This window comes from Lathyrus oleraceus, chromosome 5 (assembly GCF_024323335.1).
Source record: "Lathyrus oleraceus cultivar Zhongwan6 chromosome 5, CAAS_Psat_ZW6_1.0, whole genome shotgun sequence".
NCBI classification, from domain to species: Eukaryota; Viridiplantae; Streptophyta; class Magnoliopsida; order Fabales; family Fabaceae; genus Lathyrus; species Lathyrus oleraceus.
Window position 1 is genome coordinate 313,567,680 of NC_066583.1, and position 72,089 is coordinate 313,639,768.

Genomic DNA, 72,089 nt, shown 5'->3' on the forward strand with positions numbered 1-72,089 from the left:
GAGCAAAAGCATGAGACAATCGATTGACTAGGGAGGCCCAATCAATTGGTTGAGTTTGCAAAACCATTTTCAAAGAAAAAGGAAGTGTCAATCAATTATGGTCAAATGTCAATCGATCGGTGTCATACCCCAAAATTTGCCCGTTAATTTTGCAAGACATTTTCGAGGCACTCCAACTCATTACTCAAGGCATTGATCTTAAAGGAACAAAGACCCAGTACACAGGTGGTCAAATCCAGAAAATGGCTTAAAATGGCTTGCTCGCTAGGCGAGCAAAATCATTCGCCTAGCGAACTCTTCGCTGCACCACTCGCCTAGCGAAGCTTGCGAATACCAGAATTTTTGGGCTTCATTCTGAGCCCATTAGGTCACAAAAACTATTATAAATACCAAGGACCTCATTCAGAAAAGGGAGAACGAAAAGAGGAGATAGAAAGAAGGCACAACAAACCCTGGAAGCTAACCTAGAGAATTCAGAGCAACCCTCAAGGGAACCCTGAAGGAAACTCATCTGCACCAAGGTTACCTCCGCCCAACTCAATCCGGCGCCAACCCTAAGAGTGACTTGCCAATTCAAGGTTGCAATTCAGTTGCAAACAGGTTTGCATTACTATTACCGCTCTATGTTCTTAACCTGCATGTGGCATTATGATTGAATTTATGAAAATATCTTAAGTTTTGCATGTGAATTTAAGTATGTATGAATATCTTGAACGTTTAACCATGTAATTTCTGTAATGGATGCCATAGGGTTTTGAGCTTTCTGGAATTGTACTGCTATCAAAACCAGAACCCGCAGCCGCTCGCTAGCACATCGCTAAGCGAGCATGTAGCGAGTATTCGCTAAGCCTTCTCTAGGCGAGGCAGGGGCGAACGTGACAGTCGCTGATTTTTCTGTTCTGTTCTATGCTTATCTGATCTGTTTATTCTAACCATGCGTTATTTTTCCTGACATTCCTACCGCTGTGTTTCTTTTGTGGTGTAATTCTCGATTGCACTCTGATTTGGTATTCTGACCTGTTTGCTGAATTTTGTAAGGGTTCACATACTCCCGGAGAAGGTAGCTTGCTAGGTATTCCACTTTATTTGTGGGATACCCTTGGGGAGATTCACCCTAATTACCTAATTGGTTATAATATGGACCTAATTACCTAATTGATCACAACTACCTAATTGATTGTAAAATATTGCCTTTGAATATGTGATCTTGGACCTCTCTTTGTTGCCTTACGGTATTCCGGTATTATGGTCATGTCCCGCGAATGTGGGGATACACTTAGCAAAGACCCTTCGGTTAAATCATCATGTCCCTATAAGATAAATCATAGTCCCTCGGATATTGCCTTCGAATATATGATTTTGTCCCTCGATGTCCCGTCGTTGTAGCCTACGGTTAAATGATGATCGCCCCTTCGAATGCTAAGGTATCCTTACAAATGTTGCCTTCAATGACCAAACGATGACCCTACGATGTCCCTTTACATCCAAAGGGGTAAGACTACTTACTTCTCAATAGTAAGGACAGTTTTACCCTCATAAGGATAAGAAATGCCCATAAAGACCTTGGGCGGGTATAACTCTTAATTGCTGGCTCACAACCTAAAACATTTTTCATGCCTCACACTTTGCAAATACTAGAAAATCACCACTTGGTATACATTCGTACTAGAATCATTGCCAAGTTATATTTTTCTAAACCGCTTTCAAAATTAAACGAGATAAATACTTTGTATACATTCGTACAAGAATCATTACAAAGTTAAACTCTCTTTTCAAAACATTTTTAAGCAATTCACAAACACTTTTTTTCAGACAAACATAAGTGATCAAGCAATTAAGAGCCCATGGATAACCATGGATACAAAGGGTGCTAACACCTTCCCTTTGTATAATGTACCTCCCGAACCCAAAATTTAATTAAGGTATTTCCTGTTCTTTTCCACCTTTCCTTATGGGATAAAAGAAAAGTCGGTGGCGACTCTTGCTATCCGCGACATTTGCTTTCCAAAGCAAAACACACAAAGTCAGTTCACCGTATGACAATTGGCTTTTGGAAATTTTAGTTTTCTTCAGCATAAAAAGACAACACAATTTATATATAGTCAATGACCAATAGATCAATCTCATAAAATTTCCAACTTCTTCATAATTCAGTGACTCCTCCTAATCGATTGATCTGGAAAGAGTCCCAGGACCAATCAATTGGTCTCTGTATCTCTTCTAAATATTTTCTCTGTAACTTCCCAATTCTCAACCTACATAATTTATTTCACTCAAACCACATGGTACTTGTCGCTACGCGAAAAATACAGAGTCGTCATCGGTTTTTATTTATTCCAAAGGAAAGGGAAAATATCGAGAGAAAAAAACCCCAAAGAATGGTCATCGCAACCACGAACAGGTTTGGAAGTCGGTTCTGCAAGGGGTTTTCTCGATATTTTCCCTTTCCTTTGGAATAAATAAAAACCGATGGCGACTCTGTATTTTTCGCATAGCGACAACTGTCGACTCTGCTGGGGATTCTCACACAAAAGTTAGTGAGAAGTTCTTAACAAAAGGTTAAGAAGAAAGATGAAAGGATTTCCCATACAAAAGGTAATGAGAACTTCTTAACAAAAGGTTAAGAAGAAAGGTGGAAGGATTTCTCATTACAAAAGGTAATGAGAACTTCATAACAAAATGTTAATAAGAAAGGCGGAAGGAATTCTCATTACAAAATGTAATGAGAACTTCTTAATAAAAGATTAAGAAGAAAGGTGGAAGGATTTCTCATTACAAAAGGTAATTAGAACTTCTTAATAAAAGTTTAAGAAGAAAGGTGAAAGGATTTCTCATACAAAGGTAATGAGAAGTTCTTAACAAAAGGTTAATAAGAAAGGTGGAAAGATTTCTCTTACAAAAGGTAATGAGAACTTCTTAACACAAGGTTAAGAAGAAAGGTGGAAGGATTTCTCATTACAAAAGGTAATGAGAACTTCATAACAAAAGGTTAAGAAGAAAGGTGGAAGGATTTATCATTACAAAAGGTTAAGAAGAAAGGTGGAATGTGTCGCAACGCGAAAAACAACCGGCGGGAAAAACACAAACAAACAGAGCTGCCACCGTGCGTTATTTATCCCAAAGGAGGGAAAGGAAACGCTCGAAGTAAACCTGGAAAGGAAATGGTCTTACGATCAGAGATTGTAAGGATCGGGAGTCGGTTACGCAAGGGGAAGGTATTAGCACCCCTCACGTTCGTCGTACTCGACGGGATCCACGCTCAGAAGAATAGAATAAGGTTGCTAAATAACTGCTCAAAAAGAATGCACACACACTGGAATAAAACACAAATGGAAGAAGACGGAAGCGGACTCGGCAGGATGTCACATCCTGGGCCTACGTAGTTTGTCAGACACAAACATCAGAGTCGACGTAGTTCGGGGAAATGGGAAACGGGCTCGATAAGATATCGCATCCTATGCCTACGTATCTCATCTGGAATGAGAATCAGAGCTACCGTAGTTCGGCTAACACACGCCGAAACGAACACTGAAAGGAGACGCTGAGACGTCAAAGTAAACACACAAACGGAAACAGACTGCCAATGGTTGGTCTTACGTCCAACTTCAAACACACAAACACAAACGGGAAACCGAATGTCAATCGTTGGACTTACATCGGACTCCACACACAACAAACACGCAAAGGAAACCGAATGCCAATCGCTGGACTTACATCAGACTCCAAGCACACAACAAACAAACGGGAAACCGAATGCCAATCGCTGGACTTACATCAGACTCCACACACAACAAAAAAAGGTTATCAAACAAACAAGCTAATAGGGAGTCTGGAACTCGAGCCTAATAGCTGTCAGGCAAACACACACAAAAAAGAAAAGGTTGCAAAAGAAAAAGGGTGCTCGGAGAGATCTCGCACGATCTCCTGCCTACGTACCTCATCTGGTATGAGGATCAGGGCGACGTAGTTCCCCTTAACAGGGGAGAAACTTTCTCCTAAACCAGATACCGGGAAATAACAACTAAAAGGGAGATTGACTCGAGCCTAAAAGTTGTCATGCAATCCACAATAGTCTTAGGTTGAGGTTTCTAACAAGAGTTTGACTCACACATGCAGTGAGTCAACTCAAGTCTATCTCTACGTACGTTCAACTTCCTCGAAAGTTGATTATACGACTCCTACAGAAAGGAGATGAGAAGCAAAATAGATAAACATCAAAAGCAATCAGCACACACTATACGCAAACAAGTGGGCTCAAGCAAGGTTGGGCTTTAGTCAAGGGGTCATATCGACCTTGACAAACAAGCCAGCTGGAAAGGGTGGTCAGGCTCTTAACCTCTAACATTGAGAGTTAGGGTGAACAGATGAAATGGAGATGAGGGTTATGCCTCATAGCTCTTAACCCGGGCCTGGGTGAGCTTGAATCAAAGAAGGTGTGGGAGTTCAGAATGTGGGACTCTATTCCACATGACTGACACAACAAGATTTTGGGTTTTTATTCAAAGTGCATCAACACATGGTGTGAGCAAGATGAAAGACACAACTGAATAGCAGGGGATAAATTGCACATCCCTTTTATCTGCCAATGCCTCTTCACTTAGGACGTCTTTACATGTACATGGCACAAATATAAACAAACAAAAACATGGCCTCTTAAGGAGGGCTTCAGACAGGTGCCTGCCAAAACAGTAGGTCTTCCAGACTACATGGAGTTTAGGGATTTACCTAAGTGGTACGCCAACCACAAGCAAAGCAAAGCAACTCAAAGAATGAGTTAAAACGGCTAAAGTACCTGTAAGAAAAGCTAAACCAGTCAATATTTACATTCAGACAAATCAAACAATCAACAACAGTCAGACAACCAATCATCAGACAACAATGGTGCAAGGCCTAAGGTGTAAGCAAACTAAATTGATTCACCATCCAAAAGACCTACAAAACAGCAAAGTTAGTCAACCAAAATAGCTTGTATCTCAGGTGATGAGATCATATCAACCAATGTGGCTAATTGCTTGAAACCTGAAATGCACAGCTCAAAATGTGAGTCCAAACCCCTAAGGCAAAGCCTAGGGTCAAAAGTGAAGAAAAATTCAAAACAGAATCTAAAACTCAACATGAATCATCTTTAATCAATCATGAACATGTCCTAAAAAGGACCAAATCAAAATCATCAAGCAAGGTCATCATTCAACCAAGAGAAGGCAATGCACATAACATGATCATCAATTGGACATACAAGATGAGAAAATGCACATTAAATCAGAAATGGCTCAAACAATTCTGGAAATTTTCATGAGCATTCAACACATCAAACAAAATTATCATACCAAAAATTGTAAACAGAAGAGATCAATTGATATGGAAATGAAAATGATCAAATAGGACATCCAATTGTGTGACATACATTGCCACACCATACAAACATGTACATTAAACAGGGATGGAAAATGGGAAAAATACACAACCAATCCTCAAATGTCAATTATCATGTTAAGAATCAACACACAAAATTTCATGGCCATTGGATTATTTTTGAGCATTTCATGATAGAAAGAATGAAGCAATGTCACATATGCACACATGATCAATCCATCTAACACAAATCAAATTCCAGAAGAGATAAAATCATGAAATCCACACCAAAAAATAAAGGACATTCCAAGGATCATCTAGCAAAAAGAATGGAATTATTTGGATGATTTTTCAATTTTATATGATTTTTCAAAGTTGGCAAAATATTATTTGAATTAATATGGCAATGCATATGAAATTTGGAGGGAAAGGTAATTGTTGGGGAAATTTGAAAACATGTCTGAGACAGGAATCGAACTCGGTGCAAATTCAAATGAGGCGCGCCTAATACGCACCGTTTCATTAAATCTATGTGGCGTCCACATCACAGGTCAACGCATATGTGGCTACAGTCAAAGCATACAGGCCAATGGTTTGGACAATGGATACACACGCAGGCACTTAGTCAGCGAAATTAAAACAAATAAAATGCAACAATGGAGAATCGAACGCGCACGACCTTGGCTAAAGTCTCTTCTACAGTGCAAAACACACGCCTGAACCAGTCAAACCCTAGTTCCTGTAGCACGCGGTGGAGCATGGCAGAAAACACCGTCTTCTTCGTGAAGATGGTGGTGAACAGTATGAAGTTCAAAAAAAAATTCCAGAACTCAATAAAAATGATACCAAACGAAAGCTCATGTTATGGAGGTTACAGATCAAGCACCATGTCATCCTAAAACATCATGAACAAAGAGAATCGAAGGAAAACTTAATTGCATTCAAAACTTTAATCAAGCATAACTCATCCATTCCTCAACCATTTCACACGAATTTTATATCAGATTGATCAGCACTCAAAGATCTACACTAACGTGTCAATAGTTTTGAGAATTAGGAGCTTCGAAAAACCTACCTCTTGAAGATCAACTTCTGGAATCAGCAATTTCAAGGCCTGGCAAGCTTCAAATCCACTCCTCTATTGATGTTATGAAGTTTGGTGAAGAAATTGGAGCTTGGAACAACTTAGATCTTGCTCAAATCTGAACTTCCATGCTTGTCTTCTTGAGCTTGCACCACACGAATCTTGGCCAAATTTGACGATCCAATGCTTGATCTACACTAAATCAATACCACAAAACAAGAATATGGAAGAAAAAAGCAAGGTTATGTGGAAGAAATTTGAATTTCAATGGAGAGAAAATTTTGGAGGGAAGAAGTTTTTTGAGATCTAGATCTAGAATTGATGAAGCTGAAGTGAAATTCTGTTAGGATTTAGTTTATATATGCTCTCTTAATCTCATTGCTAATCCACAATTACATTGGCTAATTGAAGTTAGGCAAAATAAAGTGTATGTCAAAAATTGGAAAATGAGGGGTGCCATGCAAATTCACACGTGAACAGTAACATGTGCATGAGTAATTTCACTTAAAACCACCTTACAAGCAAAATGGCAATGGTATTTTGTCCATACAATGCACCAATTTCAAATTTGTAAATTTCCCTCCAAAATAAGCATGAATATGCATATGATCATGTGATGAATTTTCATGCAATGTGATGAATGATTTGGAAAGTTAATGTCATGAGAAGAATTTGGCAAAAAGGAGCACTCAATTTGGAGTTATGAGTCAAAAGATATGGCCTTTTGAAGTCCCATGCACACTTGACAATGATTTGATCATATCTCCTCAACCATTCACCATAAATTCATGATCTTGGACGTTTTGGAAATGGGAGAGAAAGATCTTCAACTTTCATGTTGGACAAAAATTCATTTGAGGCTTCTTTGATGATGTAAGATCAAGTTGAATTTGGACCAAAACCTTTCCATTTTTGGAAACTTTCAATTAGAGGTCACTTTCTATTTTTGGAAACTTTTGATCTGACCTCAAATTCTTCAAGATATGCATTTGACATGATGAATAAACCTCTTTTGAGCATGAATGATATGTTGAAACTCAATTCTCCACCTCCTAGCCCTTAGTTGACTTTCTGTTGACTTTTATGAGCCCCAAATGACTTGAACATGCTCTGATCAGCTTGAGCCTCAACCACTTGGGGAACTTGCTTCAAAATGAACCTTGGCTCATATAAGCTCAAAAGAATGATCATGTGATCTCCATCCAAGAAATAAACCCCATCTCCTTGAGAAACCCTGACTGGTAGAATGGCACTGATTAGGGTTGACCAGAGGTCAAAACCCCAATCCCAAGGAATCTGAGCGTGAACAATGAACCCCTTGAGGATGACATAACCATGATGATGATGATGATGTACCCTTGTCAATAAGATAATGCTCAACCTCCTTGAGAGACCAAGAAAACCCTAATAGAAGAGCAACCCTCAGATGATTGATCATTGATTCAATAAGACCCTCAGGCATGAATCTCTTAACCTCTCCATCTTCTGAGAAAGACTTATGAGGATGACTTGTTTATTTTCACATGATATGCAATATGCAAATTCCTAATGTCCTAAATATGAAATGCAATATGCTAAGCTAGTCCCAAGAAGAGAAGGGCAAATTTTGAGGTATTACAGAATGATTTCTCATTACAAAAGGTAATGAGAACTTCTTAACAAAAGGTTAAGAAGAAAGGTGGAATGATTTCTCATTACAAAAGGTAATGATAACTTCTTAACAAAATGTTAAGAAGAAAGGTGGAAGTATTTCTCATACAAAGGTAATGAGAACTTCTTAACAAAAGGTTAAGAAGAAAGGTGGAAGGATTTTTCATACAAAAGGTAATAAGAACTTATTAACAAAAGGTTAAGAAGAAAGGTGGAAGGATTTCTCATACAAAAGGTAATGAGAACTTCTTAACAAAAGGTTAAGAATAAAGGTGGAAGTATTTCTCATACAAAAGGTAATAATAACTTCTTAACAAAAGGTTAAGAAGAAAGGTGGAAGAATTTCTCATACAAAGGTAATGAGAACTTCTTAACAAAAGGTTAAGAAGAAAGGTGGAAGAATTTCTCATACAAAAGGTAATGAGAACTTCTTAACAAAAGGTTAAGAAGAAAGGTGGAAGGATGACATAACCCCTTGAGGATGACATAACCATGATGATGATGATGTACCCTTGCCAATAAGATAATGCTCAACCTCCTTGAGAGACCAAGAAAACCCTAATAGAAGAGCAACCCTCAGATGATTGATCATTGATTCAATAAGACCCTCAGGCATGAATCTCTTAACCTCTCCATCTTCTGAGAAAGACTTAGGAGGATGACTTGTTTATTTTCACATGATATGCAATATGCAAATGCCTGATGTCCTAAATATGAAATGCAATATGCTAAGCTAGTCCCAAGAAGAGGAGGGCAAATTTTGAGGTGTTACAGCTGCCCCTATTCAATCCACTGTGAACCTGTCGATATGAATAACCTCGGCTTTCAGATGATCAGGGTGAAGAGTGATTGAATACCAAGAACAGACGAACAAATTGCACTTCGCTGGGAAATAATTAACAAAGCCTGTCAGAATCGGCAAAGAAGCGATCTCAAAAGAAGAATCTGTCTGGTACGGTGAAAGTCGGCCTGAATACCGAAAAGAATGTTGACCTGGATACCAAAATAAATGGTAACACAGGAACCACCATGGCCTGAACGCCGCTCGTCAGTCTGAATATTGAACCTCAGAATATGAAAGTATTGATGTCGGTCTGAACACCGAGAGATTGGCCTGAATACCCGAAAAACTGGCCTGAATGCCGCTTCGGTCTGAATATCGGAAAACTGGCCTAAGTGCCACAAGCGCGTCGACCTGAACATCGGAAACCTCTTCGATCTGAAAATCGAAAACTGGCCTGAGTGCCACAAGTACTTAGACCTAATCGTCGGAAACTTCTTCGATCTGAAAATCGGAAACTGGTCTGAATACCCACCTCAGCCTGAACACTGGAAACCTGGCCTGAATGCCGCAAGCTGCATCGATCTGAACTTCGGAAGCTTCTTCGATCTGAACATCGGAAACTGGCCTGAACGCCACATCGGTCTAATTACCCGAAAAAACTCGTTATGCCCGTCAGCATCGGCAGAACTAAGGGACAGTGATAAGTCAGGCGGCACGCGTGCCAATGACCCATGCTGGGGATACCAAGCCATGAGCATGCTATCCTCTTAATCCATTATGAACGAACAATTTGCGCTCAGCTGGGGATTATTCTCTTTCTCTTTTTTTTTTGCTTTTCTTGAACCCCAACACTTCTCTTGATTTTTTATTATTATTTCCATCTCCGCCCGACAGAAACTCCCCCTCCAATATCGCACTACTGGGGAATATTATTGATCTGACATCATGATGATAAACTCCTCAGAGTAACATCTTCACCATCTGGCGAAACCAATCCTCAAACAGTAACCACGGCTTGAGACTAGTTTATGCTTGCAATGATGATGCATGATTTTTTCAGCGTAATGCTCCATAATCATGGAAATGCTACGCAATTAGCTATGCAATATGCTATGCTTATCTAAATGATGAATGCATAAAAAGTATCCCCCTCAAGGGACTCTTCTGGGGAGCTCGAGGCACTCTGCTGAGGAACTCGACAACACTCCAATCTCCACCCTGCTGGGGAATAACACTGCTGTTGGGAAAAGGACAACCCTCACCAGGGATGACCTCCACTGAACCCTATCCGCTTGGGGACTTCGCTGGGGAAACAGCTACCAATGCACTCTGCGGGGAAAACAACAATCTTCGACTTGCTGGGGGAAACTAACAAGCTCCGCCGTGCTAGGGGAAACAGCTACCAACAGACACCTCTACTGGGGAAATAGCAACCTTCAGGCCTGGCTACTGAGGAAATATCAGCCTCGAAACTGCTGGGGAGATAACAATCCCGACTCTGCTAGGGAAGACACGGACCTTGAATCCGTCGGGGAGGCAACAATCCCGACTCTGCTTGGGGAAATAAAGAAAGTCTGGCACAGAACACCCGTCGACTCGTCGAACCCTGGTATTCAACATCTAAATCCAGGGTCAGCTTTCCACTTTTGAGAGCTCCCAGACTCGTTTGGACTTTTCTGATTCATCACCTTGTATTCTCGCCTTCTTCGCACTTCACGGAGATCGAACTCCCTGGATTCATACAAACTTTCCAGTTCTCAGACTTTGAAGAGTCTTCTTGATTAACCCTCTAGGATCGTCGCACGTCTTTCGCCGTTTTCACCATTCTTCGATCCCTTGTCCCCGATTGGACTCCACAGGGATCTCTTGTCAAACAGCTTCACATCACAGCCTGCAAGTGAGTGAAAACACCTAACGGCACCTGTAAAAGAGATTGTTAGATAAAAACGTGCCCCAGGCGTGCCAAAGTTTCAACACCTGGGTCACTCAACCTTCCGAATAAGATTTCAGGTTTTTAATCTTATAAACATGCATTGGAAGGGATCTCCATGTCTCAAAATGCAAAGATTATTATCAAAATAAACTGGATGTTTTTGAAATCAAAGCGGCAATGAAAACAAAAACAAAATTATTTGACTGAATATGCATTTTATTGATTGAAAAAGGTGTGGCTCAAAACCGAGCTGTTGGTGTAAGCCCTAGAGGCCAATATTTTTTGGTACTTGTATCGAATTATTTATTAATAATAAAAGGCATTTTCTTTATTATGGTTGATTAATAAAGTCCCTAGAATAGATAGTCTGTTTAATGTATTAAGTGTGACTTAATCATGAGAACACATTAAACATAAGGGCACTATTCTTAAAGTATCCGTAGTCGAGCTTTAATGTGAAGTGGGATAACATTAAAGCATTAAGACTATTATGTTTGTAGACTGATGATCACATCTCATGGATCATGGATAAAGAGTTATCAAGTCTTAAACATAGGTATGAATATTAGGAGTAATATTTATACCGGATTGACCCGCTATGAGAATACTATATAGAAAGTTATGCAAAGTGTCATAAGTTATTCTCATGGTGATAATAGTGTATACCACTCTTCGACCTGAAAACACTATGGATCCTAGATGTAGAGTCGAGTGCTTTATTACTGATCCAACGTTGTCCGTAACTGGATAACCATAAAGACAGTTGATGGGTACTCCACGAAGCATGCTGAGGGACATGAGTGTCCTAGATGGAATTTGCCAATCCTGCGTAACAGGATAAATGTCTATGGGCCCAATATTGAACTGGACAAGGGTGACACGGTCTATACCTTGTGTTCAATATAGACATAAGGGCAAAGGGGTAATTATACACATAATTATTATCACAGGAGGTTTTGTCAGATCACATGACATTTTCGTGACTTGGGTAGCAGTGATGTGTTGCTAGATACCGCTCACTGTTTATTATGTTAAATGCGTGATTTAATATAATTGCCAACGCCGCGAAAACCTATAGGGTCACACACAAAGGACGGATTGATGAGAGATAGAATAATTAAGGAACATCGTAAGGTACGGTGCACTTAAGTGGAAACGAAATATGGTAAGGTACCAAATACTTAAGTGATTTTGGCATATTATGAGATATGGGCAAAATACACTTAAGTGGGCTTTTTGGCTTGAAGCCCACACAAGTGGTTCTATAAATAGAACCCCTTGGGTAGAAGCATTGTCACTCCACTCAGACAGAAATTCAAGTAGAGACTTGGAATTTTGTTTCCCTCTTTCTCTCACTCAAAGCCTTCATTCATAACAGCTAGCACTGCGATTGAAGGAATCCGTTCGTGTGGACTGAGTAGAGACGTTGTCATCGTTCAACGTTCGTGATCGTCCCGTGGATCTGTATCAAAGGTTTTGATCATTATCAGAGATCTGCCCCAAAGGTTTTAATTGCCACAAGAGGTAACGATTCTATCACTGATCATGCCCATTCGTAAGGATCACTAAATGGAGAAATTTTTAAATTCCGCTGCACCTTGGATGGCTATTCTCCTACATGCATTGGAAGGGATCTCCATGTCTCAAAATGCAAAGATTATTATCAAAATAAACTGGATGTTTTTGAAATCAAAGCGGCAATGAAAACAAAAACAAAATTATTTGACTGAATATGCATTTTATTGATTGAAAAAGGTGTGGCTCAAAACCGAGCAATACACAGGAAGCAATCCCTGAAAAGAGGTAATTGCACACAAAAGGAAAAATCTATCCTAATGGCAATGTGAACCCGTGATCTCATCGAGTTCCAACTCGGTTACACCCCATATGTCCTCAAGACTCTCCGTGCTTTCTGCCTTCTGAACAAGACGCTTCCGACTTATCCCTGCTAGGGATTATCCATGTGTCATATCCACAGCCATAAACGATCATGCTAGACGCAATTGTTCATTTCAATCCCTTTTTTGCTTGGACCGCTCTTTCGGGTTTTCAGTCCACCGGGATACCCTTTTTTGCCCAAGCCGCCCTTGTGGGGTTTTCGACTTGCCGGGTGTACAATTTTTCCTTTTTATCCCTAATTTTTGCCCGAACCTTTTTCATTTTTTCTGGTTCGCCGGGATGCCCTTTTTTGCCTGGACTATTTTATTCTTTTCGTCCAGCGGGTCTATTATACGAAGTATTTTTTAACTGCGTCCGCATTCACAGGGGATGGAAAATCTTCGCCATCCATGGTCGTCAACAACAAGGCTCCGCCAAAGAAAACCTTCTTGACCACGAATGGACCTTCATAATTGGGTGTCCACTTGCCCCTACGATCGTTTTGAGGAGGAGGGATCCTTTTCAACACCATGTCTCCCACATGATACACACGAGGTCGCACCTTTCGGTCAAAAGCACGCTTCATCCGCTGTTGGTATAACTGCCCATGACAAATGGCCGCCAGCCTCTTTTCCTCAATTAGGCTTAACTCTTCGTACCGAGTCCTTACCCATTATGCCTCTTGCAATTTCACGTCCATCATGACCCTCAATGACGGAATCTGGACCTCAACCGGTAGCACGGCTTCCATCCCATACACAAGCGAGAAAGGCATTGCCCCAGTAGACGTGCGTACCGAGGTTCGATACCCATGCAATGCAAACGGCAACATCATGTGTCATATCCACAACTACCAACAGACACCTCTACTGGGGAAATAGCAACCTTCAGGCCTGGCTGCTGAGGAAATACCAGCCTCGAAACTGCTGGGGAGATAACAATCCCGACTCTGCTAGGGAAGACACGGACCTTGAATCCGCCGGGGAGGCAACAATCCCGACTCTGCTTGGGGAAATAAAGAAAGTCTGGCACAGAACACCCGTCGACTCGTCGAACCCTGGTATTCAACATCTAAATCCAGGGTCAGCTTTCCACTTTTGAGAGCTCCCAGACTCGTCTGGACTTTTCTGATTCATCACCTTGTATTCTCGCCTTCTTCGCACTCCACGGAGATCGAACTCCCTGGATTCATACAAACTTTCCAGTTCTCAGACTTTGAAGAGTCTTCTTGATTAACCCTCCAGGATCGTCGCACGTCTTTCGCCGTTTTCACCATTCTTCGATCCCTTGTCCCCGATTGGACTCCACAGGGATCTCTTGTCAAACAGCTTCACATCACAGCCTGCAAGTGAGTGAAAACACCTAACGGCACCTGCAAAAGAGATTGTTAGATAAAAACGTGCCCCAGGCATGCCAAAGTTTCAACACCTGGGTCACTCAACCTTCCGAATAAGATTTCAGGTTTTCAATCTTATAAACATGCATTGGAAGGGATCTCCATGTCTCAAAATGCAAAGATTATTATCAAAATAAACTGGATGTTTTTGCAATCAAAGCGTCAATGAAAACAAAAACAAAATTATTTGACTGAATATGCATTTTATTGATTGAAAAAGGTGTGGCTCAAAACCGAGCAATACACAGGAAGCAATCCCTGAAAAGAGGTAATTGCGCACAAAAGGAAAAATCTATCCTAATGGCAATGTGAACCTGTGATCTCATCGAGTTCCAACTCGGTTACACCCCATATGTCCTCAAGACTCTCCGTGCTTTCTGCCTTCTGAACAAGACACTTCCGACTGATCCCTGTTGGGGATTATCCATGTGTCATATCCACAGCCATAAACGATCATGCTAGACGCAGTTGTTCGTTTCAATCCCTCTTTTGCCTGGACCGCCCTTTCGGGTTTTCAGTCCACCGGGATACCCTTTTTTGCCCAAGCCGCCCTTGTGGGGTTTTCGACTTGCCGGGTGTACAATTTTTCCTTTTTATCCCTAATTTTTGCCCGAACCTTTTTCATTTTTTCTGGTTCGCCGGGATGCCCTTTTTTGCCTGGACTATTTTATTCTTTTCGTCCAGCGGGTCTCTTATACGAAGTATTTTTTAACTGCGTCCGCATTCACAGGGGATGGAAAATCTTCGCCATCCATGGTCGTCAACAACAAGGCTCCGCCAGAGAAAACCTTCTTGACCACGAATGGACCTTCATAATTGGGTGTCCACTTGCCCCTACGATCGTTTTGAGGAGGAAGGATCCTTTTCAACACCATGTCTCCCACATGATACACACGAGGTCGCACCTTTCGGTCAAAAGCACGCTTCATCCGCTGTTGGTATAACTGCCCATGACAAATGGCCGCCAGCCTCTTTTCCTCAATTAGGCTCAACTCTTCGTACCGAGTCCTTACCCATTCTGCCTCTTGCAATTTCACGTCCATCAGGACCCTCAATGACGGAATCTGGACCTCAACCGGTAGCACGGCTTCCATCCCATACACAAGCGAGAAAGGCGTTGCCCCAGTAGACGTGCGTACCGAGGTTCGATACCCATGCAATGCAAACGGCAACATCTCGTGCCAGTCTTTATAGGTCACAACCATCTTCTGCACAATCTTCTTAATATTCTTATTGGCTGCCTCAACCGCCCCATTCATCTTTGGACGATAAGGAGAAGAATTGTGATGCTCAATCTTGAATTCCCGGCACAGCTCTGCCATCATCTTATTGTTGAGATTAGAACCATTATCAATAATGATTCTTTCAGGAACCCCATATCTGCAAATGATGACTCTTTTCAGAAATCTGGCCAAGACCTGCTTCGTCACATTCGCGTAATAGGCTGCTTCCACCCACTTGGTGAAGTAATCAATAGCCACTAATATGAACCGGTGCCCATTCGAAGCCGTAGGCTCAATCTTCCCAATCATATCAATGCCCCACATAGCAAACGGTCACGGAGACGTCATTAAGCTCAACGGATTAGGAGGCACGTGCACCTTATCAGCATAAATCTGGCATTTATGACATTTCCGCACGAAGTTGAAACACTGGGCTTCCATTGTCATCCAGTAATATCCGACCCTCAACAACTTCTTCACCATCGCATTTCCACTAGCATGGGTACCGAACGACCCTTCATGAACCTCTTTCATCAATTGGCTTGCTTCTTTGTCATCGACACATCTGAGCAACACCCAATCAAAATTATGCTTGTACAAAACCCCATCCTTATTCAAATAGAACACCATGGCCAACCTCCTCAGAGTCTTTCGGTCCTTCTTGGATGCTCCCTCAGGATACTCCTCGGTCTCCAAATACCGCTTAACGTCATAGTACCACAACTTCTCATCATCAGGCATTGTTTCAACAGCAAACACATAAGCCGGTCTATCCAGACGTTCCACCTCAACACTTGGGAACTAATTCCACCACTGCACCTTAATCAAGGCAGCCAGAGTAGCCAAAGCATCCGCCAAAGGGTTCTCTTCTCTAGGCACATGATGCAATACCACCTTGGTGAAAAACGTCAACAATCTCCTCGTATAATCCCGGTATGGAATTAAATGAGAATGATGCGTATACCACTTTCCGTTAACCTGGTTCACAACCAAAGCTGAATCCCCATAAATGACAAGGTTCTTGATCCTCAAATCAATCGCCTCTTCGATCCCCAAGATACAAGCTTCGTATTCAGCCACATTGTTGGTGCACTCAAATGTTAGCCAGACAGCAAAAGGAATGTGGGATCCCTTCGGCGTAACCAAAACAGCACCAACACCGCTACCATTCACGTTAACGGCCATCAAACATCAGAATCCATTCGGATTCAGGGTCAGGCCCCTCCTCCGGGATTGGTTCCTCACAATCTTTCGATTTGAGAAACATGATGTCCTCATCAGGGAATTCAAACTTCATCGGTTGATAATCCTCAATGGGTTGCTGGGCGAGGTAATCAGATAATACACTCCCCTTTATTACTTTCTGAGAGGTATATTGTATATCATATTCGGTCAAAATCATTTGCCATCTCGCAACCCGTCCGGTCAATGCTGGTTTCTCAAAGATATACTTGATCAGATCCATCTTGGAAATCAACAAAGTGGTATGAACCAGCATATACTGTCTCAGTCGGCGAGCAGCCCATACCAAAGCACAACAAGTTTTCTCGAGCAGTGAATATCTTGTTTCACAGTCGGTAAACTTTTTGCTAAGGTAGTAAATCACATGCTCTTTTCGACCAGACTCGTCATGCTGCCCCAGTACACACCCCATAGACCCCTCGAGGACCGTCAAGTACAGAATTAACGGTCGTCCCTCCACAGGAGGCATCAGAATCGGAGGCTCCTGCAAATATTCTTTTATCTTTTCAAATGCCGCTTGACAATCATTATTCCACCTGACCGTTTGATCTTTTCTCAACAATTTGAATATAGGTTCACACGTGGCTGTTAGATGAGATATGAACCGTGAAATGTAGTTCAATCTACCTAAGAAACCACGAACCTCTTTTTCTGTTCTCGGTTCAGGCATTTCTCTTATTGCTTTTACTTTAGCAGGATCAACCTCGATTCCTCTTTCGCTCACAATAAACCCCAGCAACTTACCGGACCGCACTCCGAAAGTGCACTTATTCGGATTCAACCTCAGTCTGAACTGTCTCAACCGGTCAAACAGCTTGGCCAAATCCACCAAATGCCCCTCTTCTGTTTGGGACTTTGCTATCATGTCATCAACATAGCATTCGATTTCATGATGAATCATATCATGAAACAAAGTCACCATGGCTCTCTAATAAGTAGCACCAGCGTTCTTGAGACCAAATGGCATCACCTTATAGCAAAAAGTGCCCCACGGTGTGATGAACGTTGTTTTCTCCATATCATCTGGCGATATTTTGATTTGATTATAGCCAGAAAAGCCATCCATGAAGGAAAACATCGAGAACTGAGCTGTATTGTCTACCAACACGTCGATGTGAGGTAATGAGAAATCATCCTTTGGGATAGCTCTGTTCAAATCCCGGTAGTCCACACACATTCTCACCTTTCCATCCTTCTTCGGCACCGGCAAAATGTTTGCGACCCAAGGCGGATAATTGGTAACAGCGAGGAAACCAGCATCTAACTACTTCTGCACTTCCTCTTTAATTTTCATGGCCATCTCGGGTCGAGTTCTGCGCAACTTCTGCTTCACTGGAGGACAATCTGCTCTCAATGGTAACTTGTGCACAACGATATCGGTATCCAACCCTGGCATATCTTGATAAGACCAGGCGAAGATATCAACATATTTTTTCAACAAGGCTACCATTCTGCTCTTAACATTTGCCTCCAAAGCAGCCCCAACTTTCACTTCTTTCCTGACCTCGTCGGTACCCAGATTCACAATCTCAACTTGCTCTTCGTGCGGCCGAATCACCTTCTTCTCTTGTTTCAACAACCTGGCTAATTCCTCTGGCAGTTCACAATCATCTTCGCCTTCTTCTTCGGCATGATAGATCGGATTGTCGAAGTCATATGAGGGTGTAACAGGATTGCATATGCATGAATGTTGATTCATGCATTGCTTTAGAGCCGGAACAAAGCAAATTAAAAGGAAAATGAAAACAAACATTGCCATTTTATTTTTGTTTTTATTTTAAACTGCAAAAATAAATGAAAGACAGGGAACACCGCTTTTAATGAAAAACATCCTTTTATTAATGATGCATTTTTTGCAAAATGAAACATATGAGGTGGCCCTTACAATGAACCATTTACGCTTCGGGCAAAACGTATGGCTTTCATGCAGACAGAATTGAAAACAGGAAATATTACTCTTCACGTAGAGTGACAGTGATGATCTTTTCGGCCTTCCAGTTCTGGATCTCCATCCCTGGTACGCACAACTTTATCCACTGATCAAGCTCACAACCACTGTCGATCTCCTCACCCACCGCACAAATGCAATCTGGATCCAGCATTCCAGCACTGGTGAATGTGAACGGCGGACGACGTCCTCTGCCCTATCCAGACGAGCCTCGGCCCGGCTGATAACCAACCCCAAACCTGTCTTTCTTGGCGGCGATATCCATCATCTTCCCCCAACCAGGAGCTTCTCCATTCTTCACCACCTCAGCAGCCTGTTTATACGAAGAAATGGACGGCTTCTCCTCTTCTTTGACAAAAGTGGCATTCTCCACCTTAACGGTTTCAAATGCTTGACTTGGTGTTTCCCATATCTCACCGTCCATTTCAACGTACTTGAACGATGATAGGTGGCTGAAGAAGATATCTTCTTCCCCACAAACGGTGACGACCTGCCCTTCCTAGATATACTTCAGTTTCTGGTGCAAAGTCGAAGTCACTGCCCCAGCAGCGTGTATCCACTGTCGACCCAACAGGCAACTGTATGCCGGCTGAATATCCATGACATGAAACATAGACTTAAACACCTCGGGCCCAATCTTCACGGGGAGCTCCACTTCCCCAAACACAGCCCGCTTGGACCCATCAAAAGCTCTAACAACCAGGTCAGTGGGCCTTAAGATCAACCCTTCGCAATCCAGCTTTGCCAAGGCTTTCTTCGGCAACACATTTAGTGATGAGCCGGTATCAACCAACACGTGAGAAAGCACCGCTCCTTTACACTCCATTGCAATGTGTAATGCCCTATTATGGTTCCGCCCATCCACAGTCAAATCCAGATCAGTGAAACCTAGCCCATGGCTGACATTGACGTTTGACACCACCGTCTCCAACTGATTGATTGTTATCTCCTGGGGAACATAGGCTCTCTTCAGTATTTTCAATAAAGCCTCTCTATGCCCCTCGGAGCTCAGCAATAAAGACAAGATTGAGATCTTGGATGGGGTCTGCTGCAAGTGGTCAACAAGCTTATACTCTGACTTCTTGATGATTCTAAAAAATTCTTCAGCTTCATCATCAATTTCTTTTTCCGACCCACCAGGCGTCGGTGTCACCACAGAAGTACCCTCATGTCATACGGTGAACTAACTTGGGGTGTTTTGCTTTTTATCGCAATGTCGCGGATAGCAAGAGTCGCCACCGACTTTTCTTTTATCCAATAAGGAAAGGTGGAAAAGAACAGGAAAGACCTCAATAGATTTTGGGTTCGGGAGGTACATTATACAAAGGGAAGGTGTTAGCACCCTTTGTATCCATGGTTATCCATGGGCTCTTAATTACTGGATCACTTATATTTTTGTCTGAAAAGTGTCGGTGAATTGCTTAAAAAATGTTTGAAAGAGAGTTTAACTTTGTAATGATTCTCGTATGAATGTATACAAAGTATTTATCTCATTTGATTTTGAAAATGGTTTAGAAAAATATAACTCGGTAATGATTCCAGTATGAATGTATACCAAGTGGTGATTTTCTAGGATTTGTAAAGTGTAAAGTGTGAGGGGTGGAAAATGTTTTAGGTTATGATCCAGTAATTGAGAGTTATACCTTCCTGAGGTCGTTATGGGCATTTCCTATCCTTATGAGGGTAAAACTGTCCTTACTATTGAGAAGTAAGTAATCTTACCCTTTGGATGTTTAAGGGTCACCGTAGGGTCATCGATAGGTCATTGAAGGCAACAGTTGTAAGGATACCTTAGCATTCGAAGGGACGATCATCATTTAACCGTAGGCTACACCGAAGGGTCATCGAGGGACAAAATCGTATTTTCGAAGGCAACATCCGAGGGACCATGATTTATTTTATGATGATTTAATCGAAGGGTCTTTGCTAAGTGTATCCCTACATTCGCGGGACATGACCATTATACCGTAATACTGTAGGGCAACAAAGAGAGGTCCAAGATCACTTATTTAAAGGCAATATTTTAAAGTCAATTAGGTAATTAGGACGAGCCTCCATATTAAAATCAATACATTAAAATTAATACATTAAAATTAACACATTAAAATTAACACATTAAAATTAACACATTAAAATTAATTAAGTAATTTAGGGTGAGTCTCCACAAGGGTATCCCACAGATAAAGTGGAAGACCTAACGACAATCTTTTCCTGGGACATGGGAACCTTGGCAAAATTCAGCAAACGGGTTAGAATACCAAATCGGGGTGTAATCGAAGATTACACCGCAAAAGAAAATACAGCAACATGAATGTCAGGCAAAACAGTGCATAATTAACATAGAATAGATCAGATACGCATAGGACATAACAAACAAAATATTAGCGACTGTCCCGTTCGCCTCTGCCTCGCCTAGCGAGGGCCTAGCGAATACTCGCTACATGCTCGCTTAGCGATGTGCTAGCAAGCGGCTGCGGGTTTTGAATTTCAGAACAGTATGACTTCAACCTGCGGCATGGCTTATGGCATCCAACACATAATTATACGGTTCAGCATTCACAATATTCAGGCACACTTAAATTCACATGCAAAACCTCAAATATGTTTATGAATTCAATTATAATATCACATGCAAGTTAAGAACATAAAGCGGTATCACATGCAAATTAAGAAAATAAAGCGATAATAGTAATGCAAACCTGTTTGCAATCGAATTGCAACCTTGAATTGGCGAGCCGGATTGAGTTGGGCGGTGGTAGCTTCGGAGCGGAGGAGCGGCCTTCAGGGTTTCTAAAGTAGCCTCCAGGGTTTTTGTGCCAGGGTTTTCGTCTGTCTCCCTCTGTTTTTCCTTCTCCTTTTCATTACTGAAGTGCTGGTATTTATAATGCCTTTTTTCATGACCTAATGGGCTCAGAACGAAGCCCGAAATTTTTTGTTGTCTGTCAGCCTCGCTAGGCGAGCTGGTAGCGAACGTTTGCTTCGCTAGGCGAGCGTGTAGCGAACGTTCGCTAGGCGAGCGTGTAGCGAACGTAACGTTCGCTAGGCGAGCGTGTAGCGAACGTAACATTCGCTAGGCGAGCGTGTAGCGAACAGGCCAGTTTTGGGCCATTTTCTGGATTGGGCCATTCGTGAGCTGGGCCTTCGTTCCTTTGGGATGTCAGTGCCTTGTGGAACAAGTCGGAGGGTCTTGGAAAATGCTTTGTAATATCAACGGGCAAATTTTGGGGTATGACAGCTGCCCCTGTTCAATATTCTTGAACCGAGAGAGTTAGAATGGCGAGTATGCCGTTCGTGGTCTGGAGGTGAAAGATTATTGAACACTAGAATGCCTCAAAAATTTGCGCTTGTCCATTAGTCTTGATGGAGATGGGCTTAAAGATGCCATCCAGGAGGTTCGATGACGAGATTTCCAGATTGTGTCGTACGTTAGACGATATCTGGAGACATGGGTGTCACACCGGGTCATACGCTAGGCCGTATAGTGAGTCATCCATCATGCTGTTGACTTTGCTGGGGAGTCAGAGTATGCTATATGCTGCTGGGGATAAGGGATCAGAATGGATCATACACTGGACCATATCTGAGTATCAGAGTGAGCTGTTCGTTAGGCGGATGACTTTGATGGGGATGAAAGATCAGAACGGATCGTACGCTAGATCGGTTCTGAGTTGCAGAATGAGCCGTCCGTTAGGCTGAATCTGCTTGAAGAGGGAGTAGTCGTATACCAGACTACCATTCAGAAATGTACCTGTCCGAAGGTAGCATCTGAGTAAGGGGGTAGCCGTATACCAGACTACCATTCAGGAATGTACCTGTCCGAAGGTAGCACCTGAGTAAGGGAGTAGCCGTATACCAGACTACCATTCAGGAATGTACCTGTCCGAAGGTAGCACCTGAGCAAGGGAGTAGCCGTATACCAGACTACCATTCAGGAATGTACCTGTCCGAAGGTAGCACCTGAGCAAGGGAGTAGCCGTATACCAGACTACCATTCAGGAATGTACCTGTCTGAAGGTAGCACCTGAGCAAGGGAGTAGCCGTATACCAGACTACCATTCAGGAATGTACCTGTCCGAAGGTAGCACCTGAGTAAGGGAGTAGCCGTATACCAGACTACCATTCAGGAATGTACCTGTCCGAAGGTAGCACCTGAGCAAGGGAGTAGCCGTATACCAGACTACCATTCAGGAATGTACCTGTCCGAAGGTAGCACCTGAGCAAGGGAGTAGCCGTATACCAGACTACCATTCAGGAATGTACCTGTCCGAAGGTAGCACCTGAGCAAGGGAGTAGCCGTATACCAGACTACCGTTCAGGAATGTACCTGTCCGAAGGTAGCACCTGAGTAAGGGAGTAGCCGTATACCAGACTACCATTCAGGAATGTACCTGTCCGAAGGTAGCACCTGAGTAAGGGAGTAGCCGTATACCAGACTACCATTCAGGAATGTACCTGTCCGAAGGTAGCACCTGAGCAAGGGAGTAGCCGTATACCAGACTACCATTCAGGAATGTACCTGTCCGAAGGTAGCACCTGAGCAAGGGAGTAGCCGTATACCAGACTACCATTCAGGAATGTACCTGTCCGAAGGTAGCACCTGAGCAGGGGAGTAGTCGTATACCAGACTACCATTCAGGAATGTACCTGTCCGAAGGTAGCACCTGAGCAAGGGGAGTAGTCGTATACCAGACTACCATTCAGGAATGTACCTGTCCGAAGGTAGCACCTGAGCAAGGGAGTAGCCGTATACCAGACTACCATTCAGGAATGTACCTGTCCGAAGGTAGCACCTGAGCAAGGGAGTAGCCGTATACCAGACTACCATTCAGGAATGTACCTGTCCGAAGGTAGCACCTGAGTAAGGGAGTAGCCGTATACCAGACTACCATTCAGAAATGTACCTGTCCGAAGGTAGCATCTGAGTAAGGGAGTAGCCGTATACTAGACTACCATTCAGAAATGTACCTGTCCGAAGGTAGCATCTGAGTAGATAAAGGTCTAACTTGGTCGTACATTAAACCTTATCTGAGTTGACGGTCTAACTTGGTCGTACATTAGACTGTCACTGAGCAGAATCTGGTCTAACTTGATCGTACATTAGACTGTATTTGAGTGGTATTTGAAGATTTGAAGGTCTAACTTGGTCGTACATTAGACTGTATCTGAGTTATTGAAGGTCAGAATGGATCGTACGCGAGATCGTATCTGAGTTGAAGGAGTCATGTGTTGAGATGAATCAGGGTGGACCGTATGCTAGGCAGTACCTGAGAAGTGAAGGTCCAACTGGGTCGTACATTAAACCATGTTGGGAGTAATTGAAGATCAGAATGGATCGTCCGTTAGATCGTATCTGAGTGGAAGGAGTTATATGTTGAGCCGAATCAGAACGAACCGTATGCTAGGCTATATCTGATAGTATTTGTATATGTTGTATTTGCAATGAATATTTGGGATGGGCTTATAGATGCCATCGTTAGGAGGATGTCAGAATGAATGTTGTCATGGAGTATATCTGAAAGATGTAGTTGAATCCTGAATGTAATTGATAAGGATGTCCGTCTAAATGGACCTTTGTTTTGACTATGTCAGGAGGATAATTGACCTGAAAAATAAAGTTAGCTTCATGCCATGTCATGATGCATGAGATGCAAATGTTGTATGCATGCGTATGCTGTGAAATGATGTAATGAGTGAATTATGCGTCTGGAATGAATGAGAGCATTGTATACATGTATATGTTATGAAATGATGTAATGTATATGATGCGGAACGAAAATTGTATGTAGGTATGTGATGTGAAATGATGTAATGAATGCACTATGTGTCTGAAACGTTCTTCCAGGGGACTCTACTGGGGAAATAAATCTCAGTCTTCTAGTCGGGGATATTTGTATTGATGACCCTTCCTTAGCTAGGGGTATTTGACCTTTATCTGATGGCAGAGATATTCAACAGAGCCTGGCTGGGGTAGAAGAGATGACCAGTCTAGTGATGCCAAGTTCTTCTGGGGAATAACTGGCTTAGTCGGGGAATAGAATTGGCAACGGATTCATTGGGAAGCGTGATTAGACCTTCTCCTCGATCCTAAAGTCCTTTCGTAATTGCTATTGCCATTTTAGGCATGCATTTTTTTTGTAAACATTGATCATATTCAAATGCATAAATCAATTCAAGTTAAATCAATGGACGTTTACGCAAACAAAACAGAGAAAGTAAAACAAAAGCATCTTTTTGGAAATGAAATGGTATTGATTTTGAAAGAGGGCCTATGAACAGGCAATTTGTGTACAAGGAGACAGAAATCCTGGTAAGAGGAAATTGTCAGGAAAACAAAGAGAAAGCTATGCAGAAAAAGTCCTATTGATTTTAACTCCACTACTGTCATTATGTCTTCAAGCATCTCATCCCTTGCTGTCGGATGGAAGTGATTGGCTTGTTCAATCCTTGGAACTTGGTTGAAGCTGACAGAAAACGGGACATAGTCATACGCTTTAATCCCTAATTTTTGCCTGGACCGCCTTTTCAGGTTTTCAGTCCACCAGGATACCCTTTTTTGCCCAAGCCGTCTTTTCAGGTTTTCGACTTGCCGGGTGTACGTCTTTATATGTTTATCCCTAACTTTTGCCCGAACCCTTTTGGTTCGCCGGGATGCCCTTACTTTTGCCTAGGTACGTCGACCTAGCGGGTCTCTTTTATGCGTAGTATTTTTTTGACCATGTCTGCGTTCACGGGATGCGGAACATCTTCGCCATCCATTGTAGCAAGTATCATGGCTCCACCAGAGAATACCTTCTTAACTACAAATGGCCCTTCGTATGTGGGAGTTCATTTGCCCCTGGGATCACCTTGTGGTAGGACGATACACTTGATCATCAAGGCGCCAAGTTGGTACACTCGTCTCTTGACCTTTTTGTTGAATGCCTGGGTCATGCATTTCTGATATATCTGCCCATGTCAAACAGCCGCAAGTCTCTTCTCATCAATCAGATTTATCCGATCGAGTCGAGTCTGAATCCATTCATCTTCATCTAAGCCCGCCTCTTTCATGATTCTTAGAGAGGGAATCTGAACTTCCACTGGTAAAACGGCTTCCATTCCATAGACTAAAGAGAACGGAGTTGCCCCCTGTCAAAGTACGCAACCATGAAGAGCAAAAGGTAACATCTCATACCAGTCTTTGTATGTTACTGTTATATTCTTGATATTGTTAGCAGCCTCCACGGCGTCGTTCGTCTTTGGCCGGTATGGAGAAGAGTTATGGTGTTTTATTTTGAACTGCATGCAGAGTTCAGTTTAGTACCATTATCAGTGATAACTCTCTCAGGAGACAGTAGGTTTCTCAAGTAGATATTTGATAGAATCCATCTTAGAAATCAATAAAGTGGTATGATTCAACATATACTGTCTTAGTCGGCGAGCAGCCTAAGCCAAAGCACAGTAAGCTTTCTCGAGCTGTGAGTATCTTGTTTCACAGTCGGTACCTTTTGCTAAGGCAGTGTATGGCATGCTCTTTTCGACCAGACTCGTCATGTTGCCCCAGCACACCCTATTGAATTTTCTAACACGGTCAAATACATGATTAGAGGTCTTCCTTCAACTGGTAGCATTAGAATTGGAGGTTCTTGGAGATATTTCTTGATTTTGTCATTCATCATTCCATACCATCTCTTGATTTTTCTTTTTTTGGTAATTTGAAGATGGGTTTGCAGGTAGCAGTCAAATGTGGGATGAATCGGGCAATGTAATTTAAGTGCCCCCAAGAAACCTCTGACTTCTTTCTTGTCTATTTCAGTACCCAGATTTGCAATTTCAATTGATTCCTCCTGCGGCTGTATGGTCTTTTCTTCTTGTAGTACCAGTCTGGCAAGTTCTCCAGGGACTTTACAACCTTCCTCACTTCCATCCTCAGCTTGGTAGATCGGATTTTCAAAGTCATAATGAACAGTAGCAGAGCTATTATCAACAGGATCCAGAGTGGATATGGATCGGCAAATTGTTACGTGAGTGTGTGCAAGAAAACATAACTTGTTTGAAAAATGACAGGAAAGATAAAGAGCGCAATATTTGAATGCAAAAAGTCCATTGATTTATCGAATATGAATATGCTTATGAAAATGACAAACCCTTAAAATTAGCTATTATGTCCCGGGTATAGACACAATGCTTTGAAACACAAAAATAGCAATAACAATTACTCCTGACTAAAGGAAATCGGGATAGTGTCTTCAGCCTTCCAATTATTGGGTCCGTCACCAATTGTTGGGAAAATCCAGCTATCCAAGTCATAATCGTTATCAGTATCTTCCACAGCATTGACAGTCTCGTCATGATTAGGCAGAGGGGCAGTGATGCCATTAGGAGTCTCCGGAGGATCAAAGATAGTCGCCTGTATCTTCCCACTTCGAATGCCACTTTCAACATGTTCACCTGTTAATATAAGTTCAGTGAAACCCAATGAGGAACTCCTCAATAGATGGCTGTAGAATGGGCCAGTCAGTGTGCTCATGAACATGTCCACTAATTCTCGATCAGTCATAGGGGGTTTGACTCTGCCAGCCAAATCTCTCCACTTTTGAGCATATTCTTTGAAACTTTCTTTAGATCCCATAGTCATATTCTGCAACTGTAGCCGAGTAGGCGCTAGTTCAGAATTATACTGGTACTGTTTATAGAAAGCAGTTGCTAAATCAGTCCATGTGTGGATGTCAGAGCTCTCGAGCTGATAATACCACTCCAATTGCGTGCCAGACAGACTCTCTTGGAAGAAATGGATCCAGAGCTTCTTATTCGTGGTATACGGCTGAATCTTTCTCACGTAAGCTCTCAGATGCATCTGAGGACAAGATGCCCCATCATACTGAGTGAAAGCGGGGACCTTGAATTTGCGAGGAATGATCACATCGGAGACTAGACCCAAACTTTCAAAATCCAGACCGGGCGCCTTCTGACCTTCCATAGCTAGCATGCGTTCTTCCAGCAACTTGTACTTGCCATCTTTTGGAGAGTACTGTTCATTCTCGTAATCTTCATCGTCATCCTCAGGGTTGAAAGGATCAGCATTCTCATCTTCTGAATCTGTCTCTGTTTCCTCTTCTTGATCCTTCGGAATTCTGATTTTGATTCCCGCAGCCTGTCCTTTAAGCCTTCTTCCCGGGTTAATGTAACTCACAGCTTTCTTGTCTTTCTTTTTCTCGAGCAAGAGAGCTTTCAGTTCCTCCTGCCCCCTGGATAAGTTCAAGATCATCTCCTGGAGTTGAGCATTCTGAGCATGGAGATCCTTGACAGTTTGTTCGAGGTCCATTTTTCTGTGTGGAGGAAAACCGTGAGAACACTGATCCCTTTAGAGTACCTGTTATGCTATGTTATGCTATGCAATGCATGAAATGTTTTCAAGGCCTTTTGGAATTTAACTTTGCATAAACTACCGAAAAGGGAAACTTTTTTTTTTGTTTGTTGTTTTTTTGTTTTTTTTGTTTTTGTTTTTTTTTTCATACAAAACAGAGCAAAGTTAAATCCCTAAGTCCTTGAAATGGTTAGTACAATGTTATGATGTCATGATGTTATGATGTTATGATGTTATGAGGTTAAATAAATAACAAGCACAAGCAAGTCACACAACCATCATTCCTAGGTTTTAAGGCTTGCATGAGTTCCATAGGTAAGTACCCTCCCCACTGAAGTTTAGTTGGTTCAACCTGTCCTAGAATAGTAACCGGGTTCTAGAAGGATCTCAAATCATTGACCTTCCTTTAAGTCCACTTCAGTGCAACACCAAGTGGTTGACCGAAGCTTCCCTAAAGTTCAATCTCAAAGAGTGTAGTATCGAGTCTCAACCAACCCCAGTCGGAACCGAAGTCAGTTATCTCACTACTTTCTAATGGCCAGGATGAGTCAATTAGGGTTCTAAAGGTCTGGTTAATGCTTCGATGACACCACGCGGAAGCCAAATTTTTCCTCAAGTAACATGAGGAACATCAGGACAACCAAAGTGTCACATTAACCGTAGCCATCATTTTAACCATTCCAGTATACGCCGGATAGTCGCGATGATCTATTGCTACTTACCTAAGGTACACTAGATCCGGGTGTAGGATCTTTCACTCAAGCATAGGATACCCAAGCAATCCCTTAAAAGTAAATCAAACAATTCAAATAAGTGATCTTGTTTTTTAAGGTAACCTCTCTTTTTAAGTTTCCCCAGCAGAGTCGCCAGTTCTGTCATACGGTGAACATACTTGGGGTGTTTTGCTTTTTATCGCAATGTCGCGGATAGCAAGAGTCGCCACCGACTTTTCTTTTATCCAATAAGGAAAGGTGGAAAAGAACAGGAAAGACCTCAATAGATTTTGGGTTCGGGAGGTACATTATACAAAGGGAAGGTGTTAGCACCCTTTGTATCCATGGTTATCCATGGGCTCTTAATTACTGGATCACTTATATTTTTGTCTAAAAAGTGTCGGTGAATTGCTTAAAAAATGTTTGAAAGAGAGTTTAACTTTGTAATGATTCTCGTATGAATGTATACAAAGTATTTATCTCATTTGATTTTGAAAATGGTTTAGAAAAATATAACTCGGTAATGATTCCAGTATGAATGTATACCAAGTGGTGATTTTCTAGGATTTGTAAAGTGTAAAGTGTGAGGGGTGGAAAATGTTTTAGGTTATGATCCAGTAATTGAGAGTTATACCTTCCTGAGGTCGTTATGGGCATTTCCTATCCTTATGAGGGTAAAACTGTCCTTACTATTGAGAAGTAAGTAATCTTACCCTTTGGATGTTTAAGGGTCACCGTAGGGTCATCGATAGGTCATTGAAGGCAACAGTTGTAAGGATACCTTAGCATTCGAAGGGACGATCATCATTTAACCGTAGGCTACACCGAAGGGTCATCGAGGGACAAAATCGTATTTTCGAAGGCAACATCCGAGGGACCATGATTTATTTTATGATGATTTAATCGAAGGGTCTTTGCTAAGTGTATCCCTACATTCGCGGGACATGACCGTTATACCGTAATACTGTAGGGCAGCAAAGAGAGGTCCAAGATCACTTATTTAAAGGCAATATTTTAAAGTCAATTAGGTAATTAGGACGAGCCTCCATATTAAAATCAATACATTAAAATTAATACATTAAAATTAACACATTAAAATTAACACATTAAAATTAATTAAGTAATTTAGGGTGAGTCTCCACAAGGGTATCCCACAGATAAAGTGGAAGACCTAACGGAAATCTTTTCCTGGGACATGGGAACCTTGGCAAAATTCAGCAAACGGGTTAGAATACCAAATCGGGGTGTAATCGAAGATTACACCGCAAAAGAAAATACAGCAGCATGAATGTCAGGCAAAGCAGTGCATAATTAACATAGAATAGATCAGATACGCATAGGACATAACAAACAAAATATTAGCGACTGTCCCGTTCGCCTCTGCCTCGCCTAGCGAGGGCCTAGCGAATACTCGCTACATGCTCGCTTAGCGATGTGCTAGCGAGCGGCTGCGGGTTTTGAATTTCAGAACAGTATGACTTCAACCTGCGGCATGGCTTATGGCATCCAACACATAATTATACGGTTCAGCATTCACAATATTAAGGCACACTTAAATTCACATGCAAAACCTCAAATATGTTTATGAATTCAATTATAATATCACATGCAAGTTAAGAACATAAAGCGGTATCACATGCAAATTAAGAAAATAAAGCGATAATAGTAATGCAAACCTGTTTGCAATCGAATTGCAACCTTGAATTGGCGAGCCGGATTGAGTTGGGCGGTGGTAGCTTCGGAGCGGAGGAGCGGCCTTCAGGGTTTCTAAAGTAGCCTCCAGGGTTTTTGTGCCAGGGTTTTCGTCTGTCTCCCTCTATTTTTCCTCCTCCTTTTCATTACTGAAGTGCTGGTATTTATAATGCCTTTTTTCATTACCTAATGGGCTCAGAACGAAGCCCGAAATTTTTTGTTGTCTGTCAGCCTCGCTAGGCGAGCTGGTAGCGAACGTTTGCTTCGCTAGGCGAGCGTGTAGCGAACGTTCGCTAGGCGAGCGTGTAGCGAACGTAACGTTCGCTAGGCGAGCGTGTAGCGAACAGGCCAGTTTTGGGCCATTTTCTGGATTGGGCCATTCGTGAGCTGGGCCTTCGTTCCTTTGGGATGTCAGTGCCTTGTGGAACAAGTCGGAGGGTCTTGGAAAATGCTTTGTAATATCAACGGGCAAATTTTGGGGTATGACACCTCATTTACCACCTGCTTCCCTCTTGCCCTGGCTAAAGCCTCGGCCTTATCTTTCTTTTCTTTTTCTCCCTCTCCCCTTCTCAAAGTATCCGGTGCAAACAACCTCCCACTGGGAGTGAAACCACTGGGTCCGGCATTATCCATCTTTGAAACGGTGGTTTCACCTGCAGTCTGATCATCCAACTTCTCCCCATTGCAAAAGACCTCCCCACCATAGTGCCACGGCACCGCATCATTAGTCATAAGGAATTGGCCCAGGTACCGTGATAGTAACTGGAGCCGCATCTGCCAGTGCTGACAAATCGACCGGATCAAAATAGATGGTTATGGTGGAGACATCCTCCTTCCCCGAATCAATCTTTTCAAATCTGATGCTTCCCTCATCCATCATGCTCTGAACAGCTTCCCTCAACAATACACACCCATTGGGAACCACAGTGCATGCAGCACAACAGTCATCACAACCCGGGAAGACCCCATTCTTCAACAATTGCCTCTTGACCTCAGCCAAAGGAGTCTTCAACTGGCTCACATCCGTCACCCAGATTCGACCCTCATCCTGAGAAATTGCATTCACCCCCATTTGACCATGCGCGGGCATGGGATTAGCATTAACATTCGGAGATGGTGCAAAATTGATTGCCTTAGAATCCACCAAGTCCTGAACCATATGCTTAAAAGCTTTACAATTCTCCATATTGTGTCCAGGAGCACCAGAGTGGAATTCGCACTTGGCGTTCTCATCAAAACTGGCTGGCCTCTGGTCAGGTCTCAACGGAGCCAACGTCCTCAGCTGGACCAACCCCAAGTCTTTCAACTTCTTCAGCAAGAATGAGTATGTCACATGTGGTCTATCAAATTGACGATCATTCATTCGCCCTCTCACCTGATACCCAGCCCTCTGCGGTCTCTGTTGAAATGGTTGTCGTTGTTGTTGTTGCTGTTGTGCGGGTGAATTATCAGCAGGAATTGTTACCGCAGTAGTGTGCTGGTAGTAACGATCCCTACCTTGTCCTCTCTGGGTATACACAGCACTTGTATCACCCTCCTTCTTGCGTTGGCCATTACCAAAGGGTTTCTTCGACCCAGACGACGAAGCATTACCCTGTATCTTCCCCAGCTTCAACCAGCTTTCTATTCTTTCCCCAGCCACCACTATATCAACAAAGTTGGTAACCGGGCATCCCACCATCCTCTCTGCAAACGTCCCTTGAAGGGTACCCATGAACAAATCAGACATTTCTCTATCTACCAACGGAGGTTGGACTCGGGCAGCCAGCTCCCTCCACCTCTGTGCATATTCTTTAAACCCCTCATTAGGTTTCTGAGACATACCCTGCAATTGGGTACGGCTAGGAGCCATATCAGCATTAAATTGGTATTGTTTAAAGAACGCATCGCCAAGATCCTGCCAGCTTTTGATATCAGATGACCTCAATTTGGTGTACCACTCCAAAGACCCACCAGACAGACTGTCCTGGAAGAAATACATCCAAAGCTTCTGGTCCATTGTATAAGCAGAAATCTTTCGGACGAAAGCCTGAAGATGAGTTTCCGGGCAAGAACTCCCATTGTACTTGTCAAACGCAGACGCTTTAAACTTTTACGGGATCACAATCCCCTAAACAAGCCCCATGTTCGACATGTTAACAACCCCCGGAGTAGCATAACTCTCTAGAGCCCTGATTTTCTCCGCCAGCACCTGAATCTCCTTGTTTTGTGGTTGAACACCCCACTGACCAAACTGTTCATTCAACATGGAGAACTGATCCGCTTCTTTGTCTTCCTCTCTATCCTCCTCAACCCCGGAGAAAGGAGGAAACAGACTATCCTTCAGATTGTTGTTCACCGGACCTGGTCCACCGCCTGTAGCAGCACCAAAACCACCACCATTATTGATCACCGCCCCAGCAATAGTCTTCTTTCTGAGATCTCCTCCATCTCTTGATCCACCGAGACCATTGTTGGACACACCCTCCTGATTATTACCATTGTTAGCAGCTGAAGCCCGCTCGAGCTTTTCCACCTTATCAGCAAGTGCTTTCTGTCCCAAGGCCAACCCTTGCATGACGTTTATCAGCTCACCCATTTTCTCCTTCAACTCGAGAATATCTGCGTTGGGTAGATCCATCAGCTTGGATTTGTTGCGCCTGGTAGGGTATCTGTGCGGACGTGCTACGTGCAAGGGAATGATTCTACATGCGCGAGCAATGATTCCTGAAACAATCAAGCACGTTAGCAATGGACACCTGCAAAATAGAAGACAAGTTATTATGATTCATGCATGAATGCAATGTCCATCCATATGAGGAACACTTTGTCTTTCGATCCTGGTTTCATCGAGACAGATAATAATCTGGCAGCAACATTCTGACATTCATCATTTGATTTTGCCATACAGAGCAGAGATATATGATTTAGCAAAGATATCACCCAACCATGTGAGTGTGATGTGAGTGTGCACAGAAAGCAAATAAAGCTTGAAGATCAATCACTGAATGATAATAACCACTGTATATCAAAAGTGCACTACACGTGCAAAAGTCATACATCAGGCTGATACAAATCAAATACAATTCTCCAGAATCAGAAAGAAAATACAAGCAAGTGAATTCCGTCAATAGGCCTAACGGTAATCCAGCACATAACAAAAGTCTACACCGAAGAAGGTCCTACAGAAGGCTCTGCATCATCAACCATCCTGGTAAACTTCACAGCGAATCTGAGCTCAGTGTTCTCCTGCTGCAGTCTTCCCACCTCCTTCTGGTGAATTTTCATCTGTCGGAAGTAATGATCCCTCTCAGCTAGATAATAATCTCTCTCAGCCATAATCTTCGCTTTCTCCGCTTCCCATTCTGTGGCAAGGACTTTGGCTCTAGCTTCCCTCTGAGTCTTCACAAGGATTTGTCTTCTCTTCTCATCCTCAATAACCTTCAAAGCTCTAGCCAACTTCTCCTTGGTAATGTCATGCTCCTTTGTAGACGACTCCAACGCTTGGCTGACCTTGCGATAATAAGCGGTGTCTATCTCAAATCACTTCACCTCCATGGCATGTCTCTTATCCTGGTCTTCTATTCTCCCTTTGATTTCCTGATTAGCCATCTGAATCCTAGCAACACTCATCTCCAACTCAGTCTTCTCTGCTTGCAGCTGATCTCTGGCTTTCTTCATCTCAATGAACTCTTCCATGCTGACAGAAGAACATGGCCCCTCAATCATAGGACACCAAGGATCACCCCCAGGAAATGGTAGATGTGTGAGCTCAATCCTCTTCCTAAGCCAATCATCAAATGGAGAAAAAGACCTGCTATTAACCATACCAAAAGGAACCTTGCCTTTCCTCTGAATGTTACGCCATGCCCCTGACACTTGCCTCAATTGTGACAGATTACCCTCAGCCGGGAAGTAGAAAGACTCCTGAATCTCACACTCGAGAGGAGGAACCTCTCTAGCAAACCCCATTTGCCTCCTAAGAAGCGTCGGTTTGTAATTAATGCAACCTTGAACTCCTATAAGAGGCACATTGGGAAAGCTCCCACAACTGTAAATGAAGTTTCGTCCAGCCACACCATTATGAGTCCAAGTTATGTCCTTGGCTCGCAAACCCATCAACTTAGTCGCCCAATTAACCGTAGGATCAAGAGAAACAAAGGCACCTCTGGAAGGCAGATATCCTATGAACCACTTGTGCAACAGTTGAGCACAACCTCTGATTAATCCCCCTCGCCTCTTCTCGTTCCGATTATGGACCGAGTAATACACATCCCCAACCAAGGTAGGAATAGGATTCCTCTGCATAAACATCCGGATGGCATTAATGTCCACAAAGTTCTTTTGATTAGGGAACATGATGATCCCATAGATACTGACAACAATCAAAGCACAAATGGTCCTCCAATTACCCTCAATAACATGCTCCTTGGCTTTAGCCTCCAAGAAACTCAGATGGAAACCAGGCAACTTTCCCTTCTCCTTCAAACCTCCCTTAGTCACTTCTGGGCTCAAATAAAGAGCACGAGAAATCTCAGCAACATCAAGTTCATCCTTAGTGACATAGAACGGAATCTGATCCCTGATCGGAAGACCCAGGATGCCGACATAATCTTCCATCAAAGGCCCTAATAGGTAATCCGGGAAAACGAAGCATCTCAAGCCCAGGTCATAGGACTGGAGAAAAGTGTGGATGGCACTCTTATCTGTATCAGTAAGCCTGAAAACTACCTTCAGAATACCACCATAATCCTCATGGAACATCCCCACATGGTCAAGTGTAATCAATGCTATCATATCCTTCAACACATCAATCTCTGGATTGAAGAAACTGTAGACGACGTCATCTTTCAAGTCGGGCCTCATGTCTGAAACAAAGAAGTCTCTCAACCAGGATCTCAATCAAGAATGTCCCCTGCATATGGATAAACATGAGTTAGATGCAGATAAATGCAAAATGTGAAAGATGTTGATGTATGAATGCAATGCACTGTGCCATCCTCCAAGTCATCTGAACATCCACTGCACTGAAGCCCTGGTCTCTGAACTGATCACAACCATCTGAGGGAATATGTAACCATAAATCCAACTCAGGGTTCCGAAATAAATAGAACGGAAGGATATATCACCATCATCACCGGAAAACCATTGCTCTGATAGCAACACAATCATCTGCACCAGCCCAGGGAATCCTGAAATAAACGGATCCCCACTGATAAATACTGCGGACAGAACTCCGGCGTCTCAGAAATAAATATCCATAAATCCGACTTATAAATAGGACCTCAATCAAGAACTAAACCATTAGTCACCATCAGAACATGCATCCGCAGGAATCAACCCTCCCCTCACAGGTGAATTCTAATCAGGTCATCCTAAGGCGGACAATGGTCTCGACAATCGGACAAGATACTCAACGGGTTTGCCCTTTCGGGTGTGCCGTTGCAGCTCTCATAAGATCATCTAAACCAAAGCTTCGGGAAAGAACGGTCACCGAAGTCAACAGCTCTAAAGAGATAACCCAACCAAAGTGGAATACTCCACCCGGAAGAGCTCACTCAGAAGAACCTCATCCGGCTTGTGGTATGCCACGTCGCAACAACATGCTGATACAGCAAGTGAGGAGACGTGAGACCACGCTAATCCTAGGTGTATACTCGGGCCTGGGTTTTAGCCCCACTCAGAACACCCATCCCAAATCAGAGGAACCAACCTGTACAGAGTCCAACACAATAAAAGTATGATGCATGCAAACATTTATGCAAATATATACACAACATAATAATCATAAATGCAATAAATAAAGCAATAAAAGCAACCTAAAATATCCTAGAGAGCGCTAGGAATGACTCACTTAGGGAAGATGGACCAGCAAGAGGTCAACCTCCGTGTCCCCAGCAGAGTCGCCAACTGTCGCAACGCGAAAAACAACTGGCGGGGAAAACACAAACAAACAGAGCCGCCACCGTGCGTTATTTATCCCAAAAGAGGGAAAGGAAACGCTCGAAGTAAACCTGGAAAGGAAATGGTCTTACGACCAGAGATTGCAAGGATCGGGAGTCGGTTACGCAAGGGGAAGGTATTAGCACCCCTCACGTCCGTCGTACTCGACGGGATCCACGCTCAGAAGAATAGAATAAGGTTGCTAAATAGTTGCTCAAAAAGAATGCACACACACAGGAATAAAACACAAATGGAAGAAGACGGAAGCGGACTCGGCAGGATGTCACATCCTGGGCCTACGTAGTTTATCAGACACGAACATCAGAGTCGACGTAGTTCGGGGAAATGGGAAACGGGCTCGATAGGATATCGCATCTTACGCCTACGTATCTCATCTGGAATGAGAATCAGAGCTACCGTAGTTTGGCTAACGCACGCCGAAACGAACACTGAAAGGAGACGCTGAGACGTCAAAGTAAACACACAAACGGAAACAGACTGCCAATGATTGGTCTTACATCCAACTCCGAACACACAAACACAAACGGGAAACCGAATGCCAATCGTTGGACTTACATCAGACTCCACACACAACAAACACGCAAAGGAAACCGAATGCCAATCGCTGGACTTACATCAGACTCCAAGCACACAACAAACAAACGGGAAACCGAATGCCAATCGCTGGACTTACATCAGACTCCATACACAACAAAAAAAGGTTATCAAACAGACAAGCTAATAGGGAGTATGGAACTCGAGCCTAATAGCTGTCAGGCAAACACACACAAAAAAGAAAAGGTTGCAAAAGAAAAAGGGTGCCCAGAGAGATCTTGCACGATCTCCTGCCTACGTACCTCATCTGGTATGAGGATCAGGGCGACGTAGTTCCCCTTAACAGGGGAGAAACTTTCTCCTAAACCAGAGACCGGGAAATAACAACTAAAAGGGAGACTGACTCGAGCCTAAAAGTTGTCATGCAATCCACAATAGTCCTAGGTTGAGGTTTCTAACAAGAGCTTGACTCACACAGGCAGTGAGTCAACTCAAGTCTATCTCTACGTACGTTCAACTTCCTCGAAAGTTGATCATACGACTCCTACAGAAAGGAGATGAGAAGCAAAACAGATAAACATCAAAAGCAATCAGCACACATTATACGCAAACAAGTGGGCTCAAGCAAGGTTGGGCTTTAGTCAAGGGGTCATATCGACCTTGACAAACAAGCCAGCTGGAAAGGGTGGTCAGGCTCTTAACCTCTAACATTGAGAGTTAGGGTGAGCATATGAAATGGAGATGAGGGTTATGCCTCATAGCTCTTAACTCGTGCCTGGGTGAGCTTGAATCAAAGAAGGTGTGGGAGTCCAGAATGTGGGACTCTATTCCACATGACTGACACAACAAGATTTTGGGTTTTTATTCAAAATGCATCAACACATGGTGTGAGCAAGATGAAAGACACAACTGAATAACAGGGGATGGATTGCACATCCCTTTTATCTGCCAATGCCTCTTCACTTAGGAGGTCTTTACATGTACATGGCACAAATATAAACAAACAAAAATATGGCCTCTTAAGGAGGGCTTCAGACAGGTGCCTGCCAAAACAGTAGGTCTTCCAGACTACATGGAGTTTAGGGATTTACCTAAGTGGTACGCCAACCACAAGCAAAGCAAAGCAAATCAAAGAATGAGTTAAAGCGGCTAAAGTACCTGTAAGAAAAGCTAAACCAGTCAATATTTACATTCAGACAAATCAAACAATCAACAACAGTCAGACAACCAATCATCAGACAACAATGGTGCAAGGCCTAAGGTGTAAGCAAACTAAATTGATTCACCATCCAAAAGACCTACAAAACAGCAAAGATAGTCAACCAAAATAGCTTGTATCTCAAGTGATGAGATCATATCAACCAATGTGGCTAATTGCTTGAAACCTGAAATGCACAGCTCAAAATGTGAGTCCAAACCCCTAAGGCAAAGCCTAGGGTCAAAAGTGAAGAAAAATTCAAAACAGAATCTAAAACTCAACATGAATCATCTTTAATCAATCATGAACATGTCCTAAAAAGGACCAAATCAAAATCATCAAGCAAGATCATCATTCAACCAAGAGAAGGCAATGCACACAACATGATCATCGATTGGACATACAAGATAAGAAAATGCACATTAAATCAGAAATGGCTCAAACAATTCTGGAAATTTTCATGAGCATTCAACACATCAAGCACAATTAGCATACCAAAAATTGTAAACAGAAGAGATCAATTGATATGGAAATGAAAATAATCGAATAGGACATCCAATTGTGTGACATACATTGCCACACCATACAAACATGTACATAAAACAGGGATGGAAAATGGGAAAAATACACAACCAATCCTCAAATGTCAATTATCATGTTAAGAATCAACACACAAAATTTCATGGCCATTGGATTATTTTTGAGCATTTCATGATAGAAAGAATGAAGCAATGTCACATATGCACACATGATCAATCCATCCAACACAAATCAAATTCCAGAAGAGATAAAATCATGAAATCCACACCAAAAAATAAAGGACATTCCAAGGATCATCTAGCAAAAAGAATGGAATTATTTGGATGATTTTTCAATTTTATATGATTTTTCAAAGTTGGTAAAATATTATTTGAATTAATATGGCAATGCATATGAAATTTGGAGGGAAAGGTAATTGTTGGGGAAATTTGAAAACATGTCTGAGACAGGAATCGAACTCGGTGCAAATTCAAATGAGGCGCGCCTAATACGCACCGTTTCATTAAATCTATGTGGCGTCCACATCACAGGTCAACGCATATGTGGCTACAGTCAAAGCATACAGGCCAATGGTTTGGACAATGGATACACACGCAAGCGCTTAGTCAGCGAAATTAAAACAAATAAAATGCAACAATGGAGAATCGAACGCGCACGGCCTTGGCTAAAGTCTCTTCTACAGTGCAAAACACACGCCTGAACCAGTCAAACCCTAGTTCCTGTAGCACGCGGCGGAGCATGGCAGAAAACACCGTCTTCTTCGTGAAGACGGTGGTGAACAGTATGAAGTTCAAAAAAAAAATCCAGAACTCAATAAAAATGATACCAAACGAAAGCTCATGTTATAGAGGTTACAGATCAAGCATCATGTCATCCTAAAACATCATGAACAAAGAGAATCGAAGGAAAACTTAATTGCATTCAAAACTTTAATCAAGCATAACTCATCCATTCCTCAACCATTTCACACGAATTTTATATCAGATTGATCAACACTCAAAGATCTACACTAACATGTCAATAGTTTTGAGAATTAGGAGCTTCGAAAAACCAACCTCTTGAAGATCAACTTCTGGAATCAGCAATTTCAAGGCCTGGCAAGCTTCAAATCCACTCCTCTATTGATGTTATGAAGTTTGGTGAAGAAATTGGAGCTTGGAATAGCTTAGATCTTGCTCAAATCTGAACTTCCATGCTTGTGTTCTTGAGCTTGCACCACACGAATCTTGGCCAAATTTGATGATCCAATGCTTGATCTACACTAAATCAATACCACAAAACAAGAATATGGAAGAAAAAAGCAAGGTTATGTGGAAGAAATTTGAATTTCAATGGAGAGAAAATTTTGGAGGGAAGAAGTTTTTTGAGATCTAGATCTAGAATTGATGAAGCTGAAGTGAAATTCTGTTAGGATTTAGTTTATATATGCTCTCTTAATCTCATTGCTAATCCACAATTACATTGGCTAATTGAAGTTAGGCAAAATAAAGTGTATGTCAAAAATTGGAAAATGAGGGGTGCCATGCAAATTCACACGTGAACAGTAATATGTGCATGAGTAATTTCACTTAAAACCACCTTACAAGCAAAATGGCAATGGTATTTTGTCCATACAATGCACCAATTTCAAATTTATAAATTTCCCTCCAAAATAAGCATGAATATGCATATGATCATGTGATGAATTTTCATGCAATGTGATGAATGATTTGGAAAGTTAAGGAGCACTCAATTTGGAGTTATGAGTCAAAAGATATGGCCTTTTGAAGTCCCATGCACACTTGACAATGATTTGATCATATCTCCTCAACCATTCACCATAAATTCATGATCTTGGACTTTTTGGAAATGGGAGAGAAAGATCTTCAACTTTCATGTTGGACAAAAATTCATTTGAGGCTTCTTTGATGATGTAAGATCAAGTTGAATTTGGACCAAAACCTTTCCATTTTTGGAAACTTTCAATTAGAGGTCACTTTCTATTTTTGGAAACTTTTGATCTGACCTCAAATTCTTCAAGATATGCATTTTACATGATGAATAAACCTCTTTTGAGCATGAATGATATGTTGAAACTCAATTCTCCACCTCCTAGCCCTCATTTGACTTTCTGTTGACTTTTATGAGCCCCAAATGACTTGAACATGCTCTGATCAGCTTGAGCCTCAACCACTTGGGGAACTTGCTTCAAAATGAACCTTGGCTCATATAATCTCAAAAGAATGATCATGTGATCTCCATCCAAGAAATAAACCCCATCTCCTTGAGAAACCCTGACTGGTAGAATGGCACTGATTAGGGTTGACCAGAGGTCAAAACCCCAATCCCAAGGAATCTGAGCGTGAACAATGAACCCCTTGAGGATGACATAACCATGATGATGATGATGTACCCTTGTCAATAAGATAATGCTCAACCTCCTTGAGAGACCAAGAAAACCCTAATAGAAGAGCAACCCTCAGATGATTGATCATTGATTCAATAAGACCCTCAGGCATGAATCTCTTAACCTCTCCATCTTCTGAGAAAGACTTATGAGGATGACTTGTTTATTTTCACATGATATGCAATATGCAAATTCCTAATGTCCTAAATATGAAATGCAATATGCTAAGCTAGTCCCAAGAAGAGGAGGGCAAATTTTGAGGTATTACAGAATGATTTCTCATTACAAAAGGTAATGAGAACTTCTTAACAAAAGGTTAAGAAGAAAGGTGGAATGATTTCTCATTACAAAAGGTAATGATAACTTCTTAACAAAATGTTAAGAAGAAAGGTGGAAGTATTTCTCATACAAAGGTAATGAGAACTTCTTAACAAAAGGTTAAGAAGAAAGGTGGAAGGATTTCTCATACAAAAGGTAATAAGAACTTATTAACAAAAGGTTAAGAAGAAAGGTGGAAGGATTTCTCATACAAAAGGTAATGAGAACTTCTTAACAAAAGGTTAAGAATAAAGGTGGAAGTATTTCTCATACAAAAGGTAATAATAACTTCTTAACAAAAGGTTAAGAAGAAAGGTGGAAGCATTTCTCATACAAAGGTAATGAGAACTTCTTAACAAAAGGTTAAGAAGAAAGGTGGAAGAATTTCTCATACAAAATGTAATGAGAACTTCTTAACAAAAGGTTAAGAAGAAAGGTGGAAGGATTTCTCATGCAAAAGATAATGGGAACTTCTTAACAAAAGGTTAAGAAGAAATGTGGAAGGATTTCTCATACAAAAGGTAATGAGAACTTCTTAACAAAAGTTTAAGAAGAAAGGTGGAAGGATTTCTCATACAAAAGGTAATGAGAACTTCTTAACAAAAGGTTAAGAGGAAAGGTGGAAGGATTTCTCATTACAATAGGTAATGAGAACTTCTTATCAAAAGGTTAACAAAAAAGGTGGAAGGATTTCTCATTACAAAAGGTAATGAGAACTTCTTAACAAAAGGTTAAGAAGAAAGGTGGAAGAAATTTCTCATTACAAAAGGTAATGAGAACTTCTTAACAAAAGGTTAAGAAGAAAGGTGGAAGGATTTGAGAACTTCTTAACAAAAGGTTAAGAAGAAAGGTGGAAGGATTTCTCATTACAAAAGGTAATGAGAACTTCTTAACAAAAGGTTAAGAAGAAAGGTGGGAGAAATTTCTCATTACAAAAGGTAATGAGAACTTCTTAACAAAAGGTAAAGAATAAAGGTGGAAGAAATTTCTCATTACAAAAGGTAATGAGAACTTCTTATCAAAAGGTTAAGAAGAAAGGTGAAAGGATTTCTCATACAAAAGGTGATGAGAACTTCTTAATAAAAGGTTAAGAAGAAGGATGGAAGAGATTTCTCATTACAAAAGGTTTTATGATAAGTATTTCGGGAAAACCTGTGGGGAATATCGATCCAAGGTTTTATGATAATGCTCTTAATTGGGGAGGATTATCTCAACGGATGATTCTTTTACACTCTCGAGAAAGACTTTTATTCAGTTATGCGTGTTTATTTTGCAAGGCGTAATGCTCCATCTTAATGGAATATGCTACGTGTTTCATGATGCAATGCTATGTAATGCATGATTACTTATGCAAGATGTTGATGAATGGTCAGGCTTTTGGTTAAACGGTATGGTAGGAAATGTCTGGAGATTGAGAATATTGGGTACCAGTAACCACTGGGTTTATCAATTATGATCAGTGTTCTCTACTGAAGGGTTTAAGGGGTGCGTTTAGTGTGACTCCCCGACATTCACCTTGATTTTAGAAGTCTCTTATGCACCACGGATCTTGCTATAAACAACCTCAAAAGTATATAAAGTATCTTCCTTCTCTAGTCAGTCATGCTCCAGTCAATTGGGAATCTACATGTGTTCCCCGGTCACAAGTTATGAATCAACTTTTTCATGATAGCCATCTCGATCTAACCTGTCCCAATGTCTTTGAACTGCATACCTCTGATTAACTATCTCAGAGAGATTGATTTCTCGGATTCCTGAGGTAGCTTGCCCCAGTACAAGTTTTGGGATAATTTTGCCTCTAGCTGGCCGATCTCTGAGGGAATTCCCTTGACTAACGTCTTGTAGAGATTTGCCAAATCTTGACGTAACTTCCTTAGATCAATTGAATTGTAATTAACTCGAACAAAAATACATTCGAATTTCTTGAATTAACTTGAAATCAAAAATCAGTTTGAAACTGAGATCAATGGAAAAAGGTTATGATGCAATGATGAAAAGATAAATCGGATAACCACATTCAGTGAACTAATGAACCCAAATGATCATGAGACTTGTAAATCAAGAATGAATAACTGTATAAATGCACCAAGAAACATGTAACCAGGGATCAAATGGCTGATCAAGAATGAATACAGATCCAAGAATAAAATGAGGTATACGATCACATGGGCACCTGATTAACAAAATTGTTCGCCACTGTTATCAACCAAGGGATTAGAATTTAAAGGATTGATCCACCTCAAATTATCTATGAATCTTGGTATCCACCAGGTACCAGTACAAGTCATGAATGCAAGTCATACGTCTTCTTGTGTCGAACCATGCTTATTCAAATGAAATGAATGGATGAAGATGATATGCAAATGATTGGGGTTAATGAACTATATGATTATGTGAAAAGTATGTCGAATTTTGGGGTATGACAGTACTCAACTACCATTAACATATGACATAATTCATCAACAACTTAAATACATTCCATAAGTTTTTCTCAAGATCATGAACACAAAATCAAAATAACAACACATCACTCAATCACAAGAGCACAACCAACATATGAAGAACATGGTAGAATCATTATTCATAAAAAAAATTCATGATCAAGAGAAACCAATATCATATTATCACTAACCATTCCAACTATTCTATGGTTCATCATAAAACCTAATTTCTAACAATCACCAAGTTTCTACCTAGAACCCACCTTGAAGAATAAATGAGGAGATTTATGGAAAATGATGAGAATAGAGGGTGATTCCAAGCTTTGTGTGTGCTACTCCAAGTTTTCTTTCCTCTTCTTCCTACAAGATTTTTCTTCTCTCTATATTTCTTTATATTCCCTTTTTTACTGATGCAAGGCAAATGGGAAATGATACATTGAGGTATCACATAAGGAGGAAAGTTGGTAAGAACGTGTGGACAAGAATGAAAGGAAACATTGTATGGTGAATGTTGAAGCGGTAAAGCAGTAAACAAAAGTAAGTATTTTGAATTTTATCGTCTCCATAGGGATTTGTGCGATATCAATGTCGTTCAACAGTTACTAAGATTTTAAGCTTATGTTTTCAAAATTGTTTTTAAAGCAACACTATATAAAACAAATGATAGAAAAATAAAGTTCCAGATAGGTTAGAACTTGTCAGGATTGAATTTCATCCAACGATCAAATATGCAATTTACCAATCAGTTATGCACAATCTACTCATTCATCAATATCATCATGTATCTCTCACAATAGAGTTTATGTCTAAAATTCCATCGAGAGTTATACCGTATTGTTTAATCGATGATCTCTCAGCCTATCAAACAATACAGAGCATTCAGATTCGATACTCACATGAATGTTAAATCTAAATTTAAGTCTAGAGTTTAGCGCCTAACAAATGATTAACCTAGATCTAGATTCGAAGAGTGTTTCTCAATAACAGTTTAAATCAATAGATAAACAAGTAAACAAGATAACATCGATATAGATTCGTGAATAAATTATACATAACACCATGATTAATAAAAACATCCAATCCCGACAAGAGAGGAATTTAGCTACACATAGTAGTTAGATACAAAGAGAAGAATGAAAATGAACAACCATCCACCGGGATTTCCCAATGATAGAAACAAACCAAACTCCGGATCTTCAAGAAGCACCCTAACTTGTTGTTTCCTAAGCCTCACTCTCACAAAAAAATGGCTTTTCTTGGCTATTCTAAGAGATCTTAAGAAAAAATTAGAGAAAACCAGAGAGAAGACCCAAAAATCTAATTTGGATCCATTTATACAAAGTTGGAAATTTGCTGTCTCGCCTGGCAAACTCATCCTCGCCTGACAAAAGTTGCTTTTTGGGCCAGGTGACAATCAGAGCGCATCAAACCGTCATTGGAAAAATTATTTGTCCTTTTCCGGCGAACTCAAAATCATAAGCCCTCGTCGGGCGACCGAGGTAAGATTTTCCCCTGGATTTCATTTCTCAGGTCTCGCTCCAAGTTCCCCAAAGCTCGTCGGGCGAGCTTGATTTCTTCTCCCCAACTCGTGCCCGACGATCATGCCAGAACTTCCCATCTTATCTTTGTTCCTTATTCTTTGAATTGTGTCTCTTCCTATGGTTTCTTGGACCATTTCCTGCATACTAACACACAAATCAAGGATACGAAAGTTAATTGTAATTTATATGACATTTGTGATAATATAGGGAAATTAATCAATGAAACTGGAAAATAGTTCGAAAAATGCCAAGTTTTTTTATATCAATTATAGCTTAATTTGACACTCATCAGTGAACGAGTAACGACAAGGTAGTAACAAATACATTAAGTGGTATAATACTTAATATTTATTCTACTAGAGCAACTGACCCATTATTAATGTCCCAATTAATAAAACGTCAGTTCCAATTAATATTAATTAAGTCAATATGAGCTCACTAATTACTCTATTTATTTCAACTGATAACTTTCAGAGCACATAGAAAATCAGTTGATCTCAACTGATATGAATTTGAGTATTTAAGGAAACACATGGTATTACATCTACACGAACCATTGGTTTATGAACTTGAAGTTTCTCCATACATCGTTTCATGTGATACTATAAAGTTTTCATATGTTGGAATGAATTCCTGATATAATGATTATTCAAATGATCTTCTCGATGATGATTCTTTAAAAATTCATCCAGACGATGATTTCTCAGAGCATCCTTCATACACAGTGAGAGTTCTTTCAAATGATACTATTGGTATTTCAATATCTTCTTCATGTAGTTCTGGATTTAAATATGATGAAGATTCTTTGAATGTTCTTGAATTATTCCTTTCACATTTTAGTAATTGGATTAAGTCTTTAAGTTTCAGGATGATTTGCCCTTTCTTAAATTTTTCCTAAAACTTACCACAAGCGTTTATACCTTTAGAATCAAGTACCGAGTCAGGTTTTTGACATCAGTTCTTGTGTCTAAGATATTTGTCACACATAAACTTTATGAAATAGTAACTCCCAATGATTTTAATGCTTAAGAATTGTCATTGAAGATGATTTTAACTTTCACTAGGTCTTTAATCTTCTTGAATACGCGTGTTTATCCTCTCGTGATGGATCTTGAAAAAATATTCATAGATCATTTCAAGAGTGTCTCATACTTCCTTGGAAGTATTGCAGTTAAAAATATAGAGGTATTATCTAGTGCTTAAGGTACCCCTCATCAAGTACTTGACTTTAAAATCTAATTTAACTTTTCTCTTTTCTTCTACCGTCCAAAGACTACTATGTTTATTTACTACTTTATTATTAACAAAATGAGTAGGAATAAATGGAACATGTATAGCAAAATTCAATAATTCAAAATCAACCGGTTTAATGGAAATTTTTATTATTGCTTACCACATGACAAAATTTTCACCATCAAATCAAATGGTAAAGATATGTTCATAAAAAGCTTCATATTAAAAGTATCTGAAGTCACCATGCTACATCCTGAGACGATTAGTCTTATAATAAAAGTTAGACTCTAATATCATTTGTTGACCAAATGACTCCAAACATAAGGGTGAATTGTGTTAGTTGAAAATTGAAGTCCAATCATAAAAAATTTGGTTTATAAAAATGTCTAAGTTAACTTTATTATTTAAACAAAGATTATGTAGCAGAATATATGGAGAAAAAAAAAGCATGAAGAAAAGATAGAGAGAAAGAAATACAACGTAAATAAAATTAAGTGATGAAAAATAAAGAGACGAGGGAAATGGAATAAGTACTCGAGATTTATATATGTCTGGCCTAACCACATGCCCTAGTGTTATTCATGGGTTATGCCACGGACTTTCTTACAACCGAACAAAAAAATTTAATTGATTAATTTCACTAATCAAATAAATTTTTTATCAGACTGAGCTCATAAACCAAACAAAGTTTTTCACATGCTAAACTCAGTAGCCAAACAAAATTTTTACCCGGATAAATTCAAGAACCAATCATAAATTTTCACATGTTAATCTCAAATCAAATAGAGTTTTTATCTAGTTAAGCTCAAATCAAACAATATTTTTACTTGGTTAAACTCAAGAACCAAACAATAACTTCTTAGGAATGATATCACTCAAAAGAAAACATCTTCTTAAATAAAATACAATCTTATCACAACGTTTATACACTTGCACGTATTTTTCAGAAGTTTTTTTTAAATATACAATTTTTAAAAAAAAAATCCAAAAATACCCCCCTTTTTAAAATTTTTTTACAAAAATGGGCATTTTTTGCCCTATTTTTCACTTGGGCGCTACCCTAGTTGGCGCCTACCCTTAAGGGTAGGGCAAGTCGCCACTAGGAGTGGCGCCTACCTTTAAAATATATATATATATATATATATATTTTTAATATGTTTTTTTTAATTTTTAATTTTTTTTAATTTATTAATTTATATTTATTATAAATGATATTAATTTATATTAATACATATATATAAATAATATTATTTACAAGATATATATATATATATATATATATATATATATATATATATATATATATATATATATATATATATATATATATATATATATATATATATATTAATTTAATTTATAAGTAATTAATATTATTTATAAATTTTTGGAAAAAAAATTAATTTATATACATGTAAATTAATATATATATATATATATATATATATATATATATATATATATATATATATATATATATATATATATATATATAAAGATATGATACACAATATCTTTAAAGAAAAAGATATAAAGATAATAAACACAAAATATTTTTATTAAAATAATACACAAGACAAATATTATAAAGATATGATACAACATTGCATTATTAATTTGGGATTTATCACATATGATGCGGTCCCTGGTACGATCCGCACGGGGGAGGTCTAACTACTCGCCTAGACGGTTCACGTGGTGGTGGTGCTTCCCTATTACCACCCCTAGTCCTAACGCGTCCCCTTGTCGTTTGCCATTGTGGTTGGGTCGAAGTCCCTTCAATGCTGTAGGAAAGACGGGTGCCCTCTGCGCCCTCAAAGCTTTGTCTCGGTGGGACAAACTGACTACTGTTGGGTGCGCCCTCGAAATATGGTCTTTGGTAGTTTAGGGTTGAATCGGGTTGGCCAAAGAACAATGTTTATTGTGGTGTGTAGTAGTCTTGTTGGTAATCCTCTTGTATACCCGTGTCGGGGCTAGGTGGAGGACTGGAAGAGCTCGGGACATTGTCGTGATGGAAGTGTTGGGATTGGTGGATGTGGGGGGATTGATATTGTGGTAGGTGTTGGGACTGTTGATGGTGGTGGGAATGTTGAGGTTGGTATTGGTAATCTTCATGGTATTGGGGTTGAGTTTGTGGTATGTAGTGTTGATTTGGTTGGGGGGTGGACATGTGTTGTGGTGGTTGTTGTTGGTAATACGGTGGTGGTGGTTGTTGTTGGTAATAAGGTGGTGGTGGTTGTTGTTGGTAAAATGGTGGTGGTGGTTGTTGTTGGTAATACTGTGGTGGTTGTTGTTGTTGGGAATATTGTGGTGGTGGTTGTTGTTGGAAATATGGTTGTTGCATCCGGGGATCGTCCAAATAGAACGGGTCAGACACAATCGTTTCTGGATTTGTATTTGCTCTATACCAATCCACATATTCCCTTGTCGGCTTCATTTCGTTGGGCGCCACCGGAAATTGTAGAACATAATGGGCACGGTCTTTCCACATTTTACGGAACTCCTTTGCAAATTCCTTCCAATTTTGGGCATACCACTGGTGGCTGACTTTTTTTAGATGCCAAGGTTCCAAAGACATTGGGGGGCCTAGGATTTCTTGATGCATTCCGAATTGCAGTTTGACACGGTCACTTTGGTGCATCTCCACAGTGGTGAACCGCATTATAGCCGTTTTTGCTGTCCAAACAGTTGCATCTTCGGGATTGGGTTGATGTTCCAATCACAAATATGGCCTCCAAATAAACTGCAAAGAAAAAAGTAAATATGTTATTTATTGAGAATGCTTGATATTAATAAATCAGTTAGAAAATGAGTGATTTAGTGGTAATACATATTGTGCTCGGAGACGATCCAAGAGTTGACGATAAAATATTATTTTATTTTTGGGGGTAAGACTGTAATCTAGTCCGGTTGTAATGAACCTAAACAAAAAAAGATAAATAATATTATTTACAAATATTTATAGAATAAATATACAAAATGAAATAACATCATAAATTTACCTAGTTGCGTAGGGGAAGGAGTAGACGTTAGGATTTTCTGGGGCTAGCCTCGGCAATCTCCACCACCCCCATGTTTGGAGCAAAAAAGCACATCCGGAAAATGTACAGTGGTCATTTTGTGCATTTTTACACAAAGAGCTATATAGGAAAGCCAATACAGCAGAACCCCAACTATACGTGCTTATTCTATCAACGTCCTCGAGCAAACTCAAGTACATAAAGTTTATGCTATTTCCCGTGCCTTCGGGAAATAGCAAGTTCCCAAACAATAACATAATGTAAACCCTGGTTTTTATGATTTTTTCTTGTTCGGACGAATCCTCAGTCAAAGTTATGGAGTCGTGTATAATTGGAGGCTCGATAGTTTAATACCCTGGCCCCTTGCTTTTGCAGATCCCTCACCCTCGACCAGGTCTACGCCCAACATTTGAACACATATTTAGTTGGGCTGTTGAACATTTTCAGTCACAGGCTTACCATCTATTCGAAGACCCAAAAGCATGTACACGTCCTCTAATGTGACGGTACATTCACCGATTGGTAGGTGAAAAGTGTGTGTCTCTGGTCTCCAACATTCACACAAAGCAAGAAAAAATTTGACATCAATTGTGGCATTTACGACATGCATAACATGACCGAACCCCGCACGCTCTATGTAAGGTACGCACCATGGGTCTGGATAAGGCATAGGGTGTGAACGTTGACGAAATTTCTTGGGATTCTTTAAAAACAAACAATATAAACAATCATTAGATTGGACTTTTAAAAAATAAATTATAAACATACGAAAGAGGCAATGTTCAAGAAAAACTTACGAATGAGGCAATGTTTGCCCTAGTGCCTCTGTGTTCTTGGCCCATGGTAAGAAGAGACATGATTGCAATGTAGAACGAAGCTTGGTGGATGAGAAGTTTCGCCGGAGTTCTCTGAATAAAAGTGTTAGTGGTTGATGAAAACTTGCAAGAATGACCTTCTATTTATACTCGTTTTTAAATAGATTGAATATGCAAAAATGTGACACGTGTAAGGCATGCGTGGGAATCTTGCAGGCTAGGTGGATAGGTTGGCATGCATTGGTACAAATTAGGTTGCACTTGTCTTGTCTAGGGAAAGGCTTGGTGGAACCTGATGATGCAAAGATGTGACACGTGTAAGGCATGCGTGGGAATCTTGCAGAATAGGTGCAGGCTAGGTGGATAGATTGGCATGCATTGGTACAGATTAGGTTGCACTTGTCTTGTCTTGGGGAAGACTTGGTGGTAGTGTTGCATGCAAAGATGTGACACGTGTAAGGCATGCGTGGGAATCTTGCAGACTAGGTTCAGGCTAGGTGCAGGCTGGGTGGATAGTTTGGCATGCATTGGTACAGATTAGGTTGCACTTGACTTGTCTTGGGGAAGACTTGGTGGTATTGTTGCATGCAAAGATGTGACACGTGTAAGGCATGCATGGGAATCTTGCAGAATAGGTGCAGGCTAGGTGCAGGCTAGGTGGATAGGTTGGCATGCATTGATACAAATTAGGTTGCACTTGTCTTGTCTTGGGGAAGACTTGGTGGTAGTGTTGCATGCAAAGATGTGACACGTGTAAGGCATGCGTGGGAATCTTGCAGACTAGGTGGTGAAGACATTTGATGGATAGGCATGCGTGGGAATCTTGTTTTGAATATTATTTTAGTACAACAGTTTTAGAAAGTTTAAATTGGTTTGTAATTCAATTTAGTTAATCAGGTTGTTTAAAATAAATAATAAAGCTTAAATAAGATTGAATATTATTTTAAACACATAATGGAAAAAAGAGGTAGTTTAGTATTGGAAGCGTGATATTCAGTATTGGAAGTTCAAGAAGTTTAACTTTTTGCTATGGAGTTATTCACTTTCAATTTGCACATGAAGACGAAGCTATTGTTGGTGCAAGCAAAGCTAAAGCCGAGAGAACATATTTGAAAAGGCATGCGTGGGAATCTTGCAGGCTAAGTGCAGGCTAGGTGCAGGCTAGGTGGATAGGTTGGCATGCATTGGTACAAATTAGGTGGTGAAGGCATTTGATGGATAGGCATGCGTGGGAATCTTGCAGGCTTGGTGGTAGTATAATGCATTATCCGAAAATATGAGTATTACAACTATTGTTGACCTACTGATGCATGCAGTAGACGTGTCAAAATTATTACATGCATGCAGCTCCACCTAGCCTGCAAGATTATCAGAGAAGACAAGACCGATGCATGCAGTAGACGTGTCTTATGTGAAGACATGCATGCAGCTCCACCTAGCCTGCAAGATTCTCAGCCAACTTTGCATGCCTTCCTCCTACCCAAATTTTTGCATGCGTTACACGTGTCCAAGTTTTGCATGCGCTACTCTTGGGGAAGGCTTGGTTGCAGACTTGGTGGTAGTATAAATATTCACACACATTTTCACAAAGATATTCACAATATCTTCACATATATCTTCAAAATATCTTCACATATATCTTCACAAAATCTTCACAAAACCCTCACATATCATGGCATCTTCATCACAATACAAAATCAAAGCTCACGTCAATGGTGAGACTTATGAATGTGATATGTCTGGCTTCCTATTTAGAAACACCGATTGCACTCGTTTTTGTCTAAATAGAGGAGCTGACTTCTCTTATCTGAAAAAAAAGATTGAGTCCAAACTTAGACAACCCGTGTCCCAAATTTTTTATCAACAACCTTTTTTTTTTCTGAAAATAACTCAGTCAGGTTTTATAAGTCATTGATTCAAAATGACATGGAGGCATAATACATGTTTCGTAACCATGAGTATTCTGGTTACGAATATATAGTGTTGTACGTTGTGTTGGAACAATTTCAACAAACTCAGAATATTCAGTCACAGGTTATTGATCCTGTGGATGATGACGAACAAAATGTTGAACACCACGTTGAAGACGATGTGGTTGATGATGCAGAAGACGTGGTTGATGACTTGGTGAACCGTGATTCCGAAGACGAAGACCAAGTCCAAATACCTATAGTGCAACGCTACTCACCGCCTGCGCACTTCACAACCCTTAACTTGGGCGAGGATGAGCCCTCATCAGATATGTTCTACAACCCATATATGAGGTCTGATGAGGAGTTAAAGAAGGGTGACCAATTTCGGACCAAGGAAGAGTGTCTGTTAGCAATAAAAAACTGGCACTTGAAAAACTGTGTTGACTACGATGTTAACAAATCAAATCCGGAAAGATACGTTATTTTATGCAAAAATCCGGAGTGTCGGTATAGGTTGATGGCATCGTACAAGAAGAAACATAATGCGTGGGTGATAGGGTCCATTTCTCAAGCTCACACTTGCGTCAACACAAACATGGCACATGATCATCGCAAACTTAGCCATGATATGATCTGTCATTCCATAATACCTCTTGTTGAGGTTGACCCGTCACTCAAGGTCAAAACTATTATCTCCCATTGTGTGGCTGTTTTCAAATATACACCTTCGTACAGAAATGCTTGGTTAGCGAAAACCAAGGCAATTGAACTGGTATACGGTATTTGGGAGGAATCATACAAACAACTTCCGCGCTACTTGGCTGCACTACATTTGTATTCACCTGGGACGGTTTCTATAATGGAGACCTTGCCGGCACAATCCCATGACGAAACTCGTCTAGAAGGTAATGGAATATTCCATAGACTTTTCTGGGCATCCGTCCCTGCATCATCGGTTTCACATTCTGCAAGCCACTTATTCAAGTCGATGGAACTTGGCTGTATGGGAAATACAAAGGATCGTTACTGATGGCGGTCGCACAAGATGGAAATTCTAATATTTTCCCAATAGCCTTTGCATTGGTTGAAGGAGAAACGGCTGCTGCTTGGAGTTTCTTCCTTAAGAATCTCCGAACGCACGTGACTCCACAAGCTGGCATCTGTGTGATTTCTGACAGGCACGCTTCTATCGACAGTGCATACAATAATACAACAAATGGTTGGCATGACCCCCCGTCTATGCATGTCTACTGCATCAGGCATATTGCTCAAAATTTTATGCGGGAGTTCAAAGATAATTTCTTGAAGCAAAATTTGATAAACGCGGGTTATGCATTAAACCAACCTGGATTCCAATACTACCGTCGGGAAATAGTTTTGGCAAATTCTGATGCAGGGAGGTGGATCGATAATATCGACGGAGCAAAGTGGACTAGGTCATACGACGATGGGGTGAGGTGGGGCCACATGACAACAAATCTTGTGGAATCAATGAACGGCGTCTTTAAGGGCATACGTAACCTCCCGGTAACCGCTTTGGTGAGTGCGACCTATTTTCGGATGGCTACGTTGTTCGTAACAAGAGGCAAGCGCTGGCATGAAGTGTTACAGACGAGTCAAGTATATAGTGATGCCTGTATGAAGTTTATGAGGCAGGAATCTGCCAAAGCCAGCAGCCATCGGGTTACGGAATTCGACTGCCATGGCCACACTTTTAGTGTCAAGGAAACAATTGACCACAACCAAGGGCTTCCCAGACAAGAGTATAGGGTCCTAATACCATACTGTTGGTGCGACTGTGGTTAATTTCAGGCCTATCGTATGCCTTGTTCCCATGTCATTGCAGCGTGTTCACACAGCCACTTCGATGCATTATCGCTAGTGTCTCCCATCTACAAAGTTGCAACATTGCTAAATGTATACGACAATCCCTTTCCGGTGGTAGCATTGGAGGCATATTGGCCAGAGTATGACGGGGAAATTGTTTGGCACAACGAATCGATGCGGCGGAATAAAAGTGGTCGCCCAAATAGCAGGCGCATTAGAACTGAAATGGATGTCGCAGAGAAAATGCAGAGGAAGTGTAGCATATGTAGACAACTAGGGCATAATAAGAACAAATGTCCATATCGTGGATCTAGTTCCACAACATAGTTTTCATACTCATAACTATGTGTACCAATGCTATTTATCAATAAAGTTTACTTTTCATTCCAAATACAAGATGACATTGGAACAACAAACACAAACATCTAACATTACAACACCAATTACTAAAACAGGTACTAAAACAAGAACAAGTACTAGAACAATAACAAATACAACAACAACAACAACACAAACAACCATTAATATCTAGGAAATTACAACAGTCAACACTATGTCGTCTGATCCATGCATCATTTGGATGCAATCAATGTCGCTTTCAACTTCAACCCACGAACATACCGTTTCTCCAGTTTCAAATGAGATACTTCTTCTAAGCCTCTGAATCCTTCTGATGACTTCACCAGGTTCGTAATCTCCCTCTAACCAAGACATCAAGGACCTTTTTAGTTGGTCCAACGAACGGATGTTCCAAAATTTCATCTCCATTGGGGGTTTCACAGGCGAGAAAATAACATGCCCATCCCTTTTTAAGATTATTGGTTCAGGATCCGGGCGCCTTGATGATGTTCGCTGCCATGACGACGGTCTGGGGGATGCCATGAACTCAACTTGATAGAGAAAGTGATAGGAAATAGTGGTGAAGAAAATGCAAGGAAATAACACTTTATTTATAGGAAAAGATCTAGGTTGAACACCAATGTACTCAACCCTAATTAGATCTAGGTTGTACACCAATGTAATTAACCCTAAACAGATTTAGAAAAATAATATTAATTATTTATAAATTAAATCAATATATATATATATATATATATATATATATATATATATTAATATATATTATATATATATATTGGAAGTTTTCCAAATATATACAAAATATTATTTATTTACATGTATATAAATTATTATTTTTTCCAAAAATTTATAAATAATATTAATTACTTATAAATTAAATTAATATATATATATATATATAAAATTAATATATATATATATATATATATATATATATATATATATATATATCTTGTAAATAATATTATTTATATATATGTATTAATATAAATTAATATCATTTATAATAAATATAAATTAATAAATTAAAAAAAAATTAAAAAAATTAAAAAACATATTAAAAAAAATTAAAAATTATAGGTAGGCGCCACTTCTAGTGGCGACTTGCCCTACCCTTAAGGCTAGGCGCCAACTAGGGTGGCACCCAAGTGAAAAATAGGGTAAAAAATGTTCATTTTTGTAAAAAAAATTAAAAAGGGGATATTTTTGGAATTTTTTTTAAAAAGTTGTATATTTAAAAAAAAACTTCTATTTTTCAATCTATCATTATTAAAACTTCCGAAAAATTTAAATTGAATTTTCTCATAAAAATTTGGCGGAACTGTATTTTAAAAATAAAATAGAATTCAGACATCAATAGTGAAAGTTGCATTCACACTCCTTTCAATATAAACAAATTTCTTACAAATTGAATCACTTCTTGATTTAGAATTAAAAAGCCAGTTACAGAATTAATTGAATGGATACATTCATTTAAAAGAGGAAAAATCTTTGGTAGCAAGGTGACCACACAAAACTCACTGTCTTAATCCTAACAGCGTACCAGCATCATTCAATTAAATCATCACATTTCCGTTGGTATCCATATAATTTCCTAAACTGAAGAATCGTATAAAGTAATGCTTAGCTAAACACAGTACAAAAATAAATGAGAAACCAAGAAATTTGAAATGCAGCAAGCGCTTTAATTCATCACTTCCTTGCTGGTATATCAAGTACACGGTTTTAAGGATAGTGTAATATTGAATGTTACAACAACTTGAGTGCACGCTTAGTAGGACCGTGACCTAACCTATCAATTAAATATTTAATTCTTTTATAACAGTGTAACGCCGCGCCTCATTCACAGAGAGAGTTAGTACTGCTGATATAACTGCTCAATATATACTAATGGATTTACTACCTGCTAAATATATAGTGTAGGTCTGCCATTGCACCAGTTTGGAGCCACGAGCTATATCTATAAATATATATTGATGGTTTGTGCACAAGATGGTAAATTATCATTTTTGTAAAAGAATGAGTGAATGGTATAGCACTAAAATTTGTAAAGGCGTATCAATTTAGTTCTTAGATTTTTCTTTAAATACTTAAACAGGGGTGTGAATTGTGATATTTAAAAATTAAAAATATTTTTAATTTAAAAAAATAATTTATATAAATTCAAAAGAGATAAATCATGGAGAAAAGAGAAAAAAAGTTAGAGAGAAAAATAGATAAATGACGTAAATTTAAACATATAAAATTAAAGATATGGTAAAAAAAAATTATATTGGTTCAGCTTACTATTTGGTCTACTCTTATTCTCAAAAAATTTCGTTACGAGAGTTTCACTAAAATATACTTTGAGTTTTTACATGATATGTCCACGAACTTTTTTATTGTAAAGAAGAGTTTTTACATGTGTTAATCTTTAAATAAAATAGAACTTTTAACAAATTAAATTCCAAAACAATGAGCTTTTAACAAGCTAACATAAAAATCAAACAAATATATTACTCAAGAGAATCACACTCTTGAATAAGAACAAAATCAACACAACATCAGTACAACACAATTCTCACAAATATTTTTTACTCTCTTGACACTAAGATAATTTCGGTAAAAGAATAAAAATATATATAAAAAAGTAGAAAATGAAAAAGATTTCAATTTCAAAATCTAGTGTAAAATAGAGGAGATACCTCATTTATATAAGAAAAGATTTCACTCAAAAGGGAAATGATCCATAGACATTTTTAATGTTATAATGATTAACCCTAGCCGGTAATTGATTAGACAAGGCAAATATGGAAAGTTTTTGAACTATGCCATCATTAATCGAGTAAAGGTGATGTAGGCTTTACAAATGAGTTAATCAATTAACTTTAATCTAGTAATTGATTAACCAGTGCAAGAAATTCTCTTAATTGATTAAACATGCCAATAGTCAATCATGGATGCGTATAAAAATATTTCTAGGTGTTTTATCAACTTAAGAAGCTTTGTGTGGTCGCCTTGCCACTCCTCGCACCTCACCAAGATCAGAGACGATGGGAGATACCACCCTGTGGTTCGGAACAAGATAGTCTGATACATCATTATGCCTAACAGGAATCGTATAGATCCGCAAAATATGGCAAATTGGATTTTTAATCTGAATGCTCCTGAGCCCAATGAAGAAGATCATAATAATAATAGAGCTGATGAAATTGAAGAAGAGCTGGACCGACAGGTGCCACAACCACCTCCTGAGCATGCTGCAGAGACATCTTCCCGAAACCAACTAAGAAATGAGCGTCGACCCGCCACCATGGAAGACATCTATGCTGAGATGTTGCGACATAACCAAAGGATGGAAGAGCGTCAAATCGAAATTATGCAAGCAATCCAACAAATACAAAGAGATCAACATGACTATGCAAACTGGCATGACCAAGAGATGGCGGAACTATCCGAAGGAATGCACGCCTTGACACATCGTGTTGATGCCATCCAGGAATACACTCAACATGTGGGGTTGGACCCTACCCAGCATGGTAGAAGTGAACGTGCACAAGCAAGAGTTAGAGCACGTAGAGCCCAACGTCGTGACGAAGAGTAATGATCCTCCTGTTTCTCCCCTTTTCTCACTTTATTTTGTCGCATTGAGGACAATGCTTTGTTTAAGTGTGGGAGGGAATACTTACAGCTTCTTTTATTTGTTTCTTTCTAATTAGCCATAACAAAAATTCGGTCTTTCGTTTATTTGTTTCCATCTAATCGTATTTTTTTCTATCTAATCGTTTATTAGTTTCTATCTAATTAACCATAACAAATTTTTTGTTTTTTTTGTTTTTTTTTATATTTTATGTTAAATGCATACCGTACGAGTATATAGGTTGTCTTACATAGGTTCTGTTAGGAAGCTGGGAAAAATCTAACAAGATTGATACCTGTCCTGACACCTTAGATCTCTCACTTTTGCGAGATCAGTTTGAATACCCATTATATCGATACCTTAAGTCTCCGTTCTAGATTAACCCCTAGTAGTTTATACTAGCAGTCAGCACAGTCTTAAACATAAACCATGTGAAGAGCCGATGAATATAAGTGATTGATACCTACGAATTAAGAAGATCCTTCATACTTTTGCTATCGAGAAATTGAAAACGCACCATACAAACGGTTGCAAGATATACAAAAGGAAAGAAAAACCCATTGCCGGTTGGTTCAGAGGTACCTGGTACTGGACTTGGTAGGGCGAACTACGGTTCGATCCCCCACAACCTTCAATTGGGATATATAAAGGGTTACCACACTCGTGTATCAGACCCCGTGCTAAAAAAGGATCAAAGCCACTAACCGGCTACTTCACTAAGTGTGTAAAGGCAAAAGGCTTAATGTGATTGCGCTGGAATGAAACCGGGTGAAATAGAAACAAGAAGCATTAGGTTGAGCTATAATAGCATGATTAGAACCGGTTTGTATAAAGGAGAGATTTATGTTAATGCTTGTTGCTTGTGTCGTCACTGTATCTTTAGTGTTTTACTTGAGTATCTGTCATTCTAACGAAATACCTAACAACCACGTACGAATTGGAAATGTGACATGTATTCGCGTTTAACTAGTGTTTCGAATTTTATACTGATTATTTGCTTGAGGACAAGCAAGGATTCAAGTATAGGGGAGTTTGATAACGCGAAAATATATCGTATATTTTTCTTGATTTACATTCAAAAATCGTACCGTTTTCATTTATATTTCGATTATTCCGCAAGTGTTCGAGTCATTTTTGCAGGTATTTTAATTCTCATGCTTAAATGAGCAAAGTATAGAAAAGGAAGGAAAAGAAGAAGAAACAGAAGAGAAACAACAGAAAAAGCATAATTTAATAATTTTGTGCATGTGACGCTCGTCACACAACCCGTCACGATCGTCACGCCTTGGTTGTGATGAATGCCACAAGCCCATCACGACCGTCACAAAGGCAAAGTCAGCTAATGAATTTCAAACAGAAGTGATCCACGTCGCCCCGGTTTTCGCTCCTCAAACCACTTTCCCGTGAATCTCTCACTCAACCAAGTCATCCTTATTTTTCTCAAGCACGAAGACCCAGGGGTGCTATAAAAGAATGGAAGTTGGAAACCCGCATCTCTCTCAATTCTTCTGTTTCAAGCCATCTCTCCAGAATCCTATTTCTCTAATTTATTTTTCCACTGCAATTTTGTTTTTCGTTATTTTTCTTCAGCAAGCATTGTTTTTTTTACTGCAATTTGTTTACCGTTCCGTTCAGAGCTTTGATTTTTCCCTTTCCTTTATGTTTTTCACTTAGCCAAAAGTAGTAGTTTCCTACATTGGGGTACTACTGCAACTTAGTTAATTTAGTTTAAGCATTTGTTTCGAAGAAGCAGCATCCTACCGACCTGTGGAGGACTGCTCAAGTACTTCAAGATTCGGCATATTCAATTAATTAAAGTTCCAGGTTTTTATTTAATTATTATTATTATTTCTTTATTATTAAATAATCATGTTTGCTTTATTGTTAATTTGTTTCTGTTCGTCTGTGTTTGCATTATTTAACATGTCCGGCTAAACTATCGGTATCGGTATGTACACAATTTAATTAGACGAGATTTAATAATAACTGGTGTAAACTTCTTTTCTCAAATAATCTTTCTGGCTGTGGTTTTTAATTTGAATTTAATTAACTTTGTCACGAGAGTGAGAAGCTATTTAATACGGTTTTGCCACGAGAGTGAGAAATTAACTAAGGTTAGAACCAACAATCGCGAGAGCGTGAGGGTCGAACTGGATAGTAAAAGCTAGGCATTGATTTTAAAAACAGCGAGAGTACTTTAAAAACAATTAGAACTTATTTATTTTCAAAAAGTATTTTTAACTTCAAATGGGACAACGAGAGCGTACATTCTGACTTAAAAGTATAGTCCGAGTCAACAATCACAAAAGTGTGAGATAAAGCCTTTTAAATGAGTATTTTCTACTAAAAGATATTTGATAATTAAAATATACACCGGCGATTTATCGAATCCCTGACAATTAATGTGTGGCATACTGATATCCCTTCATTAATATTTTCTTAAAAACTTAATTTTCTTTAGATTTAATTTTTATTCAACCAAACCTCTAAAAATCATCGCCTTAGCTAAACATAGTAACATCGATAGCATTAGTTTGACCATCGATCCCTGTGGGTTCGATATCTTTTAAAACTAAATAACTAGACTGTGCACTTCCAGTCAAGTATCCGATAAACTATATTTTATATACAGTTAAGACAACGTATCAGATTGTTGCCAAAATTAGTGTTAGGCTTGGTGTTTATTTTGAAGCAAGTTTATATTCCATCATTTAATTTTTAATAAGGTTTTATTTCCTGTGCCGAATTAAAGACTTCGGTTTGGAGCAAATTACAATTTAATTTTCAGGTTTAATTTACTTTCACTCTTAATTACTCATTATTGCAATTGTTATTATTTGAAGTTTTTACATACCATTTTTACCAAACTGCCTTTGATCTCACTTAATTTTTATTTTAATTATCAAAATTATATGCTATTAATCTTGTCTTATCATTTTAATTATCAATTTATATTTCATTGCTATTACTATTTCTATGAACATGTCTAATTTGTTTACTGTCATTAATACTCTATTTATGTTTGTTCACATATCCAATATATTTGGCTAATTTGGCGTTAATTTTTAATATTAATTTATTTTTCTAATTATGAATTTTAGTTTCTAAATTAAAAAGTTTTGCGCGAAAGGGAAAACACTCAGATACTGATCAACAGCGCGATAGTGTGAGACCGGTATCCGACCAACAAAAATTGGATTTTTAATTTCTAAAAACAGCGACCGCGCTTTAGAAATTAATATGGACTTATTAGTTTTCAAAAATTGTTTTGAAATTGTATCATGTGGAGCGACAATATGACTTGTACGGTTTCAAAGCATAACACGGGCTGCGCGAAAGTGAACAGTGTTTTTAAATAAATATTTTCTACAAAAAATATTTTAAAGCAAAACGAAGCGTCGGCATTTATCTGAGTTCTGGAGGTACACCGGGAATCACATTCCGATCTCCAGTTATTAAATTTTAAAACCACTAGTATTTTACATTCATTCTCAAACCAATCAAAATCAATTAGCCTTATATTTACAAAGCAACGACATAATACAGTAGGTTGACATTGGTATCTGTGGGTTTGACATTTTTTATATTACAATTGATTGTTTCATGCACTTGCAGATTGATAACACATCATAAGCCTAAGAAACGCTAAAGTTCCCCCATCATGGAAATCTTGAATTCATTCTCCATCATCTCAAAAAAGTCCTTACACACATATTTGTTAGTAGAAACAAATATGATATTATCAATATAAATTTTAATTAGTAGAATATCATGCTCATATTTCTTGATAAAAATATTTTTATCAACCTTCCATTTTCAAAATTGTTTTCAAGTAGAAATTTACTCACACAATCATACTAGGCTCTATGAGCTTGTTTCAGACCTTAAAGAATTATTTTTTTGTTTGAAAAAATGATTAAGAAAGTAGGTGTCATACGGTGAACTGACTTGGGGTGTTTTGCTTTTTATCGCAATATCGCGGATAGCAAGAGTCGCCACCGACTTTTCTTTTATCCAATAAGGAAAGGTGGAAAAGAACAGGAAAGACCTCAATAGATTTTGGGTTCGGGAGGTACATTATACAAAGGGAAGGTATTATCACCCTTTGTATCCATGGTTATCCATGGGCTCTTAATTACTGGATCACTTATATTTTTGTCTGAAAAGTGTCGGTGAATTGCTTAAAAAATGTTTGAAAGAGAGTTTAACTTTGTAATGATTCTCGTATGAATGTATACAAAGTATTTATCTCATTTGATTTTGAAAATGGTTTAGAAAAATATAACTCGGTAATGATTCTAGTATGAATGTATACCAAGTGGTGATTTTCTAGGATTTGTAAAGTGTAAAGTGTGAGGGGTGGAAAATGTTTTAGGTTATGATCCAGTAATTGAGAGTTATACCTTCCTGAGGTCGTTATGGGCATTTCCTATCCTTATGAGGGTAAAACTGTCCTTACTATTGAGAAGTAAGTAATCTTACCCTTTGGATGTTTAAGGGTCACCGTAGGGTCATCGATAGGTCATTGAAGGCAACAGTTGTAAGGATACCTTAGCATTCGAAGGGGCGATCATCATTTAACCGTAGGCTACACCGAAGGGTCATCGAGGGACAAAATTGTATTTTCGAAGGCAACATCCGAGGGACCATGATTTATTTTATGATGATTTAATCGAAGGGCCATTGCTAAGTGTATCCCCACATTCGCGGGACATGACCATTATACCATAATACCGTAGGGCAGCAAAGAGAGGTCCAAGATCACTTATTTAAAGGCAATATTTTAAAGTCAATTAGGTAATTAGGACGAGCCTCCATATTAAAATCAATACATTAAAATTAATACATTAAAATTAATACATTAAAATTAACACATTAAAATTAATTAAGTAATTTAGGGTGAGTCTCCACAAGGGTATCCCACAAATAAAGTGGAAGACCTAACGACAATCTTTTCCTGGGACATGTGAACCTTGGCAAAATTCAGCAAACGGGTTAGAATACCAAATCGGGGTGTAATCGAAGATTACACCGCAAAAGAAAATACAGCAGCATGAATGTCAGGCAAAACAGTGCATAATTAACATAGAATAGATCAGATACGCATAGGACATAACAAACAAAATATTAGCGACTGTCCCGTTCGCCTCTGCCTCGCCTAGCGAGGGCCTAGCGAATACTCGCTACATGCTCGCTTAGCGATGTGCTAGCGAGCGGCTGCGGGTTTTGAATTTCAGAACAGTATGACTTCAACCTGCGGCATGGCTTATGGCATCCAACACATAATTATACGGTTCAGCATTCACAATATTCAGGCACACTTAAATTCACATGCAAAACCTCAAATATGTTTATGAATTCAATTATAATATCACATGCAAGTTAAGAACATAAAGCGGTATCACATGCAAATTAAGAAAATAAAGCGATAATAGTAATGCAAACCTGTTTGCAATCGAATTGCAACCTTGAATTGGCGAGCCGGATTGAGTTGGGCGGTGGTAGCTTCGGAGCGGAGGAGCGGCCTTCAGGGTTTCTAAAGTAGCCTCCAGGGTTTTTGTGCCAGTGTTTTCGTCTGTCTCCCTCTGTTTTTCGTCCTCTCTTTCATTACTGAAGTGCTGGTATTTATAATGCCCTTTTTCATGACCTAATGGGCTCAGAACGAAGCCCGAAATTTTTTGTTGTCTGTCAGCCTCGCTAGGCGAGCTGGTAGCGAACGTTTGCTTCGCTAGGCGAGCGTGTAGCGAACAGGCCAGTTTGGGCCATTTTCTGGATTGGGCCATTCGTGAGCTGGGCCTTTGTCCCTTTAAGATCAGTGCCATAAAATGAGTCAGAATGCCCCTGAAAAATGTCTTGAACTATTGATGGGCAAATTTTGGGGTATGACAGCTGCCCCTGTTCAATATTCTTGAACCGAGAGAGTCAAAATGGTATGTGTCGTTCGTGGTCTGGAGGTGAAAGATTATTGAACACTAGAATGCCCCAACAATTTGCGCTTGTCCATCAGTCTTGACGGAGATGGGCTTAAAGATGCCATCCAGGAAGTTTGATGAGGAGATTTCCAGATTGTGTCGTACGTTAGACGATATCTGGAGACATGGGTGTCACACCGGGTCGTACATCAGACCGTATAGTGAGTCATCCATTATGCTGTCGATTTCGCCGGGGAGTCGGAGTATGCTATATACTGCTGGGGATAAGGGATCAGAATGGATCATACACTGGACCGTATCTGAATACCAGAGTGAGCTATTCGTTAGGCAGATGACTTTGCCGAGGATGAAAAATCAGAATGGATCGTACGCTAGATCGTCTCTGGGTTGAAGATCCAAATGGGTCTTATGATAGACTGTATTGGAGTTGCAGGATGAGCCGTCCATTAGGCTGAATCTGATGATAAAAGGGGGTAGTCGTACACTAGACTACACTTCAGAAATGTACCGTACACTAGGTAGCATCTGAGGAGACGAAGGTCCAATTGGGTCGTACATTAGACCGTATCTGAGCAGAATGAGCCGTCCATTAGGCTGAATCTGATGATAAAAGGGGGTAGTCGTACACTAGACTACACTTCAGAAATGTACCGTACACTAGGTAGCATCTGAGGAGACGAAGGTCTAATTGGGTCGTACATTAGACCGTATCTGAGCAGAATCCGAGGACTTGGCGGTCTAACTTGGTCGTACATTAGACTGTCACTGAGCAGAATCCGGTCTAACTTGGTCGTACATTAGACTGTATCTGGGCAGAATGAGCCGTCCATTAGGCTGAATCTGATGATAAAAGGGGGTAGTCGTACACTAGACTACACTTCAGAAATGTACCGTACACTAGGTAGCATCTGAGGAGACGAAGGTCTAATTGGGTCGTACATTAGACCGTATCTGAGCAGAATCCGAGGACTTGGCGGTCTAACTTGGTCGTACATTAGACTGTCACTGAGCAGAATCCGGTCTAACTTGGTCGTACATTAGACTGTATCTGGGCAGAATCCGAGGACTTGACGGTCTAACTTGGTCGTACATTAGACGGTCACTGAGCAGAATCTGGTCTAACTTGGTCGTACATTAGACTGTATCTGGGCAGAATCCGAGGACTTGACGGTCTAACTTGGTCGTACATTAGACTGTCACTGAGCAGAATCTGGTCTAACTTGGTCGTACATTAGACTGTATCTGGGCAGAATCCGAGGACTTGACGGTCTAACTTGGTCGTACATTAGACTGTCACTGAGCAGAATCTGGTCTAACTTGGTCGTACATTAGACTGTATTTGATGACTGGAAGGTCTAACTTGGTCGTACATTAGACTGTATTTGATGACTGGAAGGTCTAACTTGGTCGTACATTAGACTGTATTTGATGACTGAAAGGTCTAACTTGGTCGTACATTAGACTGTATTTGATGACTGGAAGGTCTAACTTAGTCGTACATTAGACTGTATTTGATGACTGGAAGGTCTAACTTGGTCGTACATTAGACTGTATTTGATGACTGGAAGGTCTAACTTGGTCGTACATTAGACTGTATTTGATGACTGGAAGGTCTAACTTGGTCGTACATTAGACTGTATTTGATGACTGAAAGGTCTAACTTGGTCGTACATTAGACTGTATTTGATGACTGGAAGGTCTAACTTGGTCGTACATTAGACTGTATTTGATGACTGGAAGGTCTAACTTGGTCGTACATTAGACTGTATTTGCAGAATCGGACTTGAAGGTCTAATTTGGTCGTCCATTAGACTGTATTTGCAGAATCGGACTTGAAGGTCTAATTTGGTCGTCCATTAGACTGTATTTGCAGAATTTGACTTGAAGGTCTAACTTGGTCGTACATTAGACTATATTTGCAAAATCTGACTTGAAGGTCTAACTTGGTCGTACATTAGACTGTATTTGCAGAATCTGACTTGAAGGTCTAACTTGGTCGTACATTAGACTGTATTTGCAGAATCTGACTTGAAGGTCTAACTTGGTCGTACATTAGATTGTCTTTGAGTGGTTGAAGGTCAGAATGGATCGTACGCTAGATCGTATCTGAGTTGTTGAAGGTCAGAATGGATCGTACGCTAGATCGTATCTGAGTTGTTGAAGGTCAGAATGGATCGTACGCTAGATCGTATCTGAGTTGTTGAAGGTCAGAATGGATCGTACGCTAGATCGTATCTGAGTTGAAGGAGTCATATGTTGAGCTGAATCAGAATGAACCGTACGCTAGGCTATATCTGCTAGTATTTGTATATGTTGTATTGGCAATGAATGTCTGGGATGAGCTCGACATGTACCGTACGCTAGGCAGTATCTGATGGATATAGTTGCATCTTGAATGTAATTGATAAAGATGTCTGTCTGAATAGACCTTTGTTTTGACTATGTCAGGAGGATAATTGACCTGAAAAATAAAATTAGCTTCATGCCATGTCATGATGCATGAGATGCAAATGTTGTATGCATGCGTATGCTGTGAAATGAGGTAATGAGTGAATTATGCGTCTGGAATAAATGCGAACATTGTATGCATGTATATGTTATGAAATGATGTAATGAATGAATTATGCATCTGAAAAGTTCTTCCTGAGGACTCTACTAGGGAAAATAAATCTCAATCTTCTGGTTGGGAGATACTGGTATCGATGACCCTTTTTTAGCCGGGGATGTTTGATTTCTGTCTGATGGTAGAAATGTTCAACAGAAGCCCGGCTGGGGGTGGAAGAGATGACCCATTTGTCTAGTAATGCCACTCTCTTCTGGGAATGACTGGCTTTGCTGGGGAATAGAACTAGCAACGGGATTCATCGGAAAGCATGGTTAGATCTTATCCACGATCCTGAAGTCCTTTAGTAACTGCCATTGCTATTTCATGCATGTATTTTGATAAACATTGATCATATTCAAATGCATATATCAATTCAAGTTAAATCAATGGACGTTTACGCAAACAAAACAGAGAAAGTAAAACAAAAGCATCTTTTTGGAAATGAAATTGTATTGATTTTGAAAGAGGGCCTATAAACAGGCAATTTGTGTACAAGGAGACAGAAATCCTAGTAAGAGGAAATTGCCAAGAAAATAAAGAGAAAGCTATGCAGAAAAAACCCTATTGATTTTAATTCCACCACTGTCATTATGTCTTCAAGCCTCTCATCTCCTGCTGTCGGATAGAAGTGATTAGCTTGTTCAGTCCTTTGAACTTGGTTGAAGCAGACAGAGAACGGGGCATAGTCATACGCTTTAATCCCTAATTTTTGCCTGGACCGCCTTTTCAGGTTTTCAGTCCACCGGGATACCCTTTTTTGCTCAAGCCGCCTTTTCAGGTTTTCGACTTGCCGGGTGTACGTCTTTATATGTTTATCCCTAATTTTTGCCCGAACCCTTTTGGTTCGCCGGGATGCCCTTACTTTTGCCAAGGTACGTCGACCTAGCGGGTCTCTTTTATGCGTAGTATTTTTTTTTAACTATGTCAGCGTTCACAGGATGCGGGAACTCTTCGCCGTCCATTGTAGCAAGCATCATGGCTCCACCAGAGAATACCTTCTTAACTACAAATGGCCCTTCGTATGTGGGAGTCCATTTGCCCCTGGGATCACCTTGTGGTAGAATGATACGCTTGATAACTAAGTCGCCGATTTGGTACACTCGTCTCTTGACCTTTTTGTTAAATGCCTGGGTCATGCGCTTCTGATATATCTGCCCATGACAAACAGCCGCAAGTCTCTTTTCATCAATCAAATTTATCTGATCGAGTCGAGTTTGAATCCATTCATCCTCATCTAAGCCTGCATCTTTCACAATTCTTAGAGAGGGGATCTGAACTTCCACTGGTAAAACGGCTTCCATTCCATAGACTAAAGAGAAAGGGGTTGCCCCTGTCGAAGTGCGGTAACCATGAAGAGCAAAAGGTAACATCTCATACCAGTCTTTGTATGTTACTGTTATATTCTTGATATTGTTAGCAGCCTCCACGGCGTCGTTCGTCTTTGGCCGGTACGGAGAAGAGTTATGGTGTTTTATTTTGAACTGCATGCAGAGTTCAGTTTAGTACCATTATCAGTGATAACTCTTTCAGGAGACAGCAGGTTTCTCGAATGTATATTTGATAAGATCCATCTTAGAAATCAATAAAGTGGTATGATTCAACATATACTGTCTTAGTCGGCGAGCAGCCCAAGCCAAAGCGCAGCAAGCTTTCTCGAGCTGTGAGTATCTTGTTTCACAGTCGGTACCTTTTGCTAAGGCAGTGTATGACATGCTCTTTTCGACCAGACTCGTAATGTTGCCCCAGCACACCCTATTGAATTTTCTAACACGGTCAAATACATAGTTAGAGGTCTTCCTTCAACTGGTAGCATCAGAATTGGAGGTTCTTGGAGATATTTCCTGATTTTGTTATTCATCATTCCATACCATCTCTTGATTTTTCCTTTTTAGTAATTTGAAGATGGGTTTGCCGGTAGCAGTCAAGTGTGGAATGAATCGGGCAATGTAATTCAAGTGTCCCAAGAAACCTCTGACTTCTTTCTTGTCTATTTCAGTACCCAGATTTACAATTTCAATTGATTCCTCATGCGGCTGTGTGGTCTTTTCTTCTTGTAGTACCAGTCTGGCAAGTTCTCCAGGGACTTCACAATCTTCCTCACTTCCATCCTCGGCTTGGTAGATCGGATTTTCAAAGTCATAATGAACAGTAGCAGAGTCATTACCAACAGGATCCAGAGTGGATATGGATCGGCAAATTGTTACGTGAGTGTGTGCAAGAAAACATAGCTTGTTTGAAAAATGACAGGAAAGATAAAGAGCGCAATATTTGAATGCAAAAAGTCCATTGATCTATTGAATATGAATATGCTTATGAAAATGACAAAACCCTTGAAAAATTAGCTATTGTGCCCCGGGCATAGACACAATGCCTTAAAATGCTAAAACAACAATAACAATTACTCCTGACTAAAGGAAATCGGGATAGTGTCTTCAGCCTTCCAACTATCGAGTCTGTCACCAATTGTTGGGGAAATCCAGCTATCCAAGTCACAATCGTTATCAGTATCTTCCACAGCATTGACAGTCTCATCTTGATTAGGAAGAGGGGCAGTGATGACATTAGAAGTCTCAGGCGGATCAAATTCAAATTCTCCGGCGTCGATCATATCCTGAATTTTGTTCTTCAACGACCAACAATTGTTTGTATCATGCCCGGGGCTATCGGAGTGATATGCACACCTGGCATTGGGATTATAACGAGGAGAAGTAGTGTTGGGTTTTGCAGGAGGATCTCTGAGGGTAATTAAATTTGCTTTTAGCATACCCTGCAGTGCCTGTGCTAAAGTCATATTGATCTTCGTAAACTGCCTTCTTCCCGGGTTAGTGTGCCTCACAGATTTCTTGTTTTTTTCTTCTCGAGCAAGAGAGCCTTCAGTTCCTTCTGCCCCTGGATAAGTTCAAGATTATCTTCTGGAGTTGAGCATTCTGAGCCTGGAGGTCTTTGACAATTTGTTCGAGATCCATTTTTCTGTTTGGAGGAAAACCGTGAGAATACTGATCCCTTTAGAACACCGGTTATGCAATGTTATGCTATGCAATGTATGAAATGTTTTCAAGGACTTTTGGAATTTAACTTTGCATAAACTACCAAAAAAGGAAACTCTTTTTTTTTTTTTTTTTTTTTTTTTTTTACGAACTAGAGAAAAGTTAAATCCCTAAGTCCTCGAAATGGTTAGTACAATGCCATGATGTTATGATGATGTTATGTATGTTATGATGTTATGTATGTTATGTAAATAACAAGCACAAGCAATTCACACAACCATCATTCCTAGGTTTTAAAGCTTGCATGAGTTCCATAGGTAAGTACCCTCCCCACTGAAGTTTGGTTGGTTCAACCTGTCCTAAGTAACCGGGTTCTAGAAGGATCTCAAATCATCGACCTTTCTTTAAGTCCACTTCAGTGCAACACCAAATGGTTGACCGAAGCTTCCCTAAAGTCCAATCTCAAAGAGTGTAGTATCGAGTCTCAACCAACCCCAGTCGGAACCGAAGTCAGTTATCTCACTACTTTCTAATGGCTAGGATGAGTCAATTAGGGTTCTAAAGGTCTGGTTAATGCTTTGATGACACCACGCGAATGCCAAATTTTTCCTCAAGTAAACATGAGGAACATCAGGACATCCAAAGTGTCACATTAACCGTAGCCATCATTTTAACCATTCCAGTATACGCCGGATAGTCGCGATGATCTATTGCTACTTACCTAAGGTACACTAGATCCGGGTGTAGGATCTTTCACTCAAGCATAAAATACCCTCAAAAGAAGGAACAGTTTAAAACATAAATGATTTTTAAGGTGACCTCTCTTTGTAATTCCCCAGCAGAGTCGCCAGTTCTGTCATACGGTGAACTGACTTGGGGTGTTTTGCTTTTTATCGCAATGTCGCGGATAGCAAGAGTCGCCACCGACTTTTCTTTTATCCAATAAGGAAAGGTGGAAAAGAACAGGAAAGACCTCAATAGATTTTGGGTTCGGGAGGTACATTATACAAAGGGAAGGTATTATCACCCTTTGTATCCATGGTTATCCATGGGCTCTTAATTACTGGATCACTTATATTTTTGTCTGAAAAGTGTCGGTGAATTGCTTAAAAAATGTTTGAAAGAGAGTTTAACTTTGTAATGATTCTCGTATGAATGTATACAAAGTATTTATCTCATTTGATTTTGAAAATGGTTTAGAAAAATATAACTCGGTAATGATTCTAGTATGAATGTATACCAAGTGGTGATTTTCTAGGATTTGTAAAGTGTAAAGTGTGAGGGGTGGAAAATGTTTTAGGTTATGATCCAGTAATTGAGAGTTATACCTTCCTGAGGTCGTTATGGGCATTTCCTATCCTTATGAGGGTAAAACTGTCCTTACTATTGAGAAGTAAGTAATCTTACCCTTTGGATGTTTAAGGGTCACCGTAGGGTCATCGATAGGTCATTGAAGGCAACAGTTGTAAGGATACCTTAGCCTTCGAAGGGACGATCATCATTTAACCGTAGGCTACACCGAAGGGTCATCGAGGGACAAAATTGTATTTTCGAAGGCAACATCCGAGGGACCATGATTTATTTTATGATGATTTAATCGAAGGGCCATTGCTAAGTGTATCCCCACATTCGCGGGACATGACCATTATACCGTAATACCGTAGGGCAGCAAAGAGAGGTCCAAGATCACTTATTTAAAGGCAATATTTTAAAGTCAATTAGGTAATTAGGACAAGCCTCCATATTAAAATCAATACATTAAAATTAATACATTAAAATTAATACATTAAAATTAACACATTAAAATTAATTAAGTAATTTAGGGTGAGTCTCCACAAGGGTATCCCACAAATAAAGTGGAAGACCTAACGGCAATCTTTTCCTGGGACATGTGAACCCTGGCAAAATTCAGCAAACGGGTTAGAATACCAAATCGGGGTGTAATCGAAGATTACACCGCAAAAGAAAATACAGCAGCATGAATGTCAGGCAAAACGGTGCATAATTAACATAGAATAGATCAGATACGCATAGGACATAACAAACAAAATATTAGCGACTGTCCCGTTCGCCTCTGCCTCGCCTAGCGAGGGCCTAGCGAATACTCGCTACATGCTCGCTTAGCGATGTGCTAGCAAGCGGCTGCGGGTTTTGAATTTCAGAACAGTATGACTTCAACCTGCGGCATGGCTTATGGCATCCAACACATAATTATACGGTTCAGCATTCACAATATTCAGGCACACTTAAATTCACATGCAAAACCTCAAATATGTTTATGAATTCAATTATAATATCACATGCAAGTTAAGAACATAAAGCGGTATCACATGCAAATTAAGAAAATAAAGCGATAATAGTAATGCAAACCTGTTTGCAATCGAATTGCAACCTTGAATTGGCGAGCCGGATTGAGTTGGGCGGTGGTAGCTTCGGAGCGGAGGAGCGGCCTTCAGGGTTTCTAAAGTAGCCTCCAGGGTTTTTGTGCCAGGGTTTTCGTCTGTCTCCCTCTATTTTTCGTCCTCTCTTTCATTACTGAAGTGCTGGTATTTATAATGCCCTTTTTCATGACCTAATGGGCTCAGAACGAAGCCCGAAATTTTTTGTTGTCTGTCAGCCTCGCTAGGCGAGCTGGTAG